Consider the following 72,089-nt stretch of genomic DNA (forward strand, 5'->3'; position numbering starts at 1 on the left):
TTTACCGATAGGAGTAACGTTAAAAGAGGAGGAAATTTGGTAGTTAGTCGAAGGAAGGACGAAATATGTTAAACGAGTTGTATCGAAAAATCAGTTTACAGTTGAATATTTCAATTGGGACTACTTCGAATTATTCCAGAAATAACGAAATATACGTTTGTCGAGAATAAATGTAAATTCTGGGATTTCAGTTATCATTTGGATCATTGTTGCGTCTCATTTGAATTGCATTGGATAATATGGCTGAATGAATATTATTATGGTTATGTGCTATATTAAGATAAGCTTTTGAAATGCGTGCAGTTAGATTTCATTGCTGCGAACCTTAATTTAACATGGTTGTTAAAGAAATAATTAGTTCAGTTATATATGATTTAATTCGCGTGCGAATATGTTTCAAGCAGCCAAGTAATAACAAGAAGCAGCAGTTGTAGTAAATGAAACCTCAGGGGTAAATGTAAATGAAAAAGGAGACGCGAGATTAGGGCCACTGCTCTGGTTTTACTCGTTCTTTTCTTTTAACGAAATCACAATTTAAAGAAAGAGATAGCAGAAAATAAACACGAGAAGCAATAATTTTACAGCACAGATATATGGAACATTAAGGAGAACTTCGTTATCTGTAAATCTGTAAGTATGGGAAATAAGTTTTATCATCTTTCAAGAGTGCGAAGATGAATATCAAGATATTTATGCAAGGACTGTTTCACGAACCTAAAATCTGCACAGTTAAGGAGCAGGAACGATTATGCATTTTCCTCTTCTCGTCACAAGAGCTTGAACTTCACGTTGCATAGGGTGATTCAAAGGAGCACTGGACCCGCCAGATATTGATTTTACGCTCACCGTGTTTTCCGTTCAAACACGGGCTTGTCGAAGAGAAAGGAGAATAGATCGCGATTTCGTTAAATCGGATCCTGCCAACTCTCGTCCACTTTCTCGAGATCTAGTCGCCATTGCCACCTTTCTATCTGATTAAATTTATCGATCCTTCTTCAAATTCTTAGCATCGTAAAATTTCAAAGAATTCTATATTCTTTATTCTTAATTCTATATCCGATTTCATCAGTTTTATTTCAAGTTTATCGATCGATCGTTTAGAAGCCGAAAGTTTTGAAAATTTTCAATTAACAAACTCTAATTCTAATTTGTAACACTGCATAGTTGACATAATGTACAAAATTGTCCTTGTTTTGTTAATAACGTGCTTAACAAAATTATAACTTTAGACGATATTGAAACAACGTTAATAGGTAAGGTAAACAGGGACAAGAAGATTCGTTGTTTTAATTATAACGATTTAACGATTATATAATAGTCGCAAGACTCCTAATAATTGATCGAGTTTGGATATTGGCGTCAATTAAACATCCTTGGAAGGCTTTATTACGTATTAAAATACAAAATGATAATTTTACCAGACATTGCACAGTTTTGTTCCTATCATTTCGTTTGTTCATTTATATTTCCAGTTATGAAACACGTGCCTGCCGTTATTTCGAAGAAAGCGACCGATCGTTTGTCAAAATCGAACGTCAATAAGGTGATTTACTATAAATGAATAAAGGAATCCGATCAAGTGCGCTATACCGATGAGAGTGCACGAATACCGATACGACGGTCAACCGAAACCATCACGATTGACGATATATTGAAAAACTATCGAAATCGCTCTCCCTTTTTGTAAATGATTACCAAATATTGTATTGTATTGTATTGTATTGTAATTCGTAATCGATTCTCTTCGCCAAACTGATAAAGAACGTTCTCGTACGAACCGATAAAGGGTAATAAATTTCATAGAGAAAACTTTATGACATTAATGTTGTTACTGTGCGCGGCTCGGTTTTATCACGTAAATGAATCTTCACTCTTCCAATAGCGACGAAAATATTACATCGCGCAGATACGTCGTTTTACACTTCGTATCGCCACCTTCCTTTTGGCGCCAAATGTGCGCGCATGTTTCTCCCACAGTTCCTCGAAAGTCGCGATTAATCACAGCATGAAACGCAATACGTTACGTAAACATTTTTTATTTTTCAGCTTCATGTGTCATTTTTACGATTTAACGTACGACTGTAACAACATAGCGATATGCAGCGACCAGCATTGACATTCGGCCACATAACATTACAACAACTTTTTAAAAAACTCGAATCGTTTGGGCCAATATTAAAAAAATTATTCCGTCTTTGTTATGTATATTATGTGTAATACATAATAATATATGTGTAATATTCCATTACCTAGCTTACTTATAATTACTTATAATTAATCAAATAATTATGTGACTCTCGTTGTATCGATCAATTTAAAATCGTCGAAACAGATTAAAAATTGCTCGTTTTTCAAATCGTGTCTATTCAAACACTGGCGATCATATGGATACTCGATCTACTCGCAGTAGCGTAACTTTCTGAGACTAGTTGGCGTATCGAAATTCTCAGTTTCCCAATGATGACGACGTAGGGATGTTATCAGTTGTGTTTCGTTCGTTATTTCGAGGACACCGATGCACGCAAGGTTAACCTATTGCGTAAAATTCGATGACAGTGAATTATCGCTCTTTCGTTTTTGCTGCGCTTTTTAAAGCCTCCGAAGCAAGATGTACGCGTGGCACGATGAATTTGCCCGTATGCTTTATCCGGATAAAATATTATAAGGATGCTGATAACGCTATTAAATCTTACCATTTGTTAATGGTTAACAACATTCGGTATTTATATTTTCATCGTTTCTTCGAATTTCACAATATAACTTCGTTCCATTTTGACGTTTTACCGCTTATTTTAAAATGCTTATTGTAAAATTAGACAATATTTCTGATTGATTCATCAACATGTGTATTTTGTAGAATGTATTTTGTAGATATTACGTTAAACATTGAAATATAGTATTAAAAGTTCTTTCTCGTATGGTATACGATAAAATACGCCAGAAAGCGTATAAAATATCGTAGTAATTCTCTAAATTAAATATCGATAACATAATTAACGTCAAAGTAGATGAAAGGAGGAATCATTTGAGCACGGTAAACGCATCTGGCTGAATATTTAAAAAAATAGATCATACGCGATGAGAGGTATTCAACAGGTGTTTAAAAGCCTCTAAATATTTAACAATCGTATCGTTGTATTTTATTTCGCGGTATCTCGTCGAACTATCTATTTATGTATATTTTCATGAGTTAACAAAGTATCATTTAGCAAATGATTATGATAACGGAAATAAAATTATCCATAAAAAGATATTATAACGTTACACACTGAATAAAATTGGCAAAAAAAAGTCATTCCGAAAATTCCGCGACCAAATCTCATTATCTCTTTATCTCTTTATCTCTTTATAATTTTGTTATATTCTCTCTCTTCAAGCACGACGTTATAAAGTATTTCGTTGATAAATACCATAAATAGAATTGGAATAGAATATTTCGATCAATAATGTACTTTAAAAATTCCGTCTTTTTCCAACTTAAAAAAAGTAGACACGTCAGAGCATAAAATCCTCTTGAAGAGAAATACTCGGGGCAAACACGGCATTAACGTCGAACCAACGAAATAAAAATTAAACGACATTGCCTGGCGATTTATTACAGCTTTCCTCCTATCTTTTGCGATAGTTGCGCACTTGCGGATACAACCGTTTTTAATCGAGACGATTTTCTTAGCGAGCAAACTGGGAACGGTCAGTCTCCGCATTATCCTCGTCGTTCTTCCTTTCCGTTACCATCTTACTGATTTCTTTATACGTTAGAGTTACAGTTTTGCGAGGGGCGAAGGAAGGGCGAAGTACGATCTACTTGTCGGCGAACGAAAGAATTCGCGATTTCTTTATTATCGTACAGAATCGAGGGAATCTAATTAATCTGCGACGAGAATCGATCGAACACCTGGAAAGTCGATATTCGAGAAACTTTTTTTAAATTTCCCATCTCTCGACTCGGTCTCGAACGTTTCGTTCGGCCGCCTCGATAGAGACGAATCGCCTAACGAAAAAAAGACTCGATGGTCCCGGTTCATCTTTACTTCTAGTTTAGGCGTTTTTGCTCCTATGTTTCGAAAAAGTGGCCTGTTGGCTTCGTCCCGAACTTCTTACGAAGGATCGTTGTCGGATTCGGAATCGATTCCCGCTTGATGTATGTATATCGTTAAGTAGTTGGGTGTAGAAGAAGAGAACGAGAGACTCGACTCTTTGTCCCTGGTGTGAGATTTAGCGAAATTGGATGTTGGAGATTGAAAATCGGTTCCTCGTCAATGATAAACCGCGTAATCTGGTTAAATTTGAAAGAATGATTTATAAATTGATAAAATGATAACTGCATATTGGAAAGTAGACACTATCGTTGAGGCACGCGTATTTATTATACAAGGAACGAAGAGATATCACGCGGCATCGAGTTACTGATTTTTATTGCCTTTTCGATTACCTTTATTTATAGGTAAAAAAATTTTTCCAACGTAATCTAATCTGCGCTGAGTCAGCGACAAATTTCAAAAATAACAATTTTAAAGCGCATAACTACCGCGCGCAAGTTTTTAGATACGCCTAAATTGCTACATTACATAGATAGCCTTGAAACTTAACAATGGAAACCGAACAGGATTGAAATGAAGAAAGAAGGGGGGGGGCGAAACGTGACGGTTTAAACGGACAATCGGTGAAAATCGAAACTGACTTTAATGGGAAGGCTGGAAATTAAATGCAGGTAAATAGAAACGTAATTCGAATTCGGCTTTTGTTTTCGGATGCGCGTGAAATTTGAGCAAGGTTGTGAGTAAATTGGCAGCAGGGTGAGTTTTTTTTTCTGGTACCGTGAAAGTAAATTGCTTCTAGTTTTTCAGATAAAACGTGGATAAAAAGCGGCGTTAGTTGTAGTTAAAATGGAAGAAAAAATATAGTTGATCGTTAGAATACCTGTCGGAAAACTCTCGTGAAAAGTTTATTCACGCTATTGATTTTTAGTCCGATTTGGAATTTCTCGATGATCGATAAGGTTGATTCGTTGTCGCGGTTACCATGTATGTATGTTATTAACTCGTTAGTACTATATTAGCGAAAACTTGACGAGTACGATAAAAATTCTTACGGCATCTTATTCCCGTCTATACTCATCAGCCAGCAGATGCAATTCGACGTTTTATAGAGCGGAATATCTTTACGTGCTCGTTCGGCTGCATTTGCATTCCATGTTCTCGCTTATCGATCCAGAATGGCTATATAGTTTCGATCGGTTGAAAACCCGTTCTTTCTCGTTTTCTTTTTTCAAGGGGGCGAACTAAAAAAAAAAAAAAAAGGGGGAAGAAAGAAAGCGGAGCGTCGAGAACGAAAAATGGGGTTGCTCGTAACCGAGTCCTCCCGCTGGCCTGACGCGAGGAGAAAGCGTAAGCTTTCGCTCGTTAAAATTCCTAATAACGTAAATAACGGTGACGCGATGTCGAGGATAACGAGGCAATTTCCGGTTACGTTCGACCGCGTTTGAATTCTGCGATTCTCTCTTGTCGTTCTCCACCAACGAGAGGGCGTTTGTAAGATAGAAACTTGATAAAGCTTTGCTTGTCCTGAATTTTCCTACGTTATTTCACTCTGATTGGAGTTTAAGCTGTATCCTCCAACGTCGATGCGGATTTAACGCGTACACCGAGCCTCGTGTACGTCGCGTTACTCAGCGAACAGAATTCTCGCGAGACTTTTAGTTTACGAGCGATCGGATGCATCACCGATCGGTTCAAATATTTATATTCAGTCTTGCTGCCTTGATCTCTCGTTAATCCATAGATTGTCGAACGCTTTTCTCCGATCAAGCAATTACGTATATCGCGTCGATACGCGGTCGAAATAAAAAAGCAAAAGGTTTCAACAGCTTTCAGTCGGCGGGGCTGAATAAATAAAAATAATTACCTACGCGTATAAAATATATCTAGAAAAATCTTTGTCGATGCTACAGTAATTGGTCATTTTCTCTTAGCGATCCATCCTCTTAGAAAATATCGTATTTCACGAGTAGACAAATATATTCCTATCGCACATTCATCCACGCGTTCCTCCATCAGATAACCCCAACACAGATAATATCGCGTTAAAGTTATACGATAACGTTACATCGGTACTTTATATAAATAATCTTGCAATCCATAAAATACTGGAAAGACGCCGCATCGAAACGCTCCCACAAACAGCCAGGGAAAATTGTTAGCCTTCCTCGGAACCATCCATTTGATGGCACGATAAGAACTATTCCCTTCTTTCTACCATTCTGCCAGTCATTTTGTCCCTTTAATAAACACGTAATTCCTCCTCGAAGATCGATGTCAGTGTTCCGACACGCTCATCCGCCTTTCCACTATTAGGAAAACCGCAAGTCAGGCTAGCTCGATTCCGTTTAACTTATCCGGACGTTAACTTTCTTTCGTGTTTACGAATCCCAGCCGCGAATTATTTACCTCGGAGACGGAGTCGGAAACAATCGTGGCCTGCGTGCGAAGATCGTCGTCGGTGGTGATTCTGTTGGAAAGTGCAATTGATCGCGCAGGCCAAGTATCAGAGAATGCAGCTGTACGGACTTGAGGCGTACGTGGTGGACCGTTCCACCGTTTCCAGTCAGAGAGACGGCTGTCTGTTGCTGCCAACTTAGACAAAGAGAACATCTCTACCCTGTCTCTATTTTGACCCTGGTTTCTACGCGGACCGTCTCTGTATTTCGTCTGCTTCGGCTCGCACTCGACTGGCATGCGAAACATGCGAGCAACATCGAGGGATGGATGGATGGACGAGGGTGGAAAACACGAGCCTCTTCTATGGAACAGGGACATGCCGTCGGACGAAAAGGAATCGTGGCTTAGGTAGGAGTTCTCGATGAACGAGATGGAAGAGAATCAACGAGGACGCGAAGATGGTGTCGAGAAGAATCGAGGGAGGCGAGTGTGATGGTGCAGTTCAAAGAGGAGGAAGAAGAAGAGAGAGAAAAGTGGAGGAGAATAGGGAGCAGTCGTAGAGAAGCAAACGGGGAAGATGGAAGAGGGAGAAAATTGAGCAGAAGAGCGGCAGAGAAGGTGAAAGAGGGAGGAAAGTGGAAAGAGGAGGAGGAGGAGGAGGAGGAGGAGGAGAACCGGAACGACCCGGGGGTTGCCGTGGCGTTATCGACCGACTGGTGGTCGGTACGAAACCAGGCGTCGGCGCCGTGGATGCCCCGGCTTCCTCAAGTGCCGGACCATCCTCCACCTCCACCGTTACCACCACCACCGCCTCCACCACCACCACCGACTGGCAGCAGCAGCAGCACCAGCAGCAGCAGCAGCAGCAGCAGCCAGCAGCAGCACCAGCACCAGCACCAGCACCGCCACCTCCATGGAGGTCGCGCGGTTGGCCATCAGTAGAGCCCGGGACAGACTGCCGATCGCGCACACGGAGGGTGCGGGTCGTCCCTGGGATTGGTCGTCGGATCGGGTTTGGTCGGTCGGTTGTTCGGTTATAGCGCGGTTGTTCTCGTTGTATACGCACGCGATCGGCTCACGAGGCCAAGTTTCGATTCTTTTTTCTTTTCTCCGTTCTCTCCCGTTGTTTCCTGCTTTCCCGATGTGTCGCTGCAAATTTCACCAGCGTACGAAGTAATCGTCGGCGACGCGATTCGTAACGCGACGTCGTGAGCAACATCTTCTGTCGGAAATAGCAGTGACAGCTGGGGAGCAGCGATCACGGGATGAAAACACCTCGTGGGTGGTGGTGCTGAGAGAGGGTGCAGGTGGTGGAGTGGCGGACGAGTTTGTTCGCGAGCCGAGCGAACCAAATTGACCTGCACTAGTGCGGTGTGAACTAGACGTGGATTTGATACCGGATCGTCCGATCATGTCCCTTCGATCCTTCATCGCCCGCCATGTGTGCTGCTTGCCATTGTCCGATATATCAAACTGGGCCAGTTCGTGGCAAGACGACTACCGTCGTGTTATCGGATTTGCATCGCAGTTCGTTGACTGAACAAAGCTGATTCTCGTTGCATTGACTGTATACCGGCCAGAGATATCCGTGGAGCTTTGTACGAAATTCGAAAACGGTACGTCGATATAGCGGTGTAACGATAGGCCGGCGGTGTAACAGCTGGCGAGATTGGCGTTCGGTCGTTCCTCGTTTTACGATGCCAATGAACGGATCCGTGCGCAGCCCTATCCTTGTCTGATCATACAGATTGCGAACGACCTGCTCGCTCGGCCTTATAGTTTAATAGTAAACTACTTGGTAAATTGTTAACTTCGTCCCCCCACCCCTCTCCTAATTCCAGCCGTTTAAGTTCCAAGGTATGCAGATACACGGCGGATGAAGAACTTTTAGTTAGCTTACGGTTTAATCATGGTTGAAAAGATCTCGTAACTTTGCCGACGTTTCCTTCTCTACCTTCTTGGCACGTCGAACAACAGCTGACGATTTCCGCATTTTCGACGATGGTCTGATTTTCCTCCTTCTCCGCTGTCCGTTCTCTTCTCTTCTGTCTCGTAGTCGTTTGCGAAACAATTTCCAAACTATCGCGATGCTGATAAACGAACTTCTCAACCTTTTCTTATCACCTTCTTCTCTAACTCGACTATTTATATAGCATCGAAGGTCAATTTTTCCATTTGATCGTACACGATATCTAAATTCATTTTTAGCTTTCCTTCTAATCTTTTTTCTCGAAATTATTCGCAAAAGTTTAATATCTCTAACCGGATGGTTACGCGCGATACGTAATCTCAATTTCTAACTCTAATAACTACTATTGTCAACTTGCAAGCATCGTAATTACTCCTAAAACATAGAATCGAGTCGAATCGAATCGAATCGAATCGAATCGAATCGAATCGAGTCGGGGCGGTCTACGGTTCGTAGAGACAAGGCGTCGACATCTCGATCGGAAAGTTGGCAGGTCCATCATTCCGGGTCTCTCTGTAATTCCTCGAGAATCGATCGCGCTAGCTTGGCAGTTCGAACGGACAGAGGCTGGCTCCGACGTATTATTAATCGTCTCGCTTGTCCCCTGCAATTAGTGCGAGCTAGGAATTTAATTTCAACTGCGAACAACTCTCCACGGTTTCCCGTGTTCCATCGTCTCGATAATGGACCGGGTTATCGATATCTCGGTCAGCGGTGACAGCGTAGCGAAGATAAGGACGAATCGCGTCGAATTCGACGCGTAATCGGTAATCCGCCGATACTTTGATCCTCTTTCCAAGTTGTAAAGTATAGTCTACAGTCGCAACGATACAAGTCTGTGATAGGCGAAGCAGCTAGTAATTGATGACACGCAATTCGACACGATTGACCGTGGAATTTCGCACGTCCGAGGAGTTTCGGATAAACGCATTCGTCACGCTGGATAGAATGTAAAGTACAAAGGAAACGGAGCGTCGTTTATCGTAGTGTGTAAATTTTCGACGAGGGCGGTAACTTAAATGCTTCTTAAACTTTATGTACCCCGGAGACACAGCGTCGAGTATTAGCGGTATAAATTTTTATGACAGTGGACGTCCGTAATTTTCACGATTCTGCTGCTCGTTTCAACTCTTTGTGCGCTCTTTACGAACACGGTTTATTGTTTTTTCTCGTTCTCGTGGAAACGATACGTCCTTCTTTGCTATTGAAATTTTACGATCCTTTCGTGGTTCTCCTCAGTTGATACATTTATTTCCTTCGAACGCTCTTAACTTTAATTCCCTATTTTTTAATTAAAGCCTTTCAATTCTTTAATTTACATTTCAACGTTTCACGTTGATGAGTCGCGATATCGCGATAATCGCGATAGCGAATAAAAGTGAAACCTTCGATGAGCGAACACGTATATGTATATTTGACTCGTACGTTAGTTAATTACTTCAGCGATGCAACTATAAAAAAGGAATCTAATACGTATCATCCATAGTCCATAATTACACGCATTAACGGGGCTTTTTACCAGATTTGCTTCGAAATTTTCATACGATTTTTTAAAAATTATACTTAGTTTAAGCCGCGGCTTTTCTACTATCACCAACTCTGGTGTAAATTACGACGTGTAAAAGAACGTATACCACTACTAGTACGCTACGACAAATATGTCAGCGTTAGTTTTATCTTGCTACTTGATTCTACGTCACCTGCTCTCTGTCTGTACCTATACGTCGTAAAATCTTCTAAAATTTTACTTTGACGTAGATCCTTCTTTATCCCACGATGTATCGTGACATTTAAATTCCGAATTACAAGCCTCGATATAATCCGGCGAACGGAGAGTCTGGAAAAACTTTTCTTGATCTGGCTAGTTCGCAGTTGACTGTCGTTTCTGAGCGTTCGACATTTTTCGCAAACATTTACGCAAAATACGAATAATCTATGGATGGATACAAGTGGGTACATGGAATCTGTTTCAAACTTTTAATCTACTACAAAGTAACGAGGATATGATTTCCGAATCTTTATTATATTTTTCTACCAATTCTCAATTCCATTGACCTTCCTTTTTGTATTTTCTGCAGTATGATACAGGTTGAAAATCGTGTACATCCGACTGTTCTTCTTTGCGAATTTCTTCAGACATTACGCTATTTTATGATCGGCATTGTTTAACAACGTTTCGTTTATATTTGACGGCAATCCTACCATTTCTCCCGCTATCGTTTCGATTAAACGTGGTAATATCTTAATCGTGTTTCAAGAATTTTTCAAACCAATAGCTCAAATATTAAACAACTCGAAGACAAAGCATTCTTCAGTGACAAAATAGTTCCATGCGTTTATCGTTTGCATCCACCGAATTTTATCATTAATCCGTAGCATATCGGTTTTCAATGCCTGCTATAAGCTGTAACGAGTACAAGGGATAAAATCAGTGCGTATTGCTACAATTTTATTAAACACTGAGGTGCATCCTATCCGAAAAAGAAACAAACTTTCGAATAGTTGGCAGCGATCGTGTACGTACTTTCGTGTGATTCACGAATGGCCGACTTGTTAATGGATCAAAGGCCGGATTCGATCAACAATGAAATATTTGACGTTAAATCCCTTGATAATCCACTTACTAGATCAAGTTCGGCAGCTTCGTCAAATTTAATACATCGCTTGAAATACGTTTACGTACATACATACATACATATTGTAATTGGCTTCGATTCTCTATGGAGAAGCGAGTTTGTCGATGTCAATTTACTTATTAGACAGAGATGTAGAGGAGAGAGCAGAGGAGGAGAGGGGGCGGACACAAGTCACACTGGACGAAGCAAAGGATCGCGTTTAAAGCAGGCGTACAACTTGGAAATTGGAAATTCTCGCATTGCCGCAGAACCGGTATTATTGGGTTTTCGTGTCATTTGCGGCAACTCGAAACCGGCCGTGTTACAAATTGAGTTGTCCGATGTAATTCCCGGCAGACTGAAAAAGCCCGTTGAACGTCTACAGAAACGCGAAACAAAAGCAACTCTGTTGGTTTTCGGTACCAGATTGTAACGTTATTATTCCATTAGTTTCTGACGAAGTCGCACTTCGTTTCTACGCGATGCAATTTCAGTTCGAGACTAATTTATTTAGGCGTCTTTGCGTTTCCGTCGTGGATTTTGCAATTTCTCCTTAATGTAGGTACTTTAAACTCGTCCTAATAAAGTTGCTATAGCATTTCGCGAAGATTCCAAAAAATAGAAATCTTTCATATCGAATCGTTACATTTTTGTATTTCGTATATTTGATAATCTCAGTGGATCCACATTTTCTCTTCCGACGGGATTCTCTTGTTTCTGACGTGTATCACATTGTAAATTTATCAGATTTCATACGAATTATAACATATGAAAATTATTAGAAAGAAAAATATTCCCGTCGAGAAATATGTTGACGTGGATTTGTGACCGCACTTTGATAAAGTCACACATTCGGCTGGAAGATATCTCTTCGTTCGTGGTAATTGGACACAATGCACGTGTAATATCTTGCATTTGATATATTTCATATATTCTGTCCTACGAAATAGCGTCCACGCATTTCGCACCGTTTCTACCATGAAGCATACTAACCACAAATACTCGCTTCTTTGATCTCGTAAATTTTAAGCAAATTTGACTTATACGACCATAAAACATAAAGATATTCTTCTCGTCTCGAGAGTTCCCTTACGACTCGACGTTATGATCTTTCGATTAAAACAATTATAGAATACAGCCATCCTTGTTATTTCTGTTACAGAAAATCACGGTTCAACCGTCTACACGAAAACAAGCCACCGAAGAAACTCCCAGCGTACGAATAAATTCAAGGAATTGATTAATAGAGTTACGATATACTGTAGTAAACAAGTCGAGACAAGTGTAGATACTCTGAGAACTGCCAAATCGTCCCCGATATCCTGCTCTGTGTCGCCATAAAGTCTTCGAAGCTTTTTCTCGTCGAAGCTATATCTCGAAGCTATAAGTCGGTAATAGTCGACGCTAAATCTCCGGAAGCTTCTCGTGTTCCAGGGGTGGTCATAGGTATAGTCGTACCCTAGCCGCCGATGCTTTCCTCAAAATCATTCAACGACGTCGACTCGAGCTCGTCGCTCATCGCACGAACGACGACGACGACGACGACGACGACGACGACGACGACGACGACGACGACGACGACGACGACGAGCGTGATAGTATCGAGAACCGACGACTTCCGGGCATCGCGGAAATTCGTTACCGGCCACGCACGTCCTCGAGGATGGAATTGAGAGCCTTGCAGCCGATAAGCGCGCTAGCACCGATCTTTTTCGAGTTCACGACGAATCGTTGGACAATCGAGACGAAACAACAGAGGGTGAATAGTGGGTTATACTGGGAGTTGGGTGTGGATAAAGAAGGTGGAAAGACTGAGAGCGGATATAGCAGGGAGGAGAAATCTTGGAGATCGAAGGGAAAAGAAGACAGAAGCAGCAAGGAAGAAGCGCAAGAGGGCTTTCTCGACGCGAAAGAAGAAGTCGTTAGATCGGGAACAGTGATAAACGAAAGTCTGAAGAAGCAAGAAAGTGGTAGAGAGGATAGGGCGATAGAAGACACAGAGGGGAGGAAAGATACGAGAGACGGAGAAGAGAAGAACAAGGAAAATAAAGATATAGAGCGAGAGAGAAGGGAAGAAGAAGAAGAAGAGGGACGTCCCCTGGCAGGAGGGCCCCACAGATGCGGGGCCCGGAGGGGCCAGTCCGCGGCGGCGTGACGCGATGCGGACGTCCTCCTCCTCGTCTCCGAGGAAGAGGAAGAGGAAATACCTCTCGCCTCTCGATCCTATCGAAAAGCTGCCTCCCTTGGACAATAGTTTCGGCCTGTCGTTTATCTTCCACGATGTTTACGACGAGTGTGTCGACACTGTCTTCCACCGTGCTCCGGTGTACCAGCGGTGCCTTTGGCCGAAAGCTGTTGCCGAGAAGCGTCGGCCGTCTACCGAGCTCGCAATTCGTTCATCGGTTGATCAAATTTTCGGCAACGAGCCGGGATCGTGGCATTTTTGCAACGACGATGGCCACTCGAGGAAAAACGGTATCGTCAGGAAAGGAGGGGAGTGGAGGGAAGGATTTGTGCAAACTCGTTACGAGAATAGAGCAGACAGATCGAAAAAGTGTTTGGCAACGATCGTCGTGTTCCTCGGACTGTTGTGCGGACATTGGTGCTCTGGTGGAGCGGAGGCACTTGCTGGTAGCCAGAAATACAGCACGAGAACAGTCAGGACCAGGTACGGCACGTTGCGCGGTGTCGAGGACAGATCATCCACGTCTGTCGAGACTTATTACGGCGTGCCATACGCCACGCCGCCAATTGGAGCGTTGCGATACATGCCACCGGTTACGCCGACACCGTGGCGCGGCATCAAGCTGGCGGATACCATGCCACCCTCGTGTCCTCAGAAGCCACCGGAACCGGACTCGAGTCTGCCGCGGTCCAAACGGGCTTACCTCGAGAGGCTAGCACCGTTGCTGGCCAACCAGAGCGAAGACTGCCTATACTTAAACCTCTATGTGCCCAAATCTCCTCACGGTGAGTGCGACTCGTTTCTATACCCATTTCTTATGTTTCTCGCGCCGGTCAGTTTTTCTCGGAATCGATATTGACCGATTAGATACAAAACGATTCGCGATTCGCCAACGGATGATTAGCAAAAAATAGGCATTTTCAACAAGTTTCTTCCTCTTCCTCTTCCTCTTCCTCTTCCTCTTCCTCTTCCTCTTCCTCTTCCTCTTCCTCTTCTTCTGCTCGCTCTACTTAATGATATAATTTAGAGCAGTCTGCAAGATATCACGGAAGTAATCGTTGCGTGAATGACCCTTGTCCGATTAACATCATAATTTTAAGGGTTGAAATCTCGCTTAAATAAGAGAATTCATTTCGTTATCAGCTCTGAACTTGAACGTTGAACAAACCACGCACACTACAGGTGAATAATTTTACACGATAGCCAAAGTGGCTGTTTGCACGCGAAACGTCAAGTGAAATTTTATAGCTAATACATTCGTCCTTACAAATGTGCGGTTATGGTCACGTCTAGTTTTATCGCTCGCGCTTCTGGATGGTCGTTTATCGTTTAATGACTGTAATCGTGAGTTCGTAACATGGTTACGTAACATCGAACGTGATAAGACACAGTTTCATTCGTATTTTCTTGTTGAATTCGGAAAATAATTTCATTTTTCATGAAGAAATTTACGAAAATCGGATTAAGCAAAATTCTGATTCGAAATCTCTAAGGAGTTGCAAATTCTTCTTATCGTATCTATCGTGATTCGGTTAGTACAGGCGAGTTCGCACGATGGAACGAGATTATTTTGAACAACGGATCAGAGTTAATCGGATCACGTTCCTTTCGGTATATCGACGATAATAATACGGGTGCGGTAAGCAAATGTTTCGATCGGTCGGGCGTGTACGAGTCACCGAATCTTTGTGCATAGTCGACGAAAAGTGCATCGCGGTCCATCGAACCAGGGTGGAGTGCTTTTCGGCAACGGATCATCGCGTCACTTGTAGATCGATGATTCCGTTCTTTCCTCCGATTTCTCTATGCCCGGGTAATATCTAAAACGAAAGAGGGCAGTTGTACGTGCTCTCTCGACTTATCGAACAATCTATCGTAGTAACGTGAAAATTCCTCCTCGTTTCTGCTTCGTTCGACGATACTTCTCGTGAAAGCGTATTTTCCGTCGTATCGAAGTGGGAGGATACGTTACAGGGAATTTGTCGCTTTGATCGTTCGTGTTAATCCGAGGACGCTTCGATAGACGGCAAACAAATAATAACACTTTTGTACAAGTCTTTTCGAGCTTCGAGATATACGACGTTGTTAATGCAAGAAATAGTAAAGAAAACAAATAATCCATAATAACACCGTATAGTACGCTATTCCTAGTGTTGTAAACGCTTTTTTTGCGTACGAATTTTGCGTTTAGTTAATAATTCTGTTGCAAATTGCACCAAGTTTTCAATCGACATAATCGCTTTACGTTATATTTCGCTCTGCGGTATTTTACGCTATAGGCATTGACCAATTTATAGCGATGCGCTAACGCTGTAACGGTCGTGATCCATATGAGATCACCTTTATTGTTACATTCTATAACGGTGTAATAGATAGGCAAGGATTAAACTTGCGAACACTGGCTTCTGCCTGTGCTCGCAAGTGACTAATAACTCTTTTATGATGGTAGATTAATATCATAGCTGCTATATTACGTAGGTATGACTACACGATCACGTACTCTTAATTACTCGTCCCTTGTCTCGGTTAATTCTTGTTAACGCGTAAAGAATAATTTCTGTACAACGAAAATTCGGTTTTATATTTTTTCAACATTTGGTTGATTTAACGTAGTTACATAGATTCGAAATTACTGTTCGCGTAACTAAAATTTTATTGCGTTATCGGATTTCACAGTGTTGGAAACGTAGATAAAAATATTTGCGAGTTGGTGATATCGATCGACGGAAAGTTTTTGCATGTTATTATGCAACGGATCACCTATCGCTGGATAGGTACAAAAGCATTTTTTAAATATCTATGCATATATCTATCTATACGTATGTAGATAAAACGTTTTGCACGCTAAACAAGAAACGAGTGGATCGTCGAATATCGGGAGTGCGTTTTGTAAGAAGGTCTGGGGGTACCGATTACCGAGCTCTCGATATCCGTGGTGTTCCCTTTTCTCTTCTCGTTTCATCCTCGTTTCTTCCTTCTTTTCGTTTTGATTTGCTCGGATTTCGGGAAGAGGCGGATAAACCGAAGTCGTATGCTGGAAAAAGAGCGGCAGAAGACGGAGGAAAGAAAGCGAAAGAAAGCGGAAGAAAGGAGAAGAGCGTCTACTACACAAAAGAATGTCATCGATCGGTCTCTCGCGTCGTGACGCTTTTCCGATTGCGAGGCCAGCGACGAGACGACGCGAAAATCTAGACTCTAGACCACCCGTATCCATCGTTAGCTTCCAAGCTGGTCCTTAAGCGTCTTAAGGATAGCTGCTACTATCCTCGAGGTAGGCATTTCCCTCTTATACGTATGAAATTGTTTCGACTTTCTCTTTGATCGAATGTTACCACGCGTACGTCAGTTTTAACCACGTCTTAACGAATATTCGCTTATTTTTGTAAATACTCGTGAGACGAGACTTCCGACACATCACTTACGTTTCGTATATCTCCTGTGAAGGTAGATTGTCAAGTACCGTTCCTACCTACCTATCTAAGCACCTATTACCGATAATCTTCTCGCGATGGAAAGAGTAGGTATTTATAATTTTGTTTTTCATTCCAATCATCGACGACATTTATTTATCCAACGACAGCATGGAAAAACGTAATGTAACGGAGATTGGCGTTAAAAGGCGAATATAGACGTATAAAGTGTAGTTTATACGAAGAAAGGAAGAAAGCATATTTTTAGCAGATTTCTACGTTACTCGTGCCGATGATCGTGATAGTCGATAGTTGACTAACGATAAGTCATATTTTCGTTTTCAAGTATTTCGATCTTCAAATTTCTACGTTACAAAGTATTTTACCGTAGGAAATATTTTATTTCCACGGCTAACGAGAATGCATCGAACGACCGTTCTCGTCACTGCCTCTTGCATATTGAAACGTCGTGACATAACGCTTTTCTTCCATCCTTAATTTCAACCGTGGGAACAAAGAGTAATAGCACAGTGTTAAATTTGGCGACTACGGTGCAACGTTGCAACTTGTTTTTGTGCAAAAAAGCAGTTACAACCGCCGCATAATGAACCGATGCATTATCGTGCAACAAAACCCAACTGTCCGGCTCACGACCCACGAACAAACGGTGCTTTGACGTTGAGTATTATAACTCGGCTTCTAACGATCCAACTGACACGAAACTTTGACATAATGTTAGCGAAGGCTGTACTTCTAGATGGTAAAAGTTTCGTACAGATGTACCGATGTTTCTTCTACTCTTAGGAATTACATTCGTATTACACGAAACGTATGTACGATTTTTCCGAACCTTTCACTTATTGTCGCGTTACGTGTCTCTCAAACTTACACTTTGCGATACAAAACGGGCAAACATTTCTATATTTTGATCTATGTCGATTTAAGAACTCAAGTCGAGGCAATATCTGTTATCGCGAAAATAATTTTCTATCTCCGAGAATACCGAATACGTGTAAAAGTATAAAATATGTTTGAGACGCCGATGACGTTTGCGCGAGTGTGGCCCTGCGGCCAACGAAAGAACAAAAGACGGTGTTCGATCGGCGTTTAAGAAGATCGAGCCTGTGTCGAAATATCCTTTATTATAATAACGATAATGATAATTATTATTATTTAAAAATGTTCTCTGCTCGCTCCTTTCTCGTGAAATCCCCACCGTTTCTACATTGTATTCGAATAATACAGTTGCATAATTTTTCAGCTGTCGTTTCGGTTTCTTTTCAAGAGAGAAATATAACTGTAACGTATTATAAACAAGAGTATTTTTATCATCGTCGGAGAGGAGAAAGTTGTTGGACACGATAGACGGGAGCAACTCGCTTCGAGTTAACGTCGTGTCTGATATTAATAGCTGGTGCGGTGTTAATGAAGACAGAAGCGCGTGGGTGTGTGATTAGGTTCGTTTCGTAAGCACGGAAGATAGGCAGATAAGCGTGGCAAGTTCGTAAGATTGATTTCGTTTCTGAAATTTTCATGCTCTCTAGGAGATCTATTAATCTTGCTCGTCAGCGTACAATGTGTACGGTTCACCATTGAATAAGACTTACTACCGGCATCGTATCCTATTCGTGTATACGGTACACGATATAATGGATCGATTCAATGCTACGAAGATCAATCTCTACTTTGTCTTCGATGCAGTGAACACTGTGCTTATTTTAGTTACGTAAAACCATATTATCGAGCAAAGAGGCTTTCGAACGAAGGAACAATGAAATATGTTTCCGATATTTTTAACGGACCCAAAAGTACGTCATCTTCTGAACGCCGTTTACATCTAATAAAGTGCGATTAATCGAGAGCTCTTTCTTTTAGGTAACCCAGATCTAAGCCAGATCTAATCCAAGCTCGTTTCTGATTAACGCAAAATTAGACTTTGGTTAGATTTTTCTCAGGGCGGAGTACTAGTGATCTTGAAATGAAATAGAAAAAGGAAAAAAGCAGACGTCGTGGCTGATCATCGCAGTACTATACTACTTGCGGTCTCGTCACGAATGCTAAGAGTCGAATCGAAATAAATTTTTTCACGGTATTTTCACGATAATTCCATCTATTTCCATCTAATTCGCGCGTAGCTATAATACAAAAATGGTTGTTTTCATGGTACATGCTATATTCGTAATTTATTCAGCATGATGATGCGAGTAACAGAGTACGCGAGGTTTCAACGCATTTTCCTCGCGCGACAAACTTCTCCGTGATTTAGTTTCAATCCTGTCGAAAACGGGGACATGCATATAAATCTGTATTTTATTAGTATTCGAAAATCGAAACAGCGGATCGTTCGCGCGAGATGAAATTGGCCACGATCCAATATTCGATTCTTCCTGAACGGTAAAAAGAAGCAAGGACGAAAGAACGAAAATAATGCATATTTCATGGCTTTTTGAAAATCGAAATAACATATTACCGGTGACCATTGAAGTAAGAATCAAGGCGATGAAGCTCGATAGAGAAAATTTATTTGTATAACGCGCGAGTGATTAAATTCGCCGTGTCATTTGCAGCGATCCGGATGATTTAACGTTTTACAACATATGGATTTTGAATGCGATGACAAAATATATAACTTTGCTGTTTAATATCCTGTTTTTGTATTTTCCACGCTGGGATTAATAATTCCAATGTATTCGACAATTTTATATTATTTAACGTTTCGATTAAATTCGTCAACTATACGATGTATTTCGTTAGAAAGTTGATTCATTTTAAAAGTGGAGATTTCTCTCGGAACGAATTAAGAGTACAGCTTTCTAAATTACCGATACCCAAGCCAAGGCATTATCTATAAGGTATCTTATATTTCCGATATTATATAGCATCTATAATTAACGGTATTTTTAGACATTTTGTCGGGCGAAGAAGCAATCGGTGCATTAAGCGAAACTCGAAAACATCGTACGAGACTAAAGGGACATTAAACGTTGTATCAAAGAAAAACATTCGCGGAACACGGACGCGTACAACGATTTTCCCTTACATATAACACACTGCAATTAAGGATAACGATGGCGTGTTTCTCTTTTTCTTCGCTTTCTGTCGTTGCTCTTTCGTTTCTCTATCAGGCGGGCAGATTTTCTGCAAAAAATATTTATCGGCAGAGATTTTAACGTTTAAAAACATCAAATAAATTAAATCAAACGAGAGAAAGCAACATTTTTCTTGTTGGATGAAGTCCCCAGTCCGACTAGTCGATGCTCGATTAGTCAATTAGTTTGCTTAAAAACCAAAAACGTCAGACAATAGCGAAGGAAACTAATCTTAAGGAATCGAAGAAATTTCACTAATTATAAAATTCTGATAATTAATAACGGAATTAAAAGCATGACCAATATTTGCAGAACGACTACTAAAATTAGTACACAAACTCTTGAAATAATCCCTGCCAACACCGAATCGCGATACAATTTGTTTATGCTTTATGCTTTACGTGCATACCAAAGCACACCGAAGCACACCGAAGCACACCGAAGCACACCGAAGCACACCGAAGCACACCGAAGCATACCGAAGCATACCGAAGCATACGTAAATTAATTCGATATAACGTTAAGAATTGTCCAACAGCCAGCGAAAGCGTTAGCTGTGTGTGCCGCAACGAAAATAGAAGAATGCAACAAAATTTCTGGCAAAAGCGCATTAACAAGTTCTAAACACAGATAGAATAGAATAACAAAAAACCAGGAGATTATTCGAATTGCTTGATAAAGAATAGCTTATAAAACGAGCGTCAAGCAGCCGCAAATTTTCACGATCGACAGGATTGTCTCCCCGAACGAACGAGCTTAACCACCCCTAGGATGCCCGCGTCATCGGCATAAACAAGAATCTCTGCCGGTCGGAATTCGCTTACGCAAAGTAGATAAGCGTAGAGTACGCTTTATCCAAGGAGATTCTGCTTCGCGGAGCGAAGCGAAACTTTTTTCCACGTGATACTCCAGCCTCGTCGTCTTAGGTGCGCATGGGTGCGCGTCGCGTTTCGAAACGGCCGCCGTTGTTGCAAGCTTCGGGTCGTCTGCACGTAAGAAGCTTAGCTTAGCTTCACGATATGGCCGCGGGAAAACCAGTCAGCCATACAGAAACGAGCAAAATAAGAGAGAGAGAGAGAGAGAGAGAGAGAGTGGGCGAGGGGGCGAGGGGGCGAGGGGGCGAGGGGACGAGGGAGGGCGAGGGTAGGATTCCGGACTACGCTTCCACCACCAGCGTAGTTTCCTTCTCTCCTTTTGCTAACATTCGAGCGAGCCAGACGGGGTATTTAAATGAGATTCCCCGGGCGAAACGTATTTGACTTAACGCCCAGGAAATCCTTTTTCTTGCCCGACCGAAGCGTAACGCTCTTGTAAATGAGTTTACGGGAGCGATTTAATGACGACAATTAACGTGGTTGCTCGGGACGCGCGCATCGGGGACCACACCCGGAATCTGCTGCTTTTTTCCTCCGCTATATTGTAATTATGTTGTAATCACGGGAAGCAATTGAGGTTTCGGTTCTGAACGCAGCTTAAACGCTTCTTCTATCGGAAACGGATGCTCGTTTATCGAAGTTCATTGGCTGTCCAGCGTAATTCGATAATATTGGAAGAAGAATTTAGACAAATATTAATTTAATTTATTTTTCGCTTTCAATTCGTCAATTGGGTTATTCTTCGATAGAAAACTCCCGATATTTCTTTGCTTGCGACACGAATTTCGTACCGAATATCATTCGAAGGTTACCCTTTCTCGACAATCTTTTTAAAAATAAGAATCGAGCATTGGTTAAGCAATGTGTACTTGGTTGAATATAATGAAACTTTAATTACTTCTGAAATATAGATAATGTAGGACGTATGTTTGAAAGATGAATTTTTTATCATAAATGTTGCATAACTGTGTTTCGTGCGAATATTTCATTGTATCGGTTTGACTGTCAAAGTGAATCCGACTGGTGGAATAATTTTGCTCCCTTTAGTTCGGCAAGACCAGCTTCCCTTGGTCCGTTCAGGATGAATATTAATTGGTTAGTGTCAGAAACGTTAACTTCCAATTAACAGGTCCCTCGATATCGCCACCTCCCGTTCACGTTCCTTTGCTATGCCTTTGAAGGCGGAACGATACTCGAACGTGAGGTATTTCTTCGGGTCGAAATTTCAGCAACGAACATCTTTGCAAGATATTTCTAAATTACGCTTCGTAAACGCGTCTACGAATACCCAGCGAAAAAGAAACTAACAATCCTAAAGAGAATAATAATTACTTATTAGCCCTAATGTTCTAAAATTTCAACTTGTAAATAGCTTTTCTTTGCAATCGTATTATAACGAGAATTTCTCTTTGGTCGATTCGATTTCTTTGTGTTTTTGCACGGCAAACGTTAATACGCGTAGATTAAAAAATTGCTAAAGAAATTAGTGCCAATAAAGACCCGTGGAAATATTTATTCCAACATGGTGTCTCTGTAGAATAAAATATTTGAGAAAGAGTTAACGGGTACCGCATACGAATTTGAATCGTTTCAATATCCATTAAAATAATGTATTTCCAATGGCTATTCGATGACATTGGAATTGATTATTCAATCGGTGGTGGCGATCGATTTGTATTTATTACAGATGAACGATTTTTCAGTCGAATTTGTGAGAATTTGTGAGAATTTGTGAGAATTTGCGAAGTTTACAAGTTTGACTGAAAAGTGATACTTGCATGGGTGGAACTAATTAATTTTTAGTAGATCTTGAACCTGAATCGACCGAGTTTTCTGTCGTACCGTCTTTTAAAGGCGATGCTGTATGCGTTTGCTGCGGCTCCAACGGAACAATTTGTACAATTACGTAATCTTTTCTACTGTGCGAGAGAACATATGTGAGAAGATTTTCAAGCCGGGCAAAACCAAGCTTGTATCTACCTTTCGATTATTATTTTCGTCTCTTTTTCTGCTCAAAAAACTGAAATCGATAACACTTAGCTCCAAAGCACACGTTTATTTCGCACATTCAGGCATATTATATATTAAATATACACGCCGTGGATGTAAATTCAAGGTACAAGCGAACAGGAGAGATTCTATGGCTCGAAATGAAACGAAAATCAAAAGTTGGTGAAAATCAAGCTTGAAAACTTGTCGCGTATATAACAAATTCTCGGTCGGATAAGAGCGGACAATTGGCTGCAGGTTATTCTACGTGTGAAAATAGGTGGAAAACGCAGAATCAAATTTTTCCGCTTGAAGTCTCGTTCACGAGCAAGCTGGATTTGAATGCGTTTACCTAAGAATTAACCCGATACGATATACTCGACAAATTTTCAAACTCAATTCTCTTGAAAACGAGCTTTCAAGTTTGATTCTCGCGGGAATGAAATTTCCAACGCAATTTTGTTATTCTTGATTTTCGTTTTATCTTCAGCCATAGAATTATAATTATTGAAAAACTTGAATTCTTTAGACACTTTTGTAAATGTTTACACCTAGAGAATATTTTAGTATGTGAACGATAATGAAAATTTAAAACACTATAAAAAAATGAAGAAAATTTCATTATTTTCTGGATTATTGTCTATACGAACGATAATCGGTCAACTACGATATCTTAATGTTTGAAACAAATTGTCTCAACAACGCGCTGGATGACATATAAATCACATAAAAAAAAAAAAAAAATCTTGGAGATTGAGAAACTTCTATGAGCGAAAGTAGTTCAAGTATTCGCCAATTAGATAACGATTCGCAGAAACCGCAGTAACGAGTTGAAAAGCACGCGTGCAAGGGCGTTAATCGACACGGTCGAACACATTATCGCTAATGTCAGGGATTATGTAATTTTCCGTGTACCAGTTACAACCGCTTTAGCGAATCAGATATTCAATATTTCACGAAAATCACTGTCACACGCGATACGTTACGCTTCAGTTTTCGGCGCGATTGCGGATACGTATACGATATACATACATATACACGTGCATATATACAAAAAGCTACATCGGTGTATCGTTCGATATAGCTGAGAAACACGATCGGATAAGACTTTGTTAGTTTCTTCCGTTTCTTCTAAGCAGTTTTTCATGTCATCGAATAACATACTTATCGTTCCATTATCCCGTCCTATAATTATCAGTCGTATTATTACATCGTTCGTTCTTGATCTCTAATCGTGATAATTCTAACAGATTTAAAATCAGTAACATAATTTTTATCTGATCCACGTCGTCACGCAGTGGTTCGACGAAAAATCAAAAAGTCTCACTATTCCATTTCGAAACCATTTTCCATTTTCATGACTGTTTCGTCATTTTGTTAGCAGAATATCGGAATATGTGGCAAAAAGTGTTAGCTAATCAGCTTTTTACAAAACGTATTACTCATCGATCTGCTATCTCTGTTTCTTTAAAACGCTTTAAAATTTTTACTTCGTTATTTATGAAACAATTTCCAGGATACATACGAGTATTACCACGTAGTACCGCAATATATAGCGTTAATATTCCAAAATTCCAACCATTGCAAAATGGTTAAATGATATTTATTAAACGTTATCGTTGGTTGTCTATGTTAGGAGAAAATAGCTCGTGTTTCTATTGGCGGTTCACCGAAATCTTTCATCGTTTACGAAACACACGATTGTTCGCGTTCTGTGAAACGGAAAAGCGAGACGGAAGTAAGGAAGGGTTGGTGGGCTTTGAGTGGCTTGGTAATCTCGAAGGGCAGCCGCTGATGCGTTCTAATTGAACGTCCTAATTAAATCATCCTCGTGGATTGGGCTCACGGACCGTGTTTCACGGAATTAGGCAAAGAGAATTTCGACGCGTAAGTCGAAGCGACGGTATCGAAGCGTCGTTAATTTATCGCCCTTTTCGTATTTTCTTTGCGATCATGGATATTCACGTCGAATAAAATTCGCGATCGAATATCAGGCTAGTTGAAAAGATATTGAATGTGTTTGCAAAGTTTAGCTTCTTAAAGCGAAACGAGCGAATCAAACACGACAAATGTATATTTTCATTCAAATCGAATACAATCGAAAAAATACCATAATATACCAAATTGAGAAGATGTCGAAAATGATACGGTATCTTTTTGCAGCGTCCACCGTCGCGAATCTGGACTGTGAAAAAAGAAAAATATCGATAGAGGTTGTTGCATCGTTCGCTATGCACTGAATATTTTTATAGCCCTATTTTCCGTTGGCTGCGTCGTGTAACGACCATGTAAATTCGTAAATTCCGACCCGTTTGCTCGAATGGCCACTTTAAAACGATGCACTGAAACTATAACAGTCTATCAAGAGTATCTTTATACGTGTAATACATCATACTTGATACAGCTATCTGTAACCTCTCCATTCTTCTACCGCCGTCGTCTTCTCGTCGTTTAAGTACACCCCATTCCTCTCGGTAAGAGTTGTCGGAAATACGAGGACGAGAACGAGGAAAAGAAGCGGAGATGCGGCGTAAATTGATCGGATAAAAGTGATAATATTAATAAATAATCAGACCATTAGTGGAAGATGTTCGGGATCGAGATTGTTACGGTTCGCGTTTCTTCATCGAAGAAGCGAGTTGAAGCTGAATTCTTGAAACATCTATAATAACACACTGTTAGATATACGTATAAGCGTTTGATACACTTTTGCGAGTATTTTTGTCAAGCTAACCTACTCGAAAGTTTCCTGGCCAAATTCAGTTTCACGCTTCCTAACGAAAGTTATATTTTCTGCAATCATATCTTTCGCGCGTCAGAAGTATTACGTCTCGCGTTAAACTAAATATCGAAAAATATCAACGTGATATAGATAACTAAAACCTTATGTTCCGACTCAAGTCTATCGATATCCAACAGTTTTTAAGATTTTTCCCAAACACTAATAATAAATAAAGTGCTAATACTTTTTAGCAATTATATCGTTATAATTATACGAATATACGAGTATACGATCGTATACTTTGAGAATATAATTAAATTATGGAAAAGTATAGACATAACGACGAGTTGAGAATAATTACGTCAATTGATTAGTTTTTACGTCTCTTGCATTTTTTTATCCTATAATCGTGTACCGAAACGTAAGAATTTCTTTCCGTTCCGTCTATTATTGTCTTGAATTTCCAAACTACAATCGCGAATTCCTCACACTCGGTGATAATAATCATCGAATCAACCAGTAGTAACAAATTAACTACAGGCACTGTATCCATCGATGTTTCGTAACGATGAATTCAAAGTACCGTAAAAGGCAGTAGCCGTTACAACTATTGCGAAGATCGAATTTGGCTTAGTAGCCAACCCTGATCCTTCGGGTGTCATTTAGCACGAAGAAGCGCACACTAGTTTCAGTTTCGAAGTTACTGGTAAAGTTTTGGCCACTGGAGGATTAAATTTTCACGCTGTCTGGATTATTACGCCTTCGCAGAGCGACGTTGCACGTCCGACGAATACGAATATTTGTTGTTGGAAAATGTAATTGCCGCAATTGTTGCACAAGTGCCTGGGAAACTCAAAGCGAAGCTGTTTGCGATCGAAAGGAGCCTTTTCATTCGTCTTTTGTGTCAACTAACGTGTAGTCGCGTTGGAATAAATCGCTTTTTAATACTTCCTACTTTTAAAATATATGATATATGACATATCTCTTATATCGCGATATCAAAATTATAATATAATGTTGTTTCAGGTTCGTTCAAGATCATTTGTCGTCGTGCAAAACTTACGTTCGCTATATTCATAACGGACCTATGTTGATTAGATATATGTTACTCTTCTCGGTGAGTGCTACAAGCCTCTCAACTATCGGACTCATTTTTCTTAACATCTTGCACATCTGTCAAAGCTAACGATAGAGAAGATTATACAGAATGTAATTCGTACGTATATAGGGAGCTAATTCAAACTTTAAAATGGAACGAACATCGTACGTCGTAATAACTGAAAAGATTCAGTCGTAATAAAACTAACGGGAGATGAAGATATTTTGAAAAATAAAAGATCGAAAGAAATAAAACTCGATATACTTGATAATTAAAATTACGATTTACATAGCCTCATTTTGTAGCGGAATGGGTTAATTGGTTGAAAAGTTGAATAACGAAACAGCACTCGCTATTCATTTAATAACGGCATTTGAGATCGACGAACGTCGACAAATTTAATTAAAAAAAATTCTACCGTAGTCTCGTGGCAGCGAATTTTCTCGGATGAATATCGATTTCGCATGAAAGAACGAATTTTTCATGGAACAAGCAATAAAGATATTCCACGAATCTTGATAACCTTTTTCCGTCGAACTAATTCTACCGAAATATATACATGTATATATAAGCTTCCTTATACATATAACATTTTCGTATTATCTTTATACAACAAAATTTGTAGTAAGGTGGTACAGGTAATGCCCTTGAAAATAAAGAAAATACACTTTTCCACAACTAGATTTGTCAATTTCACCACGTATTCAATCGTATAACGAAAAACAGGGAACAAAGTGAATTACAGAAACGTTTTGTTCGAGTGCTTGTTACGATCATTCGTTGGTGTTATTTCGTCGCAACGTGTAACGACGTGTAACGACGCGCCGCGCCGAGCTGTGTCGTCTCGTTTTAACGTTGAAGGACCACCCGTCGGCAGCGGGATGTTTTAAAGCGTTTCAGCTGGTCGCGAGGGATGGACAGCGCATTTTGCGGACAGGGCGTCTGGTTAAAGGGCCGAGTTATCGCGGCGAGCTGGCTGAAAACGAGTAATTAAAAGTGATAACGCTTTGTGCAGGCCGTTCTCGAAACATAACGTTCTTTTTACTACGAGGGATTAACCCTGGGGAGACGCGAGCGTTAAAGCGGACCACTGCTGAAAGCTGAGCGGCGGTAGGTTTTACGCGTTTAACGTGACGCGGGGAAAAGTGGGGATGCCTGAAATTTGGTAAATTAAGGGAGTCGTCGTTGTGACGTTGAATGCCTGCATTAGCGAAACTGAGACGAACAAGTGGGGAAAAACGTGATAAGAACGACCCGATCCGTAGTCAGGATTACGAAAATTTAGAACGTAATCGTATCAAAGTCGCAGTAATAACCATCGTGTGATTTACATGTTGAATCGTTTGAAATGCAAGAATGCACAAGATTCCATCAATTTTTCAATTCGATCGAATCTTTGTATTAGATTACATTTTTTTAACGATACGAATTTCCATCGTAATTATATTCTCTCTCTTTTTTTCTTTCTTCTTTCGTTTACACGATTCGATGATAATAGCGCCATTACTAGAGCACGTTGTAGAGAACGCAATTACTATGTGTAATATATTGCGGAAAATAGGTAAAATTCGATGAACAGGTATATAAATAGTTGATTAACGAATTAGCTAGTTGCTAAGGAAAAGCCTGCAAACCAAAGAGGATTAATGGTGATTTTTCCGTTATGAAAAAATATCTAAAAGCCAAGTAGAACGTAAAGAGAGATATATATGTAAAATCTAAAGAGTAGAACGTGCCCTCTGTATAGGGTATCTGGCTGGGTTGCCTAGTTTTACCTTCCGCAAATACGCGTATCAAATTCGCCAGTGTAAAATTCTCGTTTCGCCAACTTTAGCGCTTAACCACTCGCGCTGTTCGACTATATTTCCTCCTTCCCCCCCCCCTCTGTTCCATACTCTCATTCCTACACACTGTGCTACGTGTAATCTCTCGGCGACAATGCATGCATATCCTCTTGCGCACGGGAATATCGTTCCGTGACATCAAAGGGAACGAAGAAGAAGAAAAAAGAATGAAAGCGGATGAGAGGTCGTCGGGCTTATCTGAAAAACCGGTGAAAATTGCTGCCCTCCTCTCTCCATTTGTAACGGCAGAATTGAACGTCACCGAGCAAGAATGCCGGGGGCCATGGACTTGAAAAAGGGACGCTAAACAGAGTGATAAGAAGAGAAATAGGAAGAGGAGAAACGTAGAAGGCGCTGTTGGTTCAACGACTTTCGCGTTGCTTCTTCAATTCCGTAGTGCATTGCAGATGATTATTCGATTAACGAGAAAGAACCTGCAAGCACCGCGGGAGTGAGGTGGCCTCGCGTCTGATCGACGTTTACTTCGAAGGCCAACGCGACGGACGAATCACACGGAAGATGACGAAGAAAAGAAGAGGATCGAAGGAAGAGAAGAATCAATTGGTAACAGCTTAGGAGTAGCACTTGTCTTTTCAGAAGAATTCGGCACTGACTTTGCACGACATATTAGAGAGAAACGAATCTCTTTATATTGTACGCGTGTAAGGGATAGTATGTAACTGAAATCACTGTAACGAGTTTAGCGAGAAGTTCAGGCGAATACCGCGTGATTCGCATGTTCGATGTCTTCCTATCGTTTGTATTTGGCGAAATTTCGATACTTTGAGGTGGTTTTTAAAGAAATTCTATCGATTACACGCTATAAACATACGCTTCTTGTATGCAATTGTTTGGAAAACTGATGCAATAAACAAAAGATAATGTCCGTCATTTACTTTTAGTCTTTACCGTGTGTAACGATGTTTCTACGCGCATTGCAATCGTAAATACTTAAAAAAGATGCGAATACTACGCGAAACGTTGCGACACTGATCATCGGTAAATAATAACCGCAGATTTAAAGCGAAAAGGAGGCAAAATTTTTGTCCACAAAGCAATTTGTTATCTCCATTGGTTGGAAAACGTCACATTTCCTCGAGATTCATTCGCTTTTGAAAGGATGCAGTCGGATAAAATCGAGCGGACGTGCATGGGAGAGGTCAGAAGTCGAGAGAATTAATTCTTCTTGGAAAGCTCTTTTCTTCTCCCATCCCCCATTCCCCGCTCGTCTTTTCCTTCTTTTTCGCTTTCTATTCCCTTTTTCTGAGTGGATTTCTTTTTTTACAATACCGTGAAAGGTAATGAAGAGAGTCCAAGGTGATCTACGTTTCTCCCCGAATCGTCTCTCCTTTGGGATATTTTTAAATTCTGGCTGCACCTCCACTTCTGGTAACGACTTCAAGATCTCTCGTTAAGATCTCAAGACGGTTGGAAATTCCTCCCCGGCCGCAAGTTTCGTTCGGTTGATGGATGCTAATCGTACGTTCGACTTTTCTACGTTCTGGATTTCGCGTCGCGAACTTTCCTACAAATTCGATGCAAATGAATCCAACTAATTCAAAACTAGAACTTTTATATAACATAAATAAATATATTACTATACACTTATTTTATTGGTGTTTGCCACTTTATCAAGACTCAAGATTTATAGATAATCCGATTTATAGATAAAAAAAAATTCAAGGACGCGAATGCAACAAACTTGTATGCCGAATACATACACTTTGTCAAGTACCAAAAGTACTTGTTATTAGTTACACTTTTAAATTATATCTAAATTATATTTCGCTAATGTAATATGCGACAGATGCATTGATACGAACCCGTAGTCAGGATCGCGGCTAATTAGCTCGTATTACTTGCCATATAATTAACAATTATACCAATTGTACGGTTAATCGCTTTGTTGTACAGCGATACAATTAGTAATTATACTATATGAAATAATACCGATTGCCCGGGTCTCATTGCGAGGAGGTCTAAAATTTATTCATCGTCGAACAAATACTCCTCTTGGTGCGCGTTTGCGCAATGTTCGAAACAAACAGCAAAAGGACCTTTAATAATAGAATTATATATAAATATTATATAAATAATAGAGTAATAATAGAATTAACTGCTACATAATATATACATTGTACAATGTCATGCTTTTACTACCATGCCATACTTCTTACTACTGTGTCAACCTATTTGCTACCTACACCTTACCTACTTACTTAGATTACAACCTCAAGGTAACCAACCTAACCATAAATCGCACCTACGTAAAAATCTAAATATCCGTCCACTCTATCCTACGTAATAATCTAAATGTGATAAAAGGAAAGGGAGAGGATATCGTATGGAGTATGAGTACCCTTCGTTCGATGCCTCGAAAGACCTTGAAACAAATTCAATCTGCGAAAGGTTAGTAAAATTCTATAAAATATGTATAATTACCTGCTGACTGGTAAGGCGCAAACATTATTTCGTAACATTTAGCTCTTTTCTTTCGTTCACCTCCTTTATACGAAATATAAATGAATATATTCCAATGAAATTTCTGTAAATTGATAAATCTGAAACAGACTCATTTATTGGATTAGTACTTAGAAAAAAAAAAAAAAAAAAAAAAAAAAAAAAAAAAAAAAAAAAAAAAAAAAAAAAAAAAAAAAAAAAAAAAAAAAAAAAAAGAAAAACAGACATCTCTGAAACGAGAACATTTTATACATGAAAAATGAAGTACTAATTAGTAATTATATTAAATTATTGTTGATTAAATTTTAGCAAAAATGGAGAATCATTTGTATCTTTTTAATCGAAACTAGGAAAATTGAAAGCAAGAATTCCAAGTAAATGAATTTTAAGATAAGAGAAAACCCGATTATCATAAAATCACTTGCTTTGTCTTTTAATTTTTAACAATATCTGTTGTTATTTTCTACAACAACATAGTGATTTGCAACATAGTGAACCGAAAGATATGCGCATAAATCATTTTTTGCAGAATTTTTGCTACAAACGTGGCGATGATGGCGAATCAACTTTTGTTTCACGCGAATGAAGTTTGAATATTTATAAAACTCTACGTTACTGTTAAAAGGAGGAAAACATCGCGGTCGAAAAGATTTGAAAAAATAATTCAAGCCTTCGTAGCAACATTAAGATATTTCATTATAATACTTTGTTACGCATAAAATCGAACACAATTTCATACATGCATACATACATTACATTCGCAATAAAGTTCTGTATTTTAGCAGTCATGGTAACGTTAGCGCTAACTATGGAATATGTCTCGTACAACAGTATTTTCAGTAATAAACGTAGTAATAAGGGGCGCTGAAAAAAAGAACGACGCAGTAGCCAGAAGGGCTACTAAAATTCGATCGTCTTCCACTCTATATAAACGCGATTAACAAACCGTGAGCGGAATATTTTTCTTGCTTCGCAACGTTAATTGGTAATATTTATAAAACAGAAGAATCTCAAAGTCAAACGCGGAAAGGGCTTCGGTATATCTGCAATATCAATTAATTTATCATCTACGAAAATACTACACAAACGTGCACGAAATGTATAAAAATAATTAAATGAAAACACGATCAAACTCAAATTTTATTACGAAAGCTTACGATGGAAGTTACCGGTAACAGTATCATTTAAAATAAATAGACGACCGAAGAAAAATTAAAAGAAAAATTTCAGAAAATCGCTTAATTTCATTATCTTAATGTTCAATGAATCGTTAAATAAATGTGTATCAAACTATATTAATAACGAGATATAAACGATAGTAATGATAGTAATGATAGTAATGATAGTAATGATAGTAATGAAGAACCGACGCCACCAATAGATTAGAATACGTTACAAACCTGACGCAACGCGATCCACGTTGTCGATACGAAAGGAGACGACTGAATGACTCCTTGTGTCTTAATTTCGCTGAGCAACTTCCAAAGTGGAAGAGGGGGAGGGGGGGGGGGCGCACGAGCCGGTGGCACAAACAGGTACACAGATCAACGATCTACACAAAAAAATGTATACATCTAAAATGTAAACAAAGCACGTATACACGCAATATCTACTCGATACTACGCAACGATCACATCGATCTTTATAAACATGGTAAAATAATTCGTAGCCTTACTGGCAGCATTCGGTATCAAAGACATCGTATTTGTCAAACTTGGAACGAAAGAAAATAAAGCTACTGAGCCTGTATATACGATTTCGTGTCTTGCGAAAGAAACGAGGGACGAGTCGTTGTACCAAACTGTTTTAAACGTTCTATTTTCGCGACATGAAACTTTCGAAGATATCGAAAACTTATAAACTCCGAGATGCCCGATATCAATCATTAGTTTCTCATGTTTTAATTAATATTATAATATTAAGTTTCATTAATCCGTTGAGTATTCTTACGCTATAGAAATCTCCAAAGTTAGAAAGCTCCAAAAAGCGTTGAAAAACAACGTTCAACATCCACACAGCATCGATTCAGATAACATAGCGCATCTGGTAAAATTTCGATTGGCAAACACAGTGGAGGGTAATGCGCGATCAGATGTCCCGAACCGCGATAAGGGTAGATTAGGCGGTCCAGATGTCAGAGGTAATGCAAAATATCGGATCGCCCGTAAATTTATCCAAGATACGATCTCTGGTTTACCGGATAGAGGATACGTTGATAGTGGCTCGGTTTAGTCACCTATCTGTCCGGTCTGGCACGATAGTGCAGTGTCATGTCAGATTTTGCAACAGGTGGACGTCTCGTCTTGTCCGCCATCGCTTATAGCGCTACGGTAGGAGCGTTGTGGCTCGTTCATGGACAATTATGCGATTTCATGAATCGTGAACGTGCTGATTCGTCCTCAGGGAGTGCAGTGAGTGTAACTTGGACCGTGGAGCAACGATATAATACAAAATTCTTCAGCTTATTCCCTCCGCCGTTTATGAACGTAAATGGTAATGAGCCTTCGTAAAAAATTGATTTTTCTGGCAAACCTGCTTTCGTTTTCAGACGTGTACAGTATGATTATACGGGTTGAAGATATAGCAGCGTTATCCATGTTTTCGCGTTTAGATCGTTGTACAGTAAAAGATCAATACGCCTGGAACGTATTGGGGAAGATCAGTTTTATCAGATCCAAGTACCGTCGAGATACTGCACGGACGAGATTTAATTTTCAAATTTGAAAACAGCCAAAGGATTTTTAATAATAATATCGTATGCTCGCTACTCATTTTTGATATTTTATGTACTTTTGTATCTTTTATACATTTATACAGATTTTTATACATTTTTGCACATCTATTTATTAGTTGCGATGAAAGCACGAAAGCTCGCGTTGAATTTATTTCTCATTATTTTCATAATCTAAACGCTAATTCCTCCGATTGTGGTTTACTTTATGACGCAAACAGGGAAGATTCGGAAAGATCATTCGTCAAATATGATGTACATACTTTAAACTCGTACTTTACGTATGTTTGTCGAAAGATGAAAAGATCGCTCGAGAAACATGTTTCCCGAGTTGCCTTCTTTATGGTAAAGTGCGATATATCTGTAGTGAAAATGTGTTATTTTTACATGTGAAAATAACATTGTATGCACGGAAAGAGATATTACCTTGAGAAAGTGTCTGAATGATCATTTTATTTGCGTTAACGTTCATACGGTGTTTCAACAGTACGTAGAATTATATTTTCTACAGTATTCGATCGATGTATGTACCACATGTTCGATAATTTGATCGTACGTAGCACTCCATAATGGTTTTCCAGCACTATCCATTTATAAATTGGAAAGCCGGACAATATTTGGTTGCTTGTGATTCGTTACGAGAGTGAAGAAACTCTGTACGTTATTCGCAATTGTACCTGAGTGCTTGGCTTGCTTTTAACTTAATTGCTCGACTGTATTTTCTAAATTAAAGTTGTTGTTGCACCTTTACGCTAACCGTTATTAAAGACTTTACAGGAAACTACCACGCGACAAGGTACTTTTTTTCCTATGACGTGCTACATCTTCAAATCTTGCTTCGCTCGTGTCCTCTTTCTCGTCCTTTTACCCCAGAAAGTATATGCAAATTTTGTTATTCAACACTTATCGCGAAACGTGGAGATTATATTTTAATTTTATGGTAAAGTTTATTGTTTTAAGCTGTGTTCATTTTTAAATTGTTTTAAATTATTGTGTTTGCAATTTACGAAAGTAAATAATTTAGACGATAAACGAAACATTTGTACACGTTTCAATTTTTTCTATTCGAAGATGTCCGTTATCCACTTTCCATAAATAATAAGCAAATAATAATAATAATAATAATAAATGTAAAAGGCGTACGTTAAAAGCATTGGATTTCTGTCGCGAAAATTATTAGCAATATTACAGTAGGTAATTACTGCAAATGATTCTTGCTTAATTATGAAAAATCGTGAAGTATTTAGGACAACAATGAAAAACGATTTACAAATTGTTTCATTCTTGCTTCCTGCCCTTCGGACAGTGGATTATTTCGAAACTGGGTATGGAATTTTTACATAATTAATACTCGAATGCGTGAAATATTAGTTTGTGGGATTACTAAATTATTCAAAAATCAATATTCCACAGCACCGATAAATATGGATTTCATCGATGAATATTGATTTGATAAATTACAACATTACCATTGAATATTAACAGTAGCCAATGAATATCGATGATTTAAATATCCACTGAATGACGAAAATGTACGAAGCCATTTATCGAAAATATCCAGTGTACAACACGGAGCTTCTAAAAACTTTCGTCGAGGTGTTTCAGTTCGGGAATCTTTCGGCGATTATCGTATACTCTGGGAAAAAATTCGAACAAATGAAAATAATAACTGACAATTAAATACCGCTCGGAGATTATACGGTGATAAAAATTAAAATTAACGCTTCACCGAAGTTAATTATATTTTCTACTATGATATTTGCATACCATTTGCGCGCATGCGTATAGAATATCGAATATCGAATATCGAATATCGAATATACATATACATATACGAATACACGTGGCTGCATTACCACGTGAACATCGATTCTTAGTGCTATCGATGAATATCGATTCCCGCGTCTACGTTGTTCGCTCGTTGAATGCTTCAGTTTCCTAACAAGACCTTGCTAGACAGCGTCTATATGGTATTCTGGCGGCTTCGTAAATTTCATGCAGACGGTAGCGATAATAACGTTGATAATAACACTAACAATAGCGATATTCAAATACCCTATTCTATTGCATAGTATAGTCTCAAGTATAGAATAGTTGTAAGCTCATTACGTGCAGGTAATACAACGCTATATTGTTTTATTCTAACGTTGGATAACAGCAGTTTATGAAGGTTTTAACGAATGAAATTAAAGCGCTATGATCAGGTCAATGTTGCAAATCGATTCTTTTGCCGCGCAATCGCTCGACGTTTATACATATTTATCGACAATGGATGTACGTCTCTGTACCTCCATCGAATTTAACCAGGTTTTATTTCGTCGAAAAATATCGGACCAGGAAAAGCCAGGAAAAATTTCGTCTGATCGAGCAGTTGCGTCATTTTTATTTCACGCTTAAACACAGACCTGCCGGTGGAAACAGAAAAAATTGCGAAACTGAAAGCACACGAGGAAAATGCTTCTCGTTTGCGTACGTTTCCTTTTTTTCGTATTCGAATTAAAAAAAAAAGGAAAGTATTAATCATGGAAAAATTGTACAATAATGGAATTACCGATATACGTATATACCTACGCACGAATCTTTATCGTACGATGGGTTGCTTTCTTCATATTTTTAACCAGTTATAGAACCTACGGTATTTTACGTATTTATTTTATTTCCTCGTAATAATATTTTCGCACAAAGGAAAGGCAATGTCCATGTAAAAAGATTGCGACGTACAGGATAATTATCCCTGTAAGTTTGCAGTATTTTTCATTTTAATCTTTTCTCTTCAATTTTGTTACAGCGTCCAACATTTGACGAATAACCAGAAATTCTTGTAGCCGTAGATAAAGCGATTAACGATAACGATGCAACGTTGCAGGTAGTACCCCAGACTTATTACCAGCCCTTCTTCTAATTCACGGTGATTCCTATTCATGGGGCGCTGGAAATTCCTTCGACGGCACTGCGTTGGCTGCTTATGGTCGTCTTATCGTCGTTTCTATTAATTTTCGTCTTGGTGTACTCGGTAAGTTTCTCTTCACTTTGTTAACTAAAATATTTTTTCTCATTTCATTATATTTTCATGCTCCTGATTCGTTAACCGAATAATGTTCTAATCGTATAATCTCTCGACCAGGCATGTACAAATTTTTACAAAAACGATATAATTGGATGGATTTTAATTCTCGCATCTGTAAGAACGATAGAACACATTTTTAGCAACGATGTATCAAGGGGCAGAGAAATTCCGTGAAAATAAAGCACTTACTGTGTAATTTCGTTTATCGAAACGAAACTGCAGTTAATGCCTGATTAAACAAAGTTCTATCGATCGAATTCATTTGTCCGAACGCGAACTTGTGTTATTTCAACGAAAAATCATAGGTAGTAGAGAGGAGAATCAACGAACTCCAGTTATGTATATACACTGTTATATGAACTGTTCACCCTTCGACGAATTCAAGTAAGCGAAGTTCTACCGTATTGAATTATTCGGAAAGTTCGTAAGGAAATTTGAAAACTTTTATAGAATTGGCATTTTATCGAATAAAATATGCATGGTTTTTCGGTGGCTTCTTACCGGGCGTATCATCATCTACCGGATAATCTTACGATTAAAAGATTTTTGTAAAGACAAGATTGGACCATGGTATATTTGGTCTCTCATCTTACATCCAATACTTTTTACCAGCGAATACCGTTTTCGTCGATAGACGATATTCTGTATTCGAATATTTCTGAACGTTCTACTAGAGGCAACAATTTGTCCGAACGTAGTATTTCTTCGCCATTTCGAATAGGTTCGCAATTAATAGCGTTGCTCATGAACGGTTTTCCTGGCGGTTAAAAATGTCAGCTGAAAACGTTTCGGACAGTTTTCGTCGGTCGGTGTTGCAAGTATCGATAATGGTAGCGACGATATTGATAAATTTAACCCTGCCTCTTCACTGATCAGGACACGCGTCGAACAATAAAGTAATTGTTCGCAAAGAACCCTCTACGATCGTACGCGTTCAGTTTTAATTTTGCAAATTTCACGGACGACTTTAAATCATAAAGAGGTTTTCTTTTAGGACGATAATATACGGAAAATGAAAGATAGGTTTTTAATAAACATATAAAGGAACCACGTTACTATGCCTCCGTGATTTAGGCAAACAGATTTTTAATTTCGTGCTTCGCCAAGCATTCTCCCCTATTTTTATTTTTATTACTTTTATGCTTGAATTATTAATGGTAAATAGGAACATGTATACGACCAGATTGATACACGGTAATATTGATATTTTTATTTTTATTTTGTTATACGATAATATTTTACGTCGTTTTAATTTTGATAATAATGCCTTTTTACTACACGAGTTATTATTTAATTACTGTCAATATCCAGTTACTCGAAAACGAACATTCGTTTTTATAAATGATTTCTCGTTTTGTTGCGGTTCCGCCATCAATGATCATTTTTACATCGTGTAACGCTAGCGAACTGAATATTACTTGTCACAACAACATCGAGGAATTTGAAAACGCATAAAAGAGGGATCACAATGGCGCATAGCGTTGCGAATAAAGTCTTGCAAGTTCTCGCTCGTTACGGTTGATTTTGTTCCCCACCTTTTGCTGAAAGTACGGCCTTCTCGTCTGTCTTATTTCCTTCTACTTCGAGTACCAGCAACTGGACTTCTTTCCCAACTTATATTAAATCCGTAACGATGCTTTTAACTTCGAAGTCGGTCAGTGGCCAGTATATGTTTTCGGGCTGAAATCGCTAATCGATGCAGAACAACTTCTTCGTATTCTTCCTCTGGAAAAAATACTGAATAGAGTAAAGAAAGAAAGAAAGAAAGAAAGAAAGAAAGAAAGAAAAAAAAAGAATTGCCAGTTGGAATAATAGCTTTTTCAAACTCAAAGTTGGTTTTCCAAGTGTCATATCGGACAATAGTAGTTTACTCCGATAGCATGCTCTTTCTCAACCATGTCATATTTACACCAGAAATTCAGTTATTTCTACAACTGAAAATTTATCCTTAGTCGTAGAAAATCTATAATTCGGTTATGTTATATATAAATATGTTATATATGTATATATTATGTGTATACAATGTTAAAAAATGAGTTAATAGCGATGATAGAAGGCTAATTTGTAGTTTGCAAAGGCAGAAATTCTACGATCAGTGATTCTAGGTCTGTTTGAAAGATCTATATGTCTGAAAATTCGAATATACGTTATTCGGATAACGCTTTAAGCAAGATGACGTAGCTCGCAGATTTTTCACCATGGTTTGAAGGGATCAAAAAGAGAAAAGCGCTCGGCGTTGATGCAATCTGAAGTTCCCTTTGGCCGTTATTCAGCGGGAAAATTGCTCGGTGAAATATTCGCAAGGTGATTAACCAACGGTTAAACCGACCAGCTTCGAGGACCTAGTCGTCCTGCTTGTTAGAGGAACTAGGCTAAAACTGGCAAATTGCACAATAGAATCGCCATCGTGACACGTTGCTCCTTATGCGTGGCTTTTCAAACGACCGATGGAAATTCTCTTCGAGACGAGACGAAAGGGATCAAGGCTGAATCACCACGATCTTAATCTGTTCGATGTTAGATGATAATATCTTTATTGCTCGATGTGGGATTATCTCTTCGGGATAGATCAGATCGGAGTTCAATCAGCAACCATGGAGTAACCAATCGGAATTTATTCCTATATGCCGCAACGAAAAGATGCAAGCTCGTTTCTCGCTCCGATACATACGCGTACGTCTTTTACGGGCGTTCGACGAACAGCATTTGTTGAAGCTTTCTTGCAGCTATTTATACGCTGGTAAAATGCTATAGCTTGTTGCTATCGAGGACGAAACGCTGAGATAACAGAGATGTGAAGAGAGAAAAGGAAGAAAAAACTGACCTGCTTCGAGGGAGATACTTGAACGGGCTAAACGACAACTTGAATAGTACTTATACGGCCATTCAACGCAGCAAATGAACCCTCGAATACGAAATTAAACGCGAAATGAGACAGAAGGGATGGCGGATGCTCGGTTTCAAAGAGATGACAGAGAGGAAAGGATCTGTTGAATGTTTCAACTCGATTCTATGGTGATCTTATTCAGTAGTATTTTGGACGCGCGAGTTCAAGTAGCGCGCCAGTTTCCCCGATTGGTCGTTGTTAAGGAGTTCGATAACGAGTTCTCGCTTGTTACAAATCCACTGAAGCGCAGGAAATGTCAAATGTTGCGTGAGATGCGTGAACGTTAGATTTCAACGTATCTGATATCACGCATATGACAGATGACAAAATATTCCAAACGTTATCAAAAGAAAATCTGAAATTAATCGTAATTAACGCGTCTCTAAGGCCGTCGAAAGATCTCGGTACACGCAAATCGATTACCGGATCGAAGGATTCTTTTTCGTTTAGAGAATTCGCGAAGTAAAGAGGACCGTCGGTAGGAAAACGACGCCCTCGCTGCGAGTGCAAAACCCAAAGGCAGTGGAACAAAGGGGCAAAGAAAACAAAGGAAATATAACGACAATAAAAACACTCTCCGGCGATAAGGCGAGATTCAAACGTGAAACAGCTCCCTCTATAAGCCCTCTAAAGCCCTTATCTCTCTGCCCTCTATCTCTCTCTCTCTCTCTTTTTCTCCTTTTCCTTTTCCCTCTTATTTATTCCTACGATTTTAAAGAGCTCTTTGAATTTCGCGGGACACGACCCCAACGATCGAGGATTTCCCAGCTAAATCGACGTCGTAACGTCGAATTGTAAGGTGTTCCCTAGCAGGGCGATTGGCTCGTAATTACAAATTGCCGATGGAACTTTTAATTAAGCAAAGGCCGAAGAAAAAATTGCGCTTGGAAAGAGTTTAGCGCTCGCGAGGAAGGAGACTTTTCGAAACAGCCGGTAGAATTTAGATTGTTGCGAAAACGATAAAAGAGAGAGAGAGAGAGAGAGAGAGAGAGAGAGAAAGAAAAACAGAGGCGGACAGAAGAGAAAGAGAAGCGTACTTTCATTCGACAACCATAATTCTGACCCTCTTGCTCGTCTCTTCTTTCATCCGTTACTCACGATCGACGTTGGTGGCTTTTGTTTTAAAATACCAAGCTTCCGGGATAAAAGAATAATCAACGAGCGGCAGTTGAATAGGAACGGTGCTGCTATCGGTATCGGATTGCCATAGGACGGAGCGACGGAGCGGCGGAGCGGCGGAGCGACGGAACACAAGAGAATCGTCACTCCTGTCTTCACTCCGTGGAAGCATTCCGCGCGCGAAATCGCGTTCTCGTTCGATTTCATCCGTGGCTGGAAACCGTAACTTTGGTTTCTTGCTTCCCCTACGCTCTTTCTAGTCGGCTGATCCTAACTTGTGTCGTAATTCATCGTTCGACCTGGTCGACACGGTTAAAATTTGCTTCAACCTTTTTAAAATCTGAACGTTTAATGATATCGTTACGGATATATCGGCGATAACTTCTGCTAGCGCGATCAAATGTAGCAAAGATTACGTTATAATACAAAGTTTTCAAAAGATACGTCGCTTTCTTACATTTTTAAGCAATGTTTTATCTGTTATTGGAGCGATCGCTTATTGTTACTTTCTACTTTTACTCGTCGCTTGTCGAATGTAATTGACCGATTGCGATGGTGGGATAGCGAGCGTCGACACTTGGCAGATAGGCGTGCTATAAATTCAGGATAAATCGAGCAGAATGTCGCCCATTCAGGACAACTCGTTCCCGTGGTACAATAGGTGGTTGTTCGGTGTAGCGGAGTACGGGCCGTGCACGCGCACAATTCCCTACTATCTATTCGCTGACGCGCCCGTGGACGGTCGTAGAAGGAATTTCAAATTTTTGCCTGTTTCCCAGATTTCCTACGCGATTGCGAAATGCAGCAGATCGAACGAATATCTAGAAAATATACTACTGTCTTCGTTCGCTCTGAAATTTCTTCAACTTTTTTCGCTGGATGAAAGAACGTGGTAATTTTTCCAACGAGAACCATCTCTCTAAGGATTTGTACGTTGGTTCTCTGCACTCGTATTCCGATTAAGTTGCGTAATATACAGGCGTCGGTGGTTTCGTGGATTTATCCTCGAGATTGTTGAATTATCAGAATTTGAGAAATCAATCAACGGTTACACGTTCTTCTGCTAGAAATATGTATCACTGATGGAAGTACAACGTATTGACCGATCTTCGAACGATTTAATTAACAATCGAATAATAGAGATCGCTCTCAGTAAACGATACAAAGTTCGATTATAACCGAAATATAATTTCCCCGACTCTCGCACGCAGTCAACTGCAACTCTCGACTCGCGGCTGTTTCGTTGCTTTCCTTTGTTAGAATTGGAAACGTCTCTCCGTACATTTCGCTTGCTGTTAAACCGAAACAATGGCGCCCACGGCGTTACCCGATATGTCGCCATCGCCTCGATCGATTCCAATTTCTTCCTGTTTCTTTCTCGACCTGTTTTCCACTCTCGTTTCGGTTACGAGACCCGTTAAATTTCCACCTGCACGCGTATCGCAGCCTGTCTCGCGTCGTCGCGAACCGAGTTCAACCTTTATCGAGGGTTTAGCGTCGTAAGTTTGAGCACCGATAAGGACGACCACGGGGGTGCGCGTGGAAGTAAAAGTCGAATAAATTCAGCAAAGTAAAGCGAAGGAGAAAAAGATCACGGACGATCGTAATTACAAGTTCTCGTCCTGTTTCATCGACTAACGGTTCTATTTAAACACGTATGTTCATACATGGCGCGGTTTGATATAACGAACGATAGATGATAAAATAAAGAATCGTTCGTGCACAAATTTTGATAAAATACGCAAGAGCGTATAACGTAATTTTATAGGATGTAACGTGGAATGATGTGTTATCGTAAGCAAGTTTCGAGCGGAGAAAATTGCTGAAAAGCGAAAGATTCTTAAAAAATTTGTTATTTAAAACGAGATACGATAATTAATTGAAACACCTTTAATATCACAAGTTAATATCGTTTCGTAAATAAGTGGTTTGTACGCAATCGTTGGATAAACGGCTTTCTAAACCTAAATTACCATTAAAGCGGGTAACTAAAATTCGTCATTTTTGCGCAAGTCTATCAAAATTGAGCGAAAGACGAAGCTATTGAGATTGAAATCGACCGGTCGAATTGATCGCACGGTTAAATGGTAAATCACAGCCGGCATTAAATCTTGACGAGAACTTGTTCTCGCTGAAAGCCGAAATCGAACAATCGGCCGAGCAAAACCTTGGATGGCGAAGTCTAGTTTTCTTGTCACGTCGACTCGCTCTGGTATTGAACTCTGCGACACGACTGATAAAATCGTATACAATCGCGCGTGACGCGTTGAATAGCTGCACTCCATGAATCTACTACATAAATGAATTGATAGTCTGGAGTTTGGCGTTTGATTTTGCTCAGAGAGCAGCTTCGGTTCAAAATGTCTGCTCTGCGTAATTTTATTTCGTTTAATACGTTTAGAATCACCGTTTGAAACGTAATAGTAATTTCAATAATAAGCTTGAAAAATATCCGTTATCGTAGCACGTGTTATACGCGAGATCACAAAAGTACGCCGACCAACATAAATTCACGATATCTCCAGTAAAATATATAGCAATTTTCGGGGAAATCGAAAGAGCAAATCGATGCTTACACAGCTCGACAAATTTTATCTCGTTTCCTTTTCTCGCATATTATATCCGATCGAATAACCGTTCTATCGTCGAGTATAACAACTCGCCCTTTAATATTTTGAGCAAATCGATCAAAGATGTCAGCGACTTTATCGAGGAAACGGAGAAGCGATCGTTGGCCGAATCGCGGCGAGGTGAAAATTTGCATTTTAATTGGAAAGTTCCCGTACAAGCAATTCGGTATTCGACCATCAAGTACGTGGAGCAATATCCTTCGCGTAGCTTCCCGCCAGCAAGTTCCCGATTACTCTCTGAATAACCTTGAACCGGCGGTTTCCAACTCGAGTCGAACCTAATGAAACGAGCGATAAGCTTTGAGTAATTACGGAAGCGGCGGTGTAACATTGTTAGGGTAAATGCTAAAGGTAATCAGGACTCTGGATCTCCGACGTGGTCATAATTAAACCAATCAAGCCGCAGTATCGCGTATTTGCGTAAATTACAAGTTCATCGACTTACTTTGAAAACGATTGCTTTATACTTTTATACCTTTAGAACTTTATACCTCAAACAGATGAGTAGCAAACGTCAATCGTATTACTATTTTCTGTTTGAAATTTCTATTTACTATTTTATATTGTAATTAACCTAAATAATTATAAATTTCCAAGATTCGTAAATATTTAAAAGATCACGAGATTCGAATTTTTAATTAAACGCAAGTACCGGAAATACTCAATTTCGGTAACGTTTTTCCATCATATGGTATTTTTTTATGCTTTTTACGATTTGCATGTGCGAGAATAATGCTTGATAATGACTATAGATCCTCGAGATGCTACGAGCTCGAAAAATCCTGAAGCGTGAAATATAGACAATTTTAGAATCGATAGTTACTTTTTTCTTCTTTCTTCTCTATATACACCGCGGGCCTAAATTCGCGGTGAATTCAGAAAAGTTCTGCAATTCGAGATCGGACGAGACTCAAGAATAATAAAACTACGTGGAAAAATTCATTTTTAAGAAAATCGAATTTGAAAATTTCTCTAAGAACGAGGCGCTTTTCTTTTATATAAAAAGGATTTTATATAAAAGTATTTGTACATTATAAAATTAAAATATACCATTAAAAAACCAACTGTTCTAGCAATTCGCAGATTTGACAATTTCGATATCCAAATTGGCTGATGCAGACAGTTAGATCACTCTTTAAGATTTAATTCGATACGAATACGTAAATAGAAGCTCGAGATGGTTAATAAAAGTTGGTTCTCGGCCATTTCATAAATTTCATGTTTAAATGTGTTTCGCGCGAGATTATTGCAACGTAAAGATATTATACGAGTCCTAATGTAGGCCTTAACGCGAGTGCATTTCGTAATATTAAATTCTAGTCTGGTCCCGAGTGTTTTTCCAAGTTTATGACGCGTTAATTGCACTTAAGAAATACGTAGAAGACAACTCTGTGTTTCAGCTTCTAATTACAATTTGCAATTCCCATTTAAACGCGTGAAATAGCGGTAGCAGTTTATTGCCTCCCCTTTGGTGTTGCTCGTTACATCTCAACTACGCTTTAACACGGCTCCGTATAAAAGAATCGCGCCTTATAGCTATATATATATATATATGAAAGAATATTATAAATAAATTATGACATTACCATGTAACTATAATCTTCTTCCTTTCTATTTTACCGGGATTATACTTCTTGTAATTTTCGATACATATTTTTATATTATACAACGTACTTTAGCCTATGATTATATTATAAATCAAGTTGAACATAAACAACTAGCATAAACTTTTACGTAATAATGCAATATAAAGTTTAATAAAACAGGTGGTACCTCCAACACGTTATTTTCTGTCCAAATGTTATATCCGTCATTTTAATCGCTGCGATTATTCTTTTCGAAACACACTCGACAGATTTAACGTACCCATCGGACTACGTGTCACGTAATCATGGTAATTCTGGATTTGAGCGCAAAAAAGTAGAAAAAATATTGGCAAAGTGCAAGAGAAGAGAGTTCAGAATTCATTTTCATCGAGACACAGTATCGCGTACACGGTATCGAGGGTATCGTGTCGCTGTAAGTTGGTTAGATTAGTTCCAGTCTATCTATTTGCTAAAGGTTTGCACATGTGTGGTACAGGAGTACAGAAAGTGCGAGCGAGGAACGTCGTAGAATAGAACCCTTAAACCTCTTAGGTAGCGAGAATACGATATATCTATAGACACTGTATCGTATACGCGAACGATCGATCGATATACACACACTGTGTTTTGTCGAGAAGGTGAAGTATGTTTCTTAACCGAAGAACGTCGAAAAAACTTTGTTACGGTGATAAAATTTGTAGTCACGGCAAATTCGATACATTCGGTTTCGTGTCCGTTTTGCTCTATTCTGACCCGATCCAAATCAAATAGTTTTCTATTTAATCATTCGTTTTAACGGAAATGCAAGTTCTTCTTCATCTTCGTTGTTCTTCAATAATAATGGCAAATACGCACGTCACCGTTTTTAGTGTCGATTTATTATTCGGATAAATTACGACGCTATTTAGTTGGAATTATTTAGTTGTATAACAATTAAACAACTGCGAACAAATGTTGTCGCAGTACAGATTCATTTAGCAATTCAATTAGTAAGAGTAACGGTATATGAAAATAAGCAATATAGGATATTTGAGTAATTCTTTTAAATTAGGCACGCTGGTAGGGGTAGTTTCTCGGAATATCAACTTTTATATATTATGGAATTTATACTATAAATCCATAATTTTCCATTATAAATTGCCATCAATGATATTACAGAAGAAAACGAACCAAATATATTGGAAAAATCAATAAATGTCCCGTCACGTCTTGCGGACTGGGTACATTCTTATCTCGTGGTTGTAAATCTCAGATTAATTACGTCGGTCAACAATTACTTCACGATTATTTGCTCGCGAGATTAATACCAGGCAACTGTTCTTCTAGGAGTAATAGAGCGCGGCCGAATTACTGCACTCACCTAGTATATACGTATATCAGATGCTACCAAGATATTTGTAGTCCTTGCAAACGGTTACGGAAGTAGAAGCACAATGATACGTAAAATCCTGAGTGAATTCTCGAATAAATAAGCTGCTACGGAACTACAGAAAAATGGAATAATGGATTAACGAAATTTACGGATTCGCTCGTCGTGCTGAGTCAACGAAACGAGAACGCAATTCGTTCGAAAAACCCTCGAATCGCTACGACAGAGTTAAAGTTATTCAACGTTATCGGCGACAGCTTGTCTTTCGACGGCTTAGATCGTTTCGTACTTCCATATACGAAAACATCGTATCCGACGAGAAGGAGGGATGATTGGACAAGTTAACGAACTTTAACGATCGCATTGTGGCAATTCCTAGAGCAATGGCGTTGATAAGGAAGCGCGCGAGTTTATCTTTCAAGTCTCTCGTAAAACGACGCCGGCTCCGCGACCAAGAAGCATACAGAGGACCCACGATTCATCCGTTCCTCCGGCGTGCTCCAATTCGAATTTAAAACGTCAACCGCCTGGTGTTTGTGAAATTTTCACCGATGCTGCGAAGCAACGAAAATATATTCGAAATTGCGAGTAGCTTCCTAAAGTAATTTGCCGAGTAGAATCAAGCTATCTTATTACGTTACAAACGCATCTTGAATAATCCTAAAAGTCACAGTAAATTAGAAGAATTGTTACGTTTTTCGTTTGACGAAGGTTCGTCTTCGTTTATCGTCCGTTTGTAGCGTGACACAGTGTACAGATCGTTTCACAGCTTGAAAATGTAAATATCTGTTTCCGCTTTTAACGATATCGAAAAGCGTTTGAAGATGTTTAATCAGAGAATTTTTTTTTTCTTGCAGGCTTCCTTAAAACAGGCCCGAAAGGGAGCGCGCAAGGAAATTACGGATTGATGGATCTAGTGGCAGGCCTTCACTGGTTACACGAGAATCTCGGCGCTTTTGGCGGCGACCCCGATCGATTGACGCTCTTTGGCCACGGTACAGGAGCCGCGCTCGCCAACTTTTTAGCCGTCTCGCCCATGGCAAGAGGTAATAGCATCCTTTGATTCGCAAATTCATCGTTCGTTTCGCGGAAACCATTCCGATTCTAGTTCGTCGCCATTTACCTCGATTCCTCTAGCGCACCGTTTCGCGCTTCGTCGCGCGCCGGTAAAGTCAGAGGTGTCAGGATATTCGCGCGGGAAGAGCATAGTCGAGGGGATATTCCTCGGGGACGACGACAACGGCGACGGTGACATGGCCGTCTTTGTTGTCGACGGCCACTAGAGACCTTAACAAGCTTCCTCGAGTGTAGACAGAGAATAAGGGTAGCAGAGTCGCCAAGGGCGGTGGTGAACCTGGACGCGTTTCTAGATTGCACCTCCATTCCGCGCTAACGAACCTACCTCGCGTCCTCCTTTTAATGCCCTTCCGCGATACGTTTTACCGTCCCTCGGCTCCATCGAGGCTTCACGGACTCGCCCCTAATGCCCCGGCACGCGGCGCTCTTGGTCGAAACGACGAGTCGACTCAACGGCCGAACGATCGTGCGCACAACGTCGATTCGTTCGATTCGAAGAACTCTACTTTCTGAAATATACTCGGTTATTTATCCGTAAACGGAAGTCGTTTCTTCGTTACGCGTTTCAGTTTTCCAGTTGGAGATAGGACGAAGCGCGAGGAGATTAAATAAATTCTGCTATACGTATAACGTTTGCAAGGAGAATAAAAAGAAACGACGTCTGTATCGATGTGCGATTATTAAACGATAGGTGATTCATTTTTAGCAACTCTGGTCAAAGCGTACATATACACTGGGTGTAACGTTTGAATAGCGTATTGATTTAGAAATATTATCCTTCTAAGATCCCTAAAAAACAGTTTCTTCGAACGCATCTCCTTTCTAAACCCATACAATCCAAGTCTACTTTTATTAAATCATGTTTATCCGCTAAACGATTCACGCTCGTGATTACGTGTATACGTGTCAACGTGTTAAATCAAATTCTACAGTTAGGTATAACAGGAAATTTTCATTCGTAAGTAGATTCGTTACAGGCCAAGTTACAGATCAAACAAATTTCCATTTGCCCGTTTCTCGAGAAATCACCGTAGCGTCTCGTATTACGCCTCTTTTATACCGCGCGTCTTTTATATCGCAGAGCTGGTCGAGAGAGTAGTTTTACTCGGCGGTTCTGCCTTGTCACCCTGGGCTATACAGCGCGATCCGTTAACGGCGAAACGTCACGTCGCCAATCAGACCGAATGCTCTGGTGACGTCGAGGCTGACGATATCGCACCGTGCCTTCGTTTGCGGAGTTTGGAAGAGCTTCTCGCCGTGCAATGGGATACCCCGAGATTCACTTGCGGATTTGCTCCTTTCGTCGATGGGGCGGTCATGCCTCCACCGATCAATCAGGTATCTCTAGCAGACGTTCGTAAAACCTTTCCTTTATACGACTATTACGAAATAACCTAATACGATATTTCTGATCTACCGATCACTCGATACGATGTTTCTTCCTTCCTTCTTACTTATCCTGCACTTATCCTTACTATGTTACGTTGTTCGGATAATCCATGTCCCGTATTATCGTTATCGCGGTACGTGACGCCGCCATAGTATTACGTATTGTTATCAAACGTTTCTTAAACTTACGAATCCTTCCGATTCTTATTTTCAAGTATTTTTCCACTCTCGCTCGAAGCATGCCTTTGGAACGCTGGTCATCGGTCGAATCAAACTCGGTCGCGTACAGATCGAAAGCCAAATTATCTAGAATCCTGTCTGAATGAAAACGAGGAATCCTCTTAACCAAGCGTACCAACGAAGCGGGACAGACGTTCGACAATGAAAGCGCACGCTCGCAGTCGCGCCGTTAGACATTTTGGCCGTGCAAAATAACGGACGAGGCGACGTGTAAGCGATGAGTTTGCTAATTGAACCGACAACCGACTGACAGATGTCGAGCGATGGAAGAACAGGGTATTAAGTTCTAACCTCGCGTCGGGTCGGGTCGCGTCGCGTCGCGTCGCGTCGCGTCGCGTCGCGTCGCGTCGCGTCGCGTCGTATCGCTAGGCAAGATTGCCCGTCGGCGAACTTTTAATTAAAAGCCATAAAGTATACGGTGTAACTGCAATTACACAGCGACTGCCGGCAATCGGAAGTCGACCCGAAAATCGATAGTTGCCCGCAACTTGCCTTTCGCCGGCGTCGACTTAATTGCACAGAGAGTTCGCCTCGAGATCGACTTGCCGCGACACCACGGCTACGTTCAATATGGTCTTTCTCCTGTTCCCGATGTCAAGAATTTCCAACCGACTGCCTCCTCCTCGGGACTGATGCCTCTGATACCTGGACCAGGCACCGAGTTTGCTAATTTCGGCGATCGAGATCTCCTGTTGGGATTGACGTCCGAGGAAGCTTGGATAAACCTCACCGACGACGATCTACAGGTAAGTCGGAAGCGTAAGCGGGTCGATCGAACGTGTGTGTGTGACATTTACTTGTTCAACACGAACGAAGCCTCGGAGTCTGTTCGTTACAGACGAAGCTTATTCGCTTTGACGAGCTCGGTCGGAAATCGTGGTCGATACGTCCTATCCTGTTTGAGGTTTGAGGTTTCTTGAGCCGGGATTATGGTCATCCGATGCGATTGCAACGGAGAACTCGAATGGAAGTGTTTGAGTAATTTTTTGGTGAAAATTGTCGACCATATCGTTCCATGTTACGCGTAATTTTCGAGATCGATCCACGTTAAACGATGTCGTTATTATTACCGTCCTCGTGTTTCGTTTTGCTGCACAAATGAAAGGTGAAATTTGTATTTTAATGGAATTATCGTAATATCGCTTCGCTTTGTTAGACTAGAACGATACTTTCTCGATATATCGTTCTACGTATTTCTTTCTTAATTTGCGCGTCGAATTTGGTCAGGCTGTGGGATCTACGTTGAATTATTTTTAATCTTGATAACGGGTTTGACGAGACGCGAACGGGTTCACGTGCAGCCGGCACGCATCGATAATTGACACGAACTCGATAAATTACTAATTAGCGAACGCGTATTGTCGCAAAATGCGGCCACCGATTCGTGTCGAATATTATCGACAATTCGACGGTTACGGTCGATGGATAGTTCGCTAAAGCGTATTTCCGCGGCTCCTTGACAATTTCATAACGATCGAATGTTTCACGGTGCCGTTTCGATCGTTCGTTCACGTGTAAAGTCTAGCACAGACTCTGTGCCAGTCGGAGCGTTTGTCATTTTGAAAATTCGCTTAATACATATTTCTAATCTCCCTTTCGTATGTATGCATGCATGTATATATATATATTGTATCGTGTCCCTCTCTTTTCGGGTGACTAATCTGATCATCACGAGACTCGCTGCTATGGCTCGCAGAGGCCGCGGTAACAAAAGGCACGCCCCGAAACGCCAATTATTTCGGATTAGCTTTAGACTGATACTTCTAGACTCTGGTTTTTCCCTCAGGGATAACAGCCTCAGCTGTCAAATGACTGTACGTAGCGTCGAGCGACGTGCTCGCACCTCTCCCCCCCCCCCCCCTCCTAGACAAAAACATAAACACGCACACAGAGATACGTGTTCACGCGTGGTTTTACATTGTTACTACATTCAGTTAAGGCGTTTTGTGATTTTCTCGAAGCGTTTCGATCAAGCTCGATCAAAGTCGCCTAATAGCTATCGAAAGAACGATTAAGAAAGGAAAATCTGAACAATAGGAAATATCGATCGCAGATTACGAGGCAAACTATATCGATCGGTTATGATACCGTGTTAATTACAGCCCGCGTAAAGATACTTTTCTAGAAAGAATACGTAACATGTAGGATAAATTTCGATAAAGGATTTTTCACGTACGAAAGCAGGAATAGAGCAACGAGAAAGGCGCATACCTCGTCCATCTTCGGCCATATCGCGATAAACCTCGACTGCGAAAAAAACCAAGCATACAATAAAGTTTTACGATCGGCCGATGCGAAAGTTTTACGAGTGTCCGACGAAAAGAAAACTCTCCATCAACCATCCATCCGATATGATTGCAGAACGGTTTGAACGAGACCAGGAGGGATCGTATTTTGCGCACTTACGTGCGAAACACCTATCGTTACCACCTTCACGAGATCTACTCGACCCTCCGTAACGAGTACACGGACTGGGAGAGAGGCGAGCAGAGTCCGTCGGCGATCTGCGAGGGCCTTCTGTCCCTGCTCGGCGACGGTCAGGTCGCTGCTCCTCTTCTAAGGCTTGCATTGCTGCACTCGGCGTCCGGAGGACGTGGTTACTTTTTGCATTTTCAGCTCGGCGACCGACCGAGTCAGAGGGGCGAGGAGGTGCCCTATCTTTTGGGGATACCTCTTCTTCGCGGAGAGGTCGTGTCCGTTCTCTTCGCCCAAGCCAACTACACTTTGGCCGATGAGAACCTGTCCAAACTGCTGGTCCACTACTTGGCCAACTTCGTAAGACGTGGGTGAGTCTTTCCGTCTTTGTTCCCTGTTTGCCAAGTTGGTTCTCGGCTTTGCATTTTACTCGCGCAGTCGTGCAGACGCGATTGTACCCCGCTCTTTCGGCAACGGCAACTTTCAGTTGACACTCTGTTTCCCTTTGACGACTGGATTCGTCGGAAAGATAGCTGATACTTGGTCGCTTTAAGCGTGATATCGAGCGATCTGTTCGACGCTCGTTGACTTGGTTTCTACCGTGAAGTACGTTTTTATTTCTCTCAGTTAGATCCTTATTTTTCAATATTCCATCGCCTATTTACGAAGAATTTAATCAAGACTTGATAATAGATTAGAAATTTGCTAATACGACGTTGAGAAATTGTTACTTCGACGTGCATAATCGCGCGCCTTTGTACGAGATTAAAGTAAATATTTTAATTTTAACAAATTATTTTTTAATTTTCGATTGCCACAGCACTCGAATAAAACGGCTGAGGTATTTAATTAACTAAAATTATATTCTTTCAAGAGCTCTGAACAATTTTTTAATTAATCAAACGCATGTTTTCCCCGAAAGATTGCCTTTCTCTTTTTATTTCCTGAACGATCGACTAAAAAGTAAGATTCTTTAAGAGCAATCGTAAAATTAAAAGTGCATCGAGAACGGCGTTGAAAGTCGCGAGAAAACAGTCCCGAAAGCTTCGTAAGACGGTGCTATTATCGTTAAAGAAAATTGCTTTGATAAAGCTTACAGATAACAGTTGTGATTTGATTTGGAATTACAGAGCTTCGCCGCCCGATATGATTCTGTCGGTATTTTTCACTTTATCACAACGATGCTTGACGAGGAAGCGACGTTCAAGTTGATCCATTTTTCTGTCTTACCGTGGAATCTAATTTTTATGCTCGCAAATCATGAATATCGCGTTTAATTGGTCTAACAGACGAGATGATCACAGTCTCCAGACCAGTGCGCAAGGCAATTTTCATGCAAATACGATTTTACCCAGCTCGAGCATCAACGCGAACCATCCGAAGTTCGACTAAAATTTCTGTTGCGTTTAACATTTCAGAATCGGAAACTTTTTCCTTTTTCGCGTCCATGGTAGCTGAGATTTCGGTTAAAAATGCAAGTAAAATCTTACTTCTTATCTCCTTTGCAATTCTTTCCTTGCTCTCGTAACGAAATCTCGTTATTGTTTTTTTTTTTTTTTTTCGTAATTTAACAGTTCGAAACTATCCACGATCACGGTCGATCCATCGGTAAATTCTACGGCAGAAGATGATAGAAACTCCTTACAATTATTTCTACTTGCAAACTTTCTGCTTGCAAACTTTTCGTTTTCACCCGAAAGAACGCTTTCTTCCAATTTGCTGTAACTTTGAAAGAAATTAAAACCGTCTCGATATCGCAACGCGCATACACGATACTCCCATCGATGTCGCTATCAAAATATCAACGTCTCTAAATATCAAATTAACATGATCGCAGCGGCTCCGATCGCGAAACTTTAATCAACACGTTCGGCACAATTTTTCAAATTACCAACACGTTTAGTTTCCCGATCGCTTCGAGCTGAAACGATCGAAATCGACTAACGACAGTCGATCGTTCTTCTTAATTTCGGCGATTTAAAGCGGAGGAAGTTGAGCGTGTTGGTAGGCGACGGTACGCGTTCGTGAAAACGGCGACGACGACTATGGGGAGCCGAGGCAGGACCGCCAGGAATTCTGACAACGGAGCAAATGGCAACGTAGTCAGCTGCAAGTTCTAGACTTACAATTACGATGACGCGCTAGGCTAGTTTCTTGTTACGTGCTGCCGCGTTTCCTAAACCGAATACAATTAGCTAAAGTTACGCGTTCCTCGAGTTAGAGTTGGACTAATAATATAATCATTGGATTAGAGCGCGTTGTGTAATTCGATATCGATATGACATGTCCCTGACTCTCTAATCAGACGGTATAATATAATTACATTAAGATAATATCAGGTAATTTCTCGCGAAGATTAGTTTCGAGCAGTAGAAAAATCAATTTTACTTGAAAATTGACGAGAGAAAAGAACGAAACGCAGGCAACTTTGATTTTACAGATTCTTTAACTTTAAACGACTAACGTATTTTCAACGATTTAACGATTTCATGTATTTTTTCCAAATAAAATTTATATCTAAGGGAAACATGTACATATAACGTTTAAGATTAACTAACGTTTGAAAGAAACTCGAGAAAACGTGTTTAGATCTATCGGTGAACGCACACAGAGCATAACACGAAAGTCAAACGGGCAAAAAAAAGAAAAAATTGGTCAACAACTTCGATGATATAGAAATCTACGCTCTCCTATGCTTAAAGTATCGTTATCGTTTATGTATTCCGTAATTGGAAAAATTTGTACGATTCGATTCAACGATTCCGCGTCACCGCGCACGCAACTCCTCGAATCTCAGCTCGGTCGAGTCTATATTTTCCTGCTTGCGAACATCGTTTCGTTGATTCTTTTATTCTCTCGTAAGCAAGAACGCGAAAACTCGGTGGTTCTCTTCTCTCTTTTTTCTTCTTTTTTTTTTTTTTGTTCTTTGCTTGGACATATAATAGAACGCAGATCCGAAAGAAAAAAGAAACGTGGATATGTTTCGCTTTTATCTGTGTCAAATGTCCTCTGTAACAAAACGAACGTACCTCGTAGTCCTCGGATTTTGAATAGTAGTCAGATAGCCGCTCCTCGAACCGATCAAGGTTCAGAGCACGATCTGTATCTATAACAGAGACCGTTTGATCGAGACGCGTGCATTGGCGCACACGTGATGTTTCAGGGACCCGAACGGCGTCAGCCCGTTGACATCGGGATCCGACGGGCTTCCGACCAGCCCGCCGTTTTGGGATTCCTACGATTCGATAAATCAGCTGTACCTAGAAGCCGGTCGTAGCACGGAAATGCGGTCGCATTACAGGGGCCACAAGATGTCTCTGTGGTTGAATCTGTTGCCGCAACTACATCGACCCGGATACGAAATCAGCATGCGTCACCATCATCTGGTCGACAGCCCTAGCCTGTACGAAGGTGCGGTGCGCCAGCAGACCGAAGCGCTGCCGTTGCCAGCGCCTCCGCTCCCGGTACCGTCACCCACCGAGCCATCCTCGATCTCGAGCGCGATATTGACCACCGAGTGTACGCCGAACGCTACGGTCGCCACTACCTCGAGAACTTTGCAGCATCCGAACCTGGGCCCAGCGCCTAACAATCTTAGAAAGCTGGACTCCAGCCATTATCAAAGCTACAGCACAGCCCTCACAGTCACCATAGGCATCGGCGTATTTCTCTTGCTACTGAACATTCTCATTCTCGCTGGCATCTGCCATCAGAGGAGCAGGAACGCTTTGAACGTGGCTGGAGGTTTATCTTCGGGCTTTGGAGATAAGAAGAAGGAGGAGCTATTGGAAGCAGGGTGTTCCGGTATCGAGGTGTCCTCGGGAAAGCAGAAGCTGTCTTCCTTGAATCTGATGGACTCGCCGTCTTCGAGTCCGCCACCGCATAAAGCGAAACTGGCGCAGGAGTTGGAATTACAGTTGCAGGAGTTCCAATGTTCTCCGCCTCCAGGCGGAGGCAAGAGAGTGTTAGAACCACCGTTGTATAGTAGAAGTCCGTGCGTCCAGAGGACGCGCACTCCATCGCCTTGCGTAGACGCGACCACTGCCAGGATGGACGACGACGACGAGGACGACGACGACGACGACGACGACGACGACGGCGACGACGATGGGGATAGCAGCAGCGACGATAACGACGACGAGAATCTTCCAGAACCTCCACCGCCTCCGAAAGCTCCAGCACCCAACGTCAGCCTGTCCTGTCCAGGAATCCTCAGGCAGCCTGGCACACCCGGTAGCGCCAAGAAACGTGTTCAGATCCAAGAAATTTCCGTATGAGGAGAGTAGGTACTTGCAATCTCCTTTTGCCGAAAACTCGTTCATCGGCCCATTCCGACCATTCGTAGTAAATCTGTCGAGCGATCCTCGATCGTCGCTACTGCTGGCGGTAGTCGACCAACAGCTTCGACCACGAAGAAATTCAGCGTTTCGAGCGTTCCAAGCCAAAGTCCGTTGTTGCAACGCGTCATAACTTTCAGACGTTGCATATTCGGCTCTGTCGAGAGTTTCTTCGCGCTTAAGAATTTGAGACTCTGCATAGGCCTACGGCGTTCGAGAGACATCTTGCGTGTACGAATGAATGAACACAGTTGCAACAGGATTGGCAGTTTCAAGCGCGTGGTTTCGAAAGAGGAAAGTCAGCGTTAATATTCGTAGCCAAAGATCGATGCCAGTTTAGAGTATCTATCTTCGAAGAATCGACAAGCGGATTAACGAAGACACATAAGACAGCAAACAAAAGCACAAATCGATGGCCTTAAAAGAATTCGATACTCGAAGCGATATAATTGACGCGACGGGAAGCAACGTCAAAGTCGAATCAGGCAACGCACGTTCCTACGAGATTCGACGGAGATATTTTCCAATATTTCTTACAACTCGATGAAAAGCGGAGCAAAGGAAGAAGCGATAATGACGGACGAACAACAACTACGCAGCGTTTCCCACTGGAGAGAATTTTTTTGGCAACGATTTTATTGGTTGTTGATCGCGTGAATATATTTCGTACGTTCAAATTTATCATAGATCCATCGAATTCAAATTTAAACGGTCCGAGCAGCTTGCTTGTCCGAGTTTGTTCGAGCACAAGCGATATCGAGAAGTTACGATATCCTTCCTTCAGGCAAGAAAACAGAAGGAAAGAAGACGCAGGATTTTTTTTAAAGATCTCGCACAAAAAGCATCGGCTCTTTGTCTTCCTCCTTCGAAAGCTATACAAGGTGGACGGCGAAGAATCAGAGAGAAGTTGAATAGGAAAAAAAAAAAAAAAAAAGAACGAGGAACGAGGGATGGATATCGACAGAGTCGGCGTCGAGCAGAAGTTGAACCGTCGCCGAGAGTCGTCGCGACGCTCGACACTGTGAAACGAGGGGATTGATATAATCTCAGGAACCCAAAAGACAAGGCGCGCGCCCAGGAAGCCCAGCAGGATACCTCGGGCTTCCTTCATCCGGATTTGTCGGAGCACTAAGTGGAATTATTCGAGGAATTGGAAGGTCTGACCTCGGCTTTCCGGATCTCGTTTTCTTTTTCGGTCGAGAGCAGAAAGTCGTACGGGAGGAAATGGACCTGATCAAGCGAAACTCTGCAGGTTCGCCACGAAAGGAGCCTGCTAGCTAATGAATTGATGAATCTGAAGTTCTCGTCAGTGTAATCGCGAGTGTTCTTAGTTACGTACGTGAAAAAGGGAGAGAGAAAAGGAGAGAGATAGACAGATAGATAGATAGATAGATAGATAGAGCGAGTGAGAGAGAGAGAGAGAGAGAGAGTGAGTGAGAGAGTGAGAGAGTGAGAGACAAGAGGAGAAATCGTAGTGCGAGTGTCAGAGTGACAGAGGATGAGAATGAAATGAATAAGAGTTGGTGATGTAGGAAATATAAATTGTATATTATATTCGATGCCAGGGAATATGATTGGAACGTTGGAAGAAAAAAGTGGATGATCCATCCCGAGTGTATTTTTTCGTTTCTCCTTGGAGCGTGCCAACAGGGACGGTTCCCGTCGAATTTGGGATTGCTTGGACGAAATTTTGCTTTCTGCCTCGTTCCATATTTATTTTCTCATCTCCTAGTATGTACGTAAATGCGTTTCAAGTATATTCGTTTGTAACTTAATTTCGAACGTACGATCCAACCATGTATTTGATGTACTTTTCTTTATAAGAAAATTGCTGTTACAAAATGACTCTTACAAACTTCGAAGATACGCGAATAGTTGCCCCGCCTGTTTTCCGAAATCCAACTATTCATTTGATAAGGTAACGTATCTCGCGCTAAACCTGGCTGGTATCATCGAACGTTTAATTTATTATATATAAACGGTATGAACGGTATTCTTCTCGAAATAAATTACATTGGTTGACGTTTATATAGACGCAAACCGTAAGGACTTTCATCGTCGATGAAGCTGCCGATCGGTAATTTTGAGAATGTCGCGTCCTCTTTCAAGCGTGTACCGTTGACAAATGCCGGTGTTTACGAGCGACGTTCCTCGCTGTTCCCCATTCTCTCCGACAAATTAGCCTTGATTAAGTTTCGCCGAATAGTGGAACAAGGTTAGCCGTTTGTCAAGTTGATAACAAAAACGTTCAGCACCTGATTTACGCGAAATCTATTTATTTTAAATTAAACGTTTCTTGTCAAAGTATTTATTTACAACGTTCAAGAATTCTAACGATTGAGAGATTAAATGGTAACGGACGATATGGCATTTACCTCTTTGAACGGAGAGATACGTAAGTTAAAATACCCGACGCGAAAGTTTCTATTCGATATCAAGTAGTAACAGACAACGATAGTCAGACGCGAAAGTAGCGACACAATGAGACTTTAACATTATGAAATGGATGAAATACCGATTAAAAGTTCCGTATATCCTCGTATATCCGTCTTTCCTAGAATATCTACAATTATGTTTAACAAATTTGAATATCCTACTTGTTGTAAGCAAATCGTTTCGATTAGAGTTAAAGTTTACGATATTAAAAAATGTTCAGCTAAAGTTAGACTTTGATCGTTTTCGTGAAGCGAAATAGAAACACAGAAACATTGGGCCGCTATTAAAACAACCGAGGTTAGTTTTCCTTCCGTTACGATAAACAACTTTTTCATTCACGGTTGTTTGAAAGTTATTATTAGTTTTTAAAGCATTCCCCGAAAAACGCAAAAGGAAAATTCCTTCCCTTTCATCGCTAAACTCAAACCATTAGCTCCTTCCTCTCGATTCGTCGTTCTATCAACGCAACCTACCTCCGGCAAATTTTCCATTACACCTTTTTCCTAATATCCCTCTAAGAAACATTTTTCATTATCCGTTTTACTTTTGTTTCTTTTTTCTTTCTTTTTTCTTTTTTCTTTATATCGGGGATAGAGGCAACTGCGATGGAGAAACGCGAAGCTAACGATCGATACCGGAAACAAGAGGCAGTCGGATCGCGATAACGAAGGAGAAACGAGTCGTTGCGAGCTTTCGTGCGAGTTTGGAACGTAACGAAAGAGCCAAAAAAGAAAAAAAAAGAAAAGAAGAAGAAAAGAAAAAACTGGAAGAAAAGGGAAAAAGGAAACCGCGTGTGGGGCCAGCCGTAAGTAAAATCTAACTGCTAATTTAGTTTAGGCGAACAACGACCGCCGCCGTGAAAAAATTCGTGTATCTTTGCGCCCGGAAGAAATTGTCGATCTCATCGGAACGACTTTTCGAGCCTCGACGTGGTTTGAATTTTGAACGAAAGAAACGAAGGGATATTGCGAAACGAATTTTGCGTGCCCGTGTGTATGCGTGTAAAATTGCGAGAAGCAGAGAGAAAGAAGTTGGAATGTCCTGTCGTTGAAAAACTTTCATCGATGAATCGACGGATCCTCGATTTCGATCATTTGTTCGCGCGTTTCTTCTTCGACGATCCTTTCGAACGATGATCGATGTTCGTTGAAACGTAACCTCTGAAAGTTCTCAGAAAGTTTTCAGAAAGGGATCCAGGATTCTCGATGAATTAACGCGCGAAACACCGATGTCTTCGGCGTCATTTACATACAGAATCGAAAGAACACATACATGTACAACTTAGACGTACGCGAATGCGAAGGTCACGTGCATACACAGGTACACGTACACGATTATCAATGTTTGGAATGTTGGGATTTGTTTAAATAAATACTTAAAGCATTTAAAACGTAAGCATCGTTGGTACTTTGACTAAAATTCTTGTTACGCGCGATTTTCCCCTGTTATCTTCGTTTTATGAGTCACGTTACTCGTATTTTACTTGTATTAATTTTTGTTTGTGTTCCCCATTACGACGATTCGACGTGCTACGGATATGAACAACAATTTCGTCTATTCTTCTTTATTAATCTTATCTTTTATTTATCTCATATTCTTCGGATTTAGTTTATCGATTTACACAATTTTATGTCGTTTCCGTGCCCTAATTGTAGACATTCGTAGACTGATCGAAACTCTTCCTAGCCAGCACGCGTGGCCACGCCGAATCGTTCGCTCCTGTTCCGAATAGGTAAGTGCTAATCTCGTTTTATGATATCGTACACGATCTCTGTGTTATTTTACGTGGAAATTAAGCATATGGCTGCAACGAACATTTCCAATATCTATGCAAACATTAAGCAACGTTTCTTATGGATCTTGCAAATTTTGCTCGATAAATCGTTCGTTGACTTTGTTAAATAAGAATTTTAAAGCGCTGCACTATGGAACGCAAGTAAAAGTTAAAAGTAAATGGCGAAAGTTTGTAGCTCTTATAATATAAGGAAAAACGCCTCGAAAGAGATTATCGCCACGTTTCAAGAAATTTACTTACGGGTATATGTAACCACCGACAAGTTACTTCATCGAATAATTAGTTTTGTAAATAATAGAATTTCTTCGTTACGTACTTTCGTTACGTACGAAGAATATCTTCTTCTATCGCAATCTCCAAGTTCCTTCCAATTTCTTTGAGATCCATTGGACGTGTAGCGTTAACGCAAACGCGTATGGTAGATAATTTCTTTAATTAATTATCTTTAAACAATCAATGTAATTACCTTCGTTAGGAGTCTATTAGCTATTACCAGTTTGGCGGGATCGAGCTAAAGCTCTCCTTCGAATCAACGGTTAACCTCTCGGAATCCACGAGTGGGTATAAATTCCGTTTGCCATTACTTGGAAACTCCTCTTACTTGCCGCACCGTCACTCTTCATTTTCGACAAGGGCTTTGAGCTATGCGTTACGCTTTCGGCTACAAGTTCATGCAACAAACGTTCATTTCCTTTTAACATCGTAAAGCATACTGCTTACGTATTCGCAATACGAATTAAGATGTAGTTCAATGACGGAAACCTCATAGAAAATTTGACAAAATTTACTTTACGTATCTTTAAACCGGTTTATTTCCATTCCATTCCAAATCGAACCGTTTCTTTGAATTCTTCGTTAAAGCATCGTTACGGTATCGGTAAGAAAAGCGAAACGCCATAGCGAAAATCGTAACGAATCCTAGCTCGAAAACCATTTAGAATCTCCGTTCTTCGTTTTTCTTGCGGCGAATTAGCTTACTCCGATCTCGACCTACGATTCAACGAACTACTTTCAACCTGAACGAACTGAATTCCACCTTAGAGAAAGAAAGAAAGAAAGAAAGAAAGGAAAAAGACGAAACAACAGGTGGTAAAAATGAGAATAGTCGGTAACTGCGAAAATAAATTCCAAGAGTCCGACTGCTTTGAGCTCAAACAAGCTGCAAAAAAAAAAAAAAAAAGAAAAAAAAGAAACAACTCAGAGAAGAGATAACAAACGGAATCCAAGGAGGAGACAGGTCGAAAAACACCGTGCATCTCGCGTGAAAGGTGCGCGAAAGGAGAGGTGGCAGAGAGGACAGACGTCCTCTTTCTTCTACACCTCGTTCTCGTCTTCTCCCGTTCTTCTCTCCCGAGGCGGTGCTCCGTTTCCTCGCGAAACGCCTGGATTCGTTTCGATCACGGTGCAAGCAGGCCGTTCCTCCTTGAGGATTCTCTCGCCACCGTCGGCGACGCCAGCTGCCGTGAAAACCACGGAGACACTCGATGTTTTAGGGTAATGGAAATTCCGGTCCCCTCGCGGCTCCTCGAGAACGAGCAATCTCGAGGATCGTTTCTGGCTCAGCTATATACCGCACCTCCTTGGCCTGCCAAAGTGGCACGTGTGACGAACCCGCATCTACGTGTAAGTTCCGTGTCTGAAACTGTACGTGGCTACGTGCGCTTGTGTACCGTATTTCTTCGTGTCCAGAATGTGCCTGGAATATCGAACTTTTCTAACTACGTACGTACATGCAGAACGAATAATCCTGCAGAATCAAGGAATTAATCGTATTCCATCGAACCTTCTACAATTATACGAGTAATTTACTACGAGTATTACGATTAAAAGAACACACGGTATATCCGTAGTAAACACAGTAGTACAGCGACAAACGAATGAAAGAGGAGATTCTTAAAATATCAGGTATACAGGACGTTTCGTTTACTTCGTCCACTTTAAGATGTACGAAGGAACATTCCGATGACTCTTCGATAATAATGATAAAATTATCAGCGATAAATTTATCGCTGATAAAAGATGGATCTCAAACATGTAAACATGTACACTGAACTTGAAATGATTTTGAGTAGAAAATTCCTGATAATTTGTAGCGAAGTAAGGGATTGAACGTTACATTATGTTTGCTCGAAATTTGTATCATTTTACGTGAGATGGTAAAGTATTTACAACTCCGATCGTAAATATCAAGACGATCGCTAGTTCTGTATAAAACGTGCCGATGTTCAACCACCGACCCAGATCGTTAGCGAAACGGCTGAAAGAACGCGTTAAGATTTTATATCGATATAAGACAAATCGAAAATATGCGGATACAGAAATGGAATGGACTTGTTAGAATATGGTATAAGCTAATGACAAACGGATAAGTGGTGAGAGAAGGATCAAGACTACAAAGATCGTAATTGCGCATCGATTCTTTCCATCCCAAATGCCTCCCGTGACAGTGGTCGGACTCGTGGTCGCTCGAAAATAAATTAAGTAAATTAGGTAACAGTGAAAGAACATGGGATATTATCGCTGCCTTCCTTCGTCTCGCAACCTCGATTTTACAAAATCATAATTCCGATATCTTTTAAACCAATTGTTTTCAAACACGGGTATCTTATTATTTTATTTACAGAGAATGGACGAATATGGTTCTGTTTTAAAAAGAACAGAGGACTGTGCAAATTTTTCGCACGTTCGGAACGAGAAACAAAGATCGTGCCTGGAAATATTCGACCGACCGAAGCATGGCGCCATTGGTTGAAAAAGAAGAACCGTGGTTACCGTTCGTAGCCGGCATCGTTCGGTTCTCGCTCGTCCCTTTCCGCCGCTTTTCCTTCGGCACGGCGCACATCCTCTCGTCCTCCCGACGACGACCGCGACGTCGATGAGGCTCGTATCGACGTCTCGTGGTCTTCCTTGCGGAGGGCGGCCAAAGCTCGAGCTTTAATGGGGTGCTTGCCGCCTCTTAAGGGCCGAGCCAACGAGATCTGCCGCGGGCTGAAGTATAATTAGTCATGCCATACAGTCGGTGGCATAGACCGAGTGTACGGACCGATATATACCGGCCATGTTACGGCTATAACGCCGCTATGGTTCGAAAGCAAATGCGCGTCGCCGCGTGCGCGCCAACAACCTCTGTAACGGAAGGGTTTCGCGTTCCAAGTTCTAGTTCAAAAGCCGGTAAATTCTAAAAATCGAGCCTCCAGCGATCTTGAACAGCTATGGATGCACGACGAACGGCGGTGAATCGAAGAACACGTGTCCCTTCTAGCGAACGTTCATCGTCGGCTTGAATAGAATACGAACGTCTTACCAAGTTTTAAAATAACAGACATGCTGCAACATTTAAACTCCCTTTTACTCGTCTTTAGAATCGTTACATTGGAATTATCCGACTTCTTCTCTATTCGCTCGTTGTGTCGTATCGTCTGGATAGAGGGACGCTTTCATTTTTGGACTTTCGGTTCGATTCATTTCGTGAGATGCGCTTCGACGAAGAACAAAGTACAGCGTTCAAGCTTTACTACAAGACTGAGCGATGACCTCGTTTGTACTAATTGATCGCTGACGTACAGTAGCGTTGCGAGATAAACGGCAAATAAACGGATCGTATGTCGACTGTAAAGCGCTATCGATCAGGGACGCCTTCTTCCATTATCGACGTACGGGTAATTATGATTATCGATGAAAAGGTGGCAACAGACAACCTGAAATATCGTATCAGGATAAATATCGTTAAGCACCGAGTGTCGGAAATCTTGGACGATATTCAATCAGATTCGTATTGTAAATTTAAAAATATCAACCATTGCCGTAATTTTATAGATCCGGGATGTACATATTTTCGATTAACTTTACTTTAGAGGACGTAAAATTATTATTTTTCTTTTTCCGCCTAATAGTTTTTAGCGCGTAGAATCGAAAAACGCTCGATTCTACGTACGCGCATCTTTTGAACCGCTAGTTAAATTCTTTAGTGAAAATAGATAGAAAGTATTTGGAAGGCAGCGTTGAAACAAAAAAAAAAAAAAAAAAAAAAAATAAAAAAGCACGGAGGAGAGCTTTCCGACGAAAGTACAATACATAGTATTTGGCTGGCACACGAGCTAAGGATTAAAGCATTTGACGGTCGTTTACGAGCAACATACTGGGCGTGCAGCGATAACACCTCCGTTATGGATATCACTCCGTTTTATGATCGTATGAAAGACATTTTTGAAATAAAATCCTGACGCTCTTTACCGTCGTTAAAGAGTACATTGTGATTCCTATACTTGCTCGCTTCGTTCCACAGTCCTTTGAAACTGGAATTTCGTTTATACCGTAATAAATAGAACGATCGCCTGGTATTACGAATAAAAGTCACGGCCTTCCGTCCAAATCCTCCGACGTTTTATACTATATTCACTAATTACTACAGAATTCTATATCTTTATCTCGTTTAATTTCACAAGTATAGCAGCTTGACAGATAAATTTCTTAAGAAAACCAAGTTACTCTGCGATATTCAAAACTTATCGTTTCAATATTAATTCTGTGTTAAAAGTCGACTTTAGCAAGTAGCAATTAAGGTGGTTAGTCAGAGGCGTACATATACTCGTATCGAATGATTCGCAAAGATAAACGTCGATGAGTTTGATTGCTTAAAGTTTGAAAGGTTGAGCAAATGTTTTCTCGAAGGTAATGTTCTCTGCTGCTTTATGAAGTGCACAGACAAAGAGAGAGAGAGAGAGAGAGCCAAGGAGCTGTAACACTGGGCTAAGACTGTAAACTCTGTTTACGATGATGTAAAAAACGCTTTTGACGCGAGCTTCTTATACCTCACGAGCTGGATGTAGTATAATATGGAGCTTAGGTCGTAAGTTCGTTTTACTCAGGATTTCAAAGGAACTGGTGTCTGACTTTTCGAAACGAAAATCTTACACGTTTCAAAGAAGTTGGGAAGTTAAATCGATTTTTAACAGGCTTACGCGCAATTTGTAAGGTAAAGAAATAACCATCGACAAAATAAGACAACGTTAAACAATTCGAAAGGATTGTATATTAAAATAAGTATGAAATTATTGGACATAGGGGCTGAAATCCAAGTGAAATTTCTCAAATTTAACATAATTTAGAAAAAATTCTCTGTAGGATGTTTGCGTTTTGTTTATTATTTTATAGTAATTCGTATTGCAGTTTATTGTACGTTTAAATTTATAGCGTTATGAATAATCGTGATATTCCCCATTCCGTGGCCTTCCTTTAGATACCTTATAGAGAAAACGTCTCTATTGTTTGGCAGTGCTCGCACGATCGCTTGCCATTTCGAAACTGTCTCGCAACGCATCCTCTAAAATTCTAAACAGTCGCGTCATCGACACCTCGTATCCGGCTATCCGGCTATCCGGCTATCGACGCTCATAAATTACGCCAAGGCTAAATAGTCGTCGACTATCTACCATAATATCGTCAAGAAAATGCGTTACATTATTAGTTATATATTAGTGTCATATTAGTGTCTATTGATGACGATAGCGCGCAGATTTTAGACGCTATCTGATACCAAAGAGAACTGTACCGATACAAAGGAGTTTATTAATTATGTGACACCGATAACGATAACGCTACATACATATCTATCCGATATTGAGTAATATTTTCGATTCACGTAGATCTCGTTCTTTGCTACCATTCATCGGTCCATGAAAAAAAGATACGAACTATTATCGAATGAAGTCTCGTTTGGAACGTTCGATTAGCCGTTCGATCCAATGTTTCTCACGTATCTACATACATAGTATGCGACAACGAAATATTCCTAAAAAGTGTGTTGAAATCATTAGCGATAACTCGATCGCTATAAAAGTGAAATATCGCAAGTGGATTCCACGAATTTAAGGAAAATCTGCTTTCGATTCTTTTCACACGCGATATCGTTGAAACCACATGATAAAAAGCCACGCCAAATAAAATTTCATTTAGCATGATTTCCGTTTTAGCCGTTTTCCTCGACGATTCTAATATTTCCGAAATGAATCATCTTTCTTTTCACGATACCTTTGTGCAGACAGCCGTAACAATCTCACGAATGAATTGCGCGTGCGGCAGGTAATTAGATAATCGCAAAGTGGCAGTGGCGAACGCGAAGGAGGCTCATTGCCGGTGCTTGGGCGATTCTATAAAATCCAAGAGTATAAACCACGCCCGTCGTTACAGCTAACAAAGTGGATTAACGCGGCCGGTGGCGCTCTCGGCGCTCTATCCACCCTGTTCCATCCCCTACGTTCTGCCGAATAAACGAACAAACTTGCCAAGGAAATTGTTTTCAGTCCTGCGTCGCTGTGTTTTGCCGCGACTAATTCCAAGTTAATAAAACTCCGGGAGAATTAGCGCGTGTTTTTCAAGAAGGTGTATCGGAGAAACGATTCTTCGATCGAACGATACCCGAGTCGATTTTATTGCTTTTTCCCTTCATTTCGACGATGCAAATACACTTGTTTCGTATTCCTTATAACGGATATAGTTTTCATAATCCAATCACAAGTGAATATATCTCGGGGGACATTGCTCTAATTAAGACGGCTTTCGGGCCAAATTAAGATTTTCAAGCAGGATGTTTCGAAGAGGAAATAATACAGATAATAATAAGAAACGCGAACACATTCTCGTAATCGCCTGTTCATAAATAGCTTATCAAGCAAGAGCTTATGCGACCTATCGAAAAACCGTCTTAGGTAATCGATAAATTTACCATTTTTCAGAGTTAACATTCTAATGCAACGTACCAGCAACAGCATAAACGTAAAATAATAAAAACGTCTTAATGGTACTTAATGGTAATTGGAAAGCAATGAAACCCGCCGTTGATGTAATTAGTCACTCGCGTTGTACGAGAGGTTTTTCTGTCGATAACGAGTAAAACGGCCGGTGAGAAAGGAAATTAAAGAGAAAAGGAGAGGAAAAAAAAGACGGTGGGGGAAAAAGCGATCGTCGAGTGAAATAACAGAAGCTTGGCGGATTTATATCGCGCAAAACTGAAAATTCTCTTTCGGTTACGTTCTTTCACGGCCCGTCGAACTGGATTCGACGAGGGCCATTTAAATCGTTCAACGAACATCGATTCCATTCGATCCATGGACGCGCGCCTACATACGCAGACAAATGAGTGATTACTGGGAATATATCAGGTGGAACGCGTGTCCCCGGAATGGAACGTTTCATTCGTCAAACGGGGACAATATTGTTCCGAATCCCAATGACTCGGACGCTCCCCTTTTTTCTCTCAGCTCCTCCGCTTCAAACAATGGAATCTGAAATACGAGCGACGAGAAACTCTGTTGGCCTTCTCCCTTCTGTCGCCGTTATTCTTCGAGAACGTCGATAAAGTGGTCGGTAGTGGTTACTAGCTGATATATTCCAACATTGCACTGTTTCACTGCACTGTTTCACTGCACTGTTTCACTGCACTGTTCATTAATATAAATTCAGCGAATATAAGTACTCGTTACTATTCTAGCTTACAAATGTCTGGTTTTTATTGAATTTTTACTCTCGTTTCCTCTTACTTCTTATGCCAACGCTTCTAAATGTAACGAACGTAAAGACATTGAAACGGTGTCACCCTCGTTTTGAAATTTTAGCTAACCGGTCAGCTATGTAGGTTTAGACATTTCTATACAATGATCATAGGCTATCTACGCTTACCGGTCTTGTAACCTTTAGTTTGCGCAAATTACGTTACGAATAAAAGTTCAAGGCGTATTGCAACAGATGCGTTTGTCGTTTTCAATGATTTAGTTTAGTAATAGTTTATGTTTTTATTCTTTTATTACAGAATATCCTTCATTATATTTTTATTTTTCAGTCTTCTTTCACAGGCACTCCATACATCTGTAAAGGAAAGAAAACTGATCGTTCAGTAGTTACACTTTGCGGAACAAATTTTACACGTACGATTATATCAAACTTTATACGCTTTCTTCTATCTTTTTATCTTTTCATTATCCGCTTCTATTTCCTTGGTTTATCGTTACATGACACGAGAACACCAGCATTCGCGTCCAACTCTTTTCCTTCGGATTCCATTTTTAAAGTTTAGAAGAAAAAGTCTTATTAAAGAGAATAAAGTAGGCACTATCGAGGGTTTAGGCATTACGGAATATCGTTGAACCAAAAAACGTAGTCCATTCAATTTGACTTACAATAGAATCTGCCAAACCTTTATTTTAATATTCGATAAAAGCGTAGACAAAGCGAGCTTTCGGATTAATGCAGCTCTTGCATACACGTATTTTCAACAATTGGAAAATTCCGTTGGCTTTTACCCTTTACGCTATTTTTCGAGATTTCGTTTAAATATCAATGCCTGTAATTCAAACAATGTATATCCGTTGATTCGATTTGATTAAAACGATCAACTTGTACTCCTATATCGGTTTATCTCTTTCGAATCGTAGAAAAATATTTTTTAGTTCGATTTAGAAGCTTGTAAAACTTTGAGGATTTTGGTGTTCGACGAGGATAAAGAACTGTAAGTAAAATGGATTCGCTACGTTTAGAAAATAAATTTTGTTTTCGAAGCAACTTTTAACGAACATACGTCCAGATAGGTCTCCTCGGAATTCTTCTCACTGACCTAATTGTAAGAAAGGAGGAACAAATGGACACGGCCGAGCAAAAGAAAAATAAAAAATGTATCCAGTTTGAACGAACAACAAAAGTGTACGTATTATAAAAGTGTCACAACTCGAAATAATTCAATTGAAACAGCGTTAGCGAGTGTGTCAGAGAAACATCGAAATCGCCAATGTTGGATTTCAACAGCTAAAAACGATCATTGCTTCCTAGAGCTTATTCTTGTTGTCGACATCGTGCGTTTAGTAATTAATTTCTTTAAGCTTCCAAATAGTTGAAACTTATTCCACTTGTGCGACTGTTACACGCGCGCGATGTATATTACCGGTCGTATCATCGGACGGAACGGAAAGGAGTTTCATACTGTTCCGTTCCGTTATTACTTTATTACTACTTCTCTTTTAATTGTTCGTGTATTCTACTCCTCTACCGATCTCTTTGTTCGACTCAATCGTAATTCGTTGATCGAGAGAAATATCTAATCTTATCGTTGGACGAGACTTTATTCTTCTTAGAGTACTCCCTCCCTACAAGATGCTACGTGCTAGAAGATAGTTCTTTCAATCGATTCTGGTTTACCACGAAATTCACGATTCATCGGTGTCGATAAAACTCCCGACAACTTATCTATTCTACGTGAAATCGCCAAACTCTATGCCGCTCGATTTCCTTTTTTTTCTTTCCTTTTCTTTTCACTGTCCTTTCATCGAACCTTGGGAAAGCTGTATTTTATTCGCTTGTTTAATAGCTGATAACATGATACAATACACAGCTGATAAACGATACAGCGTATATCTGTACGGTGTTAAGGTCTTTTTCAAGCTTTTCGCTTTACTTACTACTATATCACTTTGCTGAAATTGCTCAAACATCGAAGATTAATAAAGACAAAAATATTCAGTCAAACAAGTAGCGTGATAATATACGTAAATTTAATTAGCCTCTTCCTTTTACCAAGGAAATTGTCATTTTCATATGCCCTCCTTTTCTACCTTCCATTTCTTTCTCGGAATCCTTCCCTTTTCAACGACCGTATATATCGGAATTGCGTGTTCTGGCGAACTAACGGCACCAGAAATCAAGCGAATCGAGGCTAGCGGCGGAATTTCACGAGCATCGTCGCGAATTTTATTGACCCCGCCGCAACGGTTAACAGTGGCGGTGGCATGGTGGCGCGATTTCCGGAAATTCGCTTAGTACGACCCGCATCTTTGGCGTTCCTGCACCTGTTGAATTGGGACATCGATCGAGTGTCCTTACGGGCAGATGAATGCCACAGCCAAGAAGGGAGGGGTCGCTCGTTTCTTCGACTCGAGGCCACTGAATACAGCGATAAATTCAATGGAATACGAACTTCTCGACAGTTTTATCTGCTTCTTTGGGAGTTGGTCCGCGACAGTGGAGTTAATGGTAAAACGATAGGAACTGCGCTATCTCGCGTTTGTTGGAACGATTTAGACAGCCAATTCGTAAGAGTAGCTAATCTGGCGGGCGCGCTTCGACGATCGATATCTCCTATCGATGGAAAGCAGAATCTAATGTTTTTAAAAAAGGACTTTAGCGATTTTGCGTTTCAATGGTAAGGGAAGAACATGGCTGTACGCTCGAAAGGCGGTGATTCCTATATTATTATATAAGTTTGTTCGCCGAGAAAATTCTGCGATTACATCAAATACCATTAATTAAGACATTAAATCCGTCGTTTGGACATACGTTCGGCTTTTTATCGCTCTAACGCAAACAATCTATGCATCGCACTACGACGGTTAAAATAATTTCTATTCTTTTTAATCGGCCTGTCTCGATATGAATTTCGCGAGGTGTCGCGTATGCATTGCTTTCCTCGTTCCTTATTCTTACATTCGACAGCTCGCGTATTCACAACGTAGCGATCCAACATTTCTAGAAAGTGATCGTTGATCTAAAAGCATCTTAAATCAACGCGTATGTTAAAAGTGGAAATTACCGGATGAAATGGAGAAACGTGTCACGATGTTTGTAAGAATACGAATAATTTCATTGTAATTCGCTGACAACTCTGACAGTTGAATGCGATTTTAGATTAAAAACGAAAGAAAATTACATCGTAATTACACTTTATTATTACAGGATCATCCAATATCCAGGATATCAGTTATTAAGAAGCAAAGAAAAAAGAGAAAAGAAAAGAAGAAAACGTGGCTTCGCAGCTTCGGGCGAAAACTCGAGGCTCGTTCATCGTATAAGTCAGGTATAGATTAATAATAGATTAGTAACAGATTATAGAGCACAGCAATCGTTTTCTCCTGATTTCGACGTCAAATTTAAAGTGCTTCGACGACTTCAATCAAACCGCTCTGTGTTCTCACCTAATTATGCTTCTAGCATCGGCTCATAGATAGCGCGCGACATGATATGATTTTAGTTTGTCGTAGTAAAGGTGCATGTGCGCCACTCTCAATGCCTCGCGAGTGCGTGTTCCGAGTTAAGCGGATAACCCTGTACACACGATGACTATTCCATAATCAGAAATTCGTAAAAATAGAATTGGACATGCAAAACGGTATTATCGTAATTCAATATGTATGCCAGTATTAGCAACGCGGTTCTCTCGCGAAGACTGTAATTTTAAAAGTCACTCATGCTTAAGAAAGACACGAAAAACGGTTAAAGTGGAATTTTAGATCGGAAGCAAACGATTTGGTCGTAGCTACCGTTTGTTTCGCGTCCGATAGTTGTTAACGCGTAGAAATATTTCATTAGACATGAGAATCGATAGACGCGATAGGTCAGAACTTTACATAGTGTGAAAACAACGTTAGTTTAAATCGAGCTAGTATGACGGACGCATTCCGTTATTCTCTGCTCTGAAAACCGATTTACCGATTCGTACGAGATCGAAATAATGCGTTACGTTTCTTGGCTCTTATTTTTACCTGTATCTGTCGGTGAATTTGTCGGAAATTGCGGCAACCTTGGATCCATTGTACGCGTCTCCGAGGGTCAAACAGAAGGGAGGTTATGGTCTTCGTTTGGACGGCGGAACAGTGAGTACTAGGTGTTATTTACTTGTAACGCATTTTGTATTTCTACTCGACCGTTATGACAAGCTAAAAAGATTCAAAACATTTATTAAATTCGATGCAGCAAATATAATGATATATAGATACGATAAGTGACTGATAAGCGCGACTGAACACTGGCATTACCATCGCTGTTTTGTTTCTTTGCTACTATTACTAGATTGCGAGTATCTACGAAAATTTACATTTTTATGAACACAACAAAAAAGATAGGACTTGGATAGAAGTTTTACTTATTAAACATTATAACAAGCACTGTGAATATTTGACTGCATACTTTTGAACGTTATAAGCATTCTATATGTTCCTTTGCATCTTCAAATTTCGCATAAATGCATGAAAATGTGCAGGTTGCTTATTCATATCGCATTTTTAAACACATTAATTCCTGTTTCTCTCATTAGGATGAGAAGCATCGTCTTTTTTCTCAGGTCAGACTTCACCGATCTTGTCTAATATATAATATCTTGAGTAACTTTTCTCTACAGATTTAGTAGTCACTCGACTTTAGTTTCCGAGATTATTTTTTTTTACGTTGGTATTACGTTATATTCTGACGTGGACGACCACCTTGTGGCGGCCATATTTTTATATAGATCGATATAAATTTAACTCATCGATGATAATCATTCTTAATATAAATAAATA

At 40.3% G+C, this 72,089-nt stretch overlaps 2 protein-coding genes across 5 annotated transcripts in view; both read left to right on the plus strand.

The window, feature by feature from the left end:
- The first annotated feature begins 7,303 nt into the window (after positions 1–7,303).
- LOC122569642 (neuroligin-1-like) lies at positions 7,304–59,372 on the plus strand. Of its 2 annotated transcripts, XM_043730991.1 has the most exons (8): positions 7,304–8,053; positions 12,184–13,991; positions 36,292–36,438; positions 46,941–47,129; positions 48,242–48,498; positions 49,389–49,535; positions 51,151–51,575; positions 54,368–59,372. In XM_043730991.1, the coding sequence occupies exons 2-8, from the start codon at positions 13,181–13,183 to the stop codon at positions 55,479–55,481; spliced, it is 3,090 nt and encodes a 1,029-aa protein (XP_043586926.1). In that variant the 5' UTR covers positions 7,304–8,053; positions 12,184–13,180; the 3' UTR covers positions 55,482–59,372. The 2 variants fall into 2 exon arrangements, with proteins under 2 accessions (XP_043586926.1, XP_043586937.1); XM_043731002.1 differs by lacking the exon at positions 36,292–36,438.
- An 11,527-nt stretch (positions 59,373–70,899) lies between these two features.
- The window catches only part of LOC122569706 (sodium/hydrogen exchanger 9B2), a 97,047-nt gene continuing 95,857 nt past the window's right edge, over positions 70,900–72,089 (plus strand). Inside the window, exons 1-2 of one of the 3 annotated variants that reach the window (XM_043731211.1) lie at positions 70,900–70,921; positions 71,370–71,405. In XM_043731211.1, the coding sequence (XP_043587146.1) occupies positions 71,380–71,405 (26 nt within the window). In that variant the 5' untranslated portion in view covers positions 70,900–70,921; positions 71,370–71,379. Of the gene's footprint in view, positions 70,922–71,192; positions 71,406–72,089 lie in introns of those variants that run through there. The other 2 variants (XM_043731193.1, XM_043731202.1) reach the window with 2 other exon arrangements.

The sequence above is a fragment of the Bombus pyrosoma genome, linkage group LG1, assembly GCF_014825855.1.
Source record: "Bombus pyrosoma isolate SC7728 linkage group LG1, ASM1482585v1, whole genome shotgun sequence".
Taxonomy (NCBI): Eukaryota; Metazoa; Arthropoda; class Insecta; order Hymenoptera; family Apidae; genus Bombus; species Bombus pyrosoma.

What these genes read in the sequence shown, in the direction of transcription:
- LOC122569642 (XM_043730991.1), top strand. Translation starts at nt 13,181, where the DNA reads ATGCGGACGTCCTCCTCCTCGTCTCCGAGGAAGAGGAAGAGGAAATAC. An exon ending in TGCCTCCACCGATCAATCAG is followed by an intron (nt 48,499 to 49,388) that starts GTATCTCTAGCA and finishes CCCGATGTCAAG; the next exon opens with AATTTCCAACCGACTGCCTC. An exon ending in GCCAACTTCGTAAGACGTGG is followed by an intron (nt 51,576 to 54,367) that starts GTGAGTCTTTCC and finishes GTGATGTTTCAG; the next exon opens with GGACCCGAACGGCGTCAGCC.